This window comes from Hevea brasiliensis, chromosome 8 (genome assembly GCF_030052815.1).
Source record: "Hevea brasiliensis isolate MT/VB/25A 57/8 chromosome 8, ASM3005281v1, whole genome shotgun sequence".
NCBI classification, from domain to species: Eukaryota; Viridiplantae; Streptophyta; class Magnoliopsida; order Malpighiales; family Euphorbiaceae; genus Hevea; species Hevea brasiliensis.
The window spans coordinates 15,348,395-15,420,483 of record NC_079500.1 but is presented as its reverse complement, the minus strand read 5'-3'; the positions used below and the strand labels follow the sequence as shown (position 1 = coordinate 15,420,483).

The window sequence follows — 72,089 nt, the reverse complement described above, 5'->3', positions numbered from 1 at the left end:
TTTAATGCGCTATTAATCAGTTAAATTTTGGCCATAAGATTAGGATTTAACAATTGATAACCTCACGTACTTTACTATGAGATTTGCAGGGAATGACTTGAAAAAAAAAAAAAAAAAGGTAGAGGTGAAAACCCGAAAGGGCGCTTCTGGTCAAATGGACGAATGGAAAGTGAAAACCCGCAAGGGCGCTTTCCGTAAAATAAGAAGAAAGTCGGGAACAGAAATGGGGCAATGGGGTCATAGGTCAAGTCTTGCAACTCGTCCTCCATCAATCCTCGACTTTTGGGATCCTGTTAAGTACACTTCATCGGGAAAAACTCCTTGTGCCAAGATTAGACTTGCTTTGTAAGTTGATTTTAATTTCCCGCAATTTAAATTTCCCGTTATCAATTTAAATTTCCTGTTATCAACCTCTGGTTCCTTGATCTAAGTTGATTTTAATTTCCCGCATTTTAAATTTCCCGTTATCAATTTGAATTTCCTGTTATCAACCTCTGGTTCCTTGATCTAAGTTGATTTTAATTTCCCGCAATTTAAATTTCCCGTTATCAATTTGAATTTCCTGTTATCAACCTCTGGTTCCTTTATCTAAGTTGATTTTAATTTCCCGCAATTTAAATTTCCCGTTATCAATTTAAATTTCCTGTTATCAACCTCTGGTTCCTTGATCTAAGTTGATTTTAATTTCCCGCAATTTAAATTTCCCGTTATCAATTTAAATTTCCTGTTATCAACCTCTGGTTCCTTGATCTAAGTTGATTTTAAATTTCCCGTTATCAATTTAAATTTCTCGTTATCAACCTCTGGTTCCTTGATCTAAGTTGATTTTAATTTTCCACAATTTAAATTTCCCGTTATCAATTTAAATTTCCTGTTATTAACCTCTGGTTCCTTGATCTAAGTTGATTTTTAATTTCCCGCAATTTAGATTTCCTGTTATCAACCTCTGGTTCCTTGAGCCAAGTTGATTTTAATTCCTAACCTTCGAACACCTAATCGTCCAAAATATGGGTCTGAATCTTTACATAATTCCTACGCGGGAAAATTTTTTCCCTTTAATAGAAATTATGTAAAGAGGGGCAGCTGTCGACACCATATTTCGGCCGATCCCTAGAATCAATAAACTACAAAACCGATCCTCAGCATTAAGCCTCCCTTTGCTAGCCAATTACATTTTCGATCTCTCCTTGCCAGTTAACCACGTTTCCGATCTCTCTTCACAAAGAATTGAATCAATGCTAAGTCCTCATATCAGTTAAAGCCTTACCGGTCTCTCAAATCACTCACCGATCTCTCAAGCCAATTGTCAAATATCCTGACCAGTCAACTACATTCCCGATCTCTCTTGTCAGACAAAATCGAACCAACACTAGAACTTTATGTCACCAGTTTTATTGCCGACCTCCCTTTTAAAAGGTTAGGAATAATCAAGTTAAGGTTCCACCCCGGTTTAATGATGATCCCGATCTTAAATGTTCAAACCCAAATTTCCAATTTTAATCAAGTCCCGTTTAGCGTTAGTTCCCTGCCGATCTCATGCTCATTATGTTTTCCGACCTCTTACACTTAGATTAATAACCACTTTTAGTTATTTCAATAAACTTAGACAGTCAAGTGTTTAAATAATTTAGAAATTTTCCGATCACAACCATTCACCGAACAAAAGAAGCATTTCATTTCATTCCATTTCAGAATTTGTACAAGTCATTCAGCTGGAGGATCACCCCCAGCCTGATCTACATTTTGTCCATCTCCTCTCTCACCCTCAGCCTCCTCCTCGCTATCCTCACCTTCATCCTCGGGAGCCAGGTTGGCCATCCAGGAGAAGTCCTCCTCAGGATAACGCTTCTTGAGCTCGGCCAGGAGATCTCTGTGAGCATTCACATAAGCGCCGGCCACTCCGGTCACCATCTCTTCTTCTTTCGCCTTGAGCTCCTCAGCAAGGTGAGCGAGTTGAGCAGCTTCATCGGCTCGGAGCGCCTGAACTTCTCTAAGAGCATGATCTCGCTCAGCCAGAACATGAGCTTGCTCGGCCAGCTTGTCTTCATAGAACTTCATCCGCCCCTCAATTTGAGATATGTAATCCTGAGCGGATGAGAGTTGGGATCGGAGGGAAGCCACTTCCTGACTCTTCTTCTCGACCTCCTTACCCAGGCGGTGAGCCTTTTCCCGGACTATGTGCTGATTCACCAAGCACTCTACGTTCAGACTCATGGATCGGGTCAGGATGTCGTCAAGGTTGTCCGGAGACAGCCTGTCCCGATCCTCCCGAAGGCAGATGGAAGATCCCAAGACTTTGGCAAAACCTGGGTTCTCCCGAACAGTCCGGTTCTTCTCCAGGGAAGCGACCAGCACTTGAGCGCCACGAGAAAGGGGCCTGACAGAAGGTTGAGAAGGACCCCCTTCTGCACTCAGAGCAACTGGAGGAGGTGGAGGCGGCTCTTCTCGGCGAGGAGGAGATCGGACAGCTTCTACGATCGGCGGTCCCGAAGGTTGAGGCGGGCCTTCTTGTATTTCCCCGGGCTCATGCCTGGGTGTCTGCATTTCCTCAGCTCGCTTCATCTCCCGTACCTTCCGGGAGATCTCCCTCTTTCGCTTCCGGTTCTCCTTGGAGGCTTCGTCTCTTGCCATACCTGCACAAAGAAGAGGTCAGTGAGATCGCTAAGGTCCAAAGATCTGAGATATAGAAAATACCGATGCCGAGGTCAGAGAGCTGAAGCCCGCGATCTTGGCCGGTGACCAGCTGTATAGTCCAATGGTGCAGCTCGGCCGTCACTGCATCTAAACAAGAAAACTTCTCTCGGCCCGCCTGATCCTTCAGCTCCATCACTATTAATCCTTCTTCTCTATTCAGGGTGATACGCTTCGGGAGTAAGGGGCCCTGGTGCCGCCAGCTGCGAGGAAAACCCTCAAAGTCGTTCGGTATTTTGCTCCTCAAGATAAAGAAGCGGTTCTTCCAATTCTTCAGGGAGGAAGGCAGGTCGGTAAAAAGCCCACAATGGGGTTTCGCCTGGAAGAACCAATACTCGTCGTCTTTTCGGCGAGTCAGCCGATGTAGTTCGGCGAATACCTTAGCTGTAGGTCTGATCCCTTTGGCTCGGCAAAGGCCCCTGAAAGCTACCAGGATCCGCCAGGAATTCGGGTGAACCTGGGCTATGCACACTTGGTGATATTTTAGGACTTCCTTGAAGAAGTCATCGAGAGGGAACCGCAGCCCGGCTTTTAATTGTTCCTCGTACACCATGGTCATATCGTCCTCCTCAAAGAAGTGATAGGTAGTTTCTTGCAAGATTGATGGCAGCTCGTCCATAGGAAGATTCTCCCTCCTTGAAGAAGGCACAAGCCTTGATGGCGCGGTCCGCCCCCAAGCTGGAACGGAGACCCTAGGAGGTTCTGATCGCACGCTTGGTCCAACCACCTCGACTTCGTCTGATGACCACGAGACGTGAACGGAAAGGGGGCTCTCCGCTCTCTGACCTTCGGCGCCGCTCATTTTCAAAGGAAATAAAGAATTTAAACTAAAAGAAGGATCAAAACCCTTACCGGAGCTTGATCAGAGTCGGAAGAACTTGAGAAAACGAGAGAATTTTGGAGTTGTTCGCGAGAGACTGAAAATGGCATAAGAGAGCAACTGGCTAACCCCCACCCCTATTTATACTAGTCCGAGCATTTAATGCTCACGATGTTCCAGGCAATGCATCAGTTAGCGGGACTCACCAGCTGTTCTGACACGTCTCTCGAATATTCTAAAATTCCATAAAGAGATCGGCTAACTAGAGACCGGCATATTAAGATAAATATTTCGAATTGCGGATCAGTTAAGGGTTGTTCAGTTAGGAACCAGATCGAATAAACACATCAGAGATCAAAAAATAATCAATGCAATAATAATAAGATGATAATTGACAAAATAAAATTTTTATTTCCAAAAGATCGGATTACATCATTTGGGCGATCTCTAGGGATCGGATTACATTAAAGGTCTGACTACATCATTTGGGCGATCTCTAGAGATCGGATTACATTGAAAGATTACATCATTTCGGCGATCTCTAGAGACCAGTGGAACATCCTATCTAAAAGGCCTATGTCAAAGCCTAGTCTCGTGGCTGAGTCAAAAGATGTGTTTGACCAGGAGACCGGCTGTTGACATCGGATAAATGTACAGCTCAGATGGGGTGACTATGACTCCCATGAAGATGAGAGACGTCGTCATCGATGTTACTGCTTTCGCCAAAAGCGGTGTCGGAACACCCAGTGCGGAGAGGAGCCAGATGAACGCCAAGGGGCAGTCACCGGTGTTGAGGGGAATATTAGCAGTCTTCTTGCCCGAAATCAGTTCGCCGTTTGTATCGGTCGAACGATTCGAGGTCAATAAGATCGAGGTCCTCGATCCAGATCGGTAAGTTAGTCCGGTTCTCTCACGGTCATTAAGTGCAGTTATCATAATTTCCCGTTCACCGGGATCATAAATTTTCAGTCGGGGAATAAGGAAGTCCATCGGAAAGGGATCAAAAGCCACAATCATGGCCGGAACTATTGCCGAAACAGTTAGAACAGGAAAGTAAGAAGGAAGAGAGGAAAATTGAATGAGGAAAGTTTCTTCTGTCAGGGGTATATATAGGGGAGAATCAGGCATTTATTGCTAAGCAGAAAACGAAGCGGACGCTTCGGGAATCGAGGGGAATTAATGTTTTGACCGGATCGGGCCTGATTAAGGGAAGGATCGGAATGATAGAGATCGGAAGAGGGGAGATCGGTATGAAAGATCGAAAAGGGAGCGTGTTAAGAAGATCAGGAAAGAGGAGAGATCGGAAGGCAAAGAGAATAAGACAAATCCCAATAACCGTCGTCAGAATCAGAGCCAAGGTAGTTAAAGCGTTGCAGACGAAATCTCCACCGCACGCCTAAGAATCGCCCACAAATGCTGACAGGTGCCAGAGTATGTCATGACAGTCCTGTACATCCCAATCTCCACCGTTGATCTCACTTGCAAGGACGAGCCCAGAGCCTTTGGATCAAAGAAGAAGACGACAAGACCGGCGCCTTTTATTCCTAGCCATCGGATCGCCCCAAACAAGAGAATTTGTGACCGTTAGATTAGAAGAGGAAAAGGACAAATATTTTGAAGGAGATCTCGGCCGTCCGATCTGATTCTCTTTAATTCCTGAGCCTCAGATCATGTCCTTTGAAATCCTGACCCTCTATCTCCCTCAAAATAGATCTTGACCCTTCAGATTGAGCACCCAATTCCTATAAATACCTGTATGAAAACTGTTCAAAGGGACGAAAAAAAATACAAAAGGCAGTGACTATAGTGGAAGAGCTCTGAAACTTAATTCAGTTCGTTACTCTGCTATTTTTTTTTTTTTTAGCTTTCATAACAAAAACTTTTGAAACCAGTTTTCTGAAGTGTTTTCTTGCAAAGGGATTTTTGAATACTGAAACTCTTCATTTTCAGTTCGTTCATTATCCTGTGGCACTCTCACTTTCTGTCTGTGTCATCTTTTACTTCCACTCCTGTTGTCCAAGCTCAACTCCATTCAAACTCGGTTATTTTGACCTGACTGCATTTTAGCAAAGAATCCTTCATTTCAAGGCGAACATTAGTCCCCCAGCTATCAACCTACAGTCCCATTACATTCTGTGATTCTGTAGTTAGTTTAGTAGATTCGGCTCCCTTCAGGTGAGTGCTTATATTGCTACTTTATCAAATGCTCTTCTTTATTTACGTATTTTATTCATTCTTTTTATGTTTGTAATTTTCACCAAGTTTATACTGTATTTTAAGAAAAACACGAAGGCGGTCATTCTCGAGTTTACTTCTTTGTTAATCAGTCCATTCTTTGGTTAATCTTTATTACTTCTTAACACAGGAGTTCTGGTCCCGAATAGCGTATAAGTAACTAGACAAAATGTAGGTAACTATGTTTTAAGCGTTTCTTTGAAATAATAGAAGGTCTGGATAACAAGTCAGGAAAATAGTAAAGTATTAGGTCAACATAGAAAATGATTGGGAAAACGTCACAGAGCGAAATAAAACTAAATATTAGCTAAATGAATAGAACAGATCGGATATCAAAAGGTATTGGCTAGGCGATCACTCAGGAGGTCGGTAAAATTCGGTTCAGTATCCTCTGTCTAGTCACGAGGTATCAAGGAGTTAAAAGAAGTCTTATTCCGATCCCTGGCACTCGTGAATATTAGAACCCTTGGTCTTAAGCTCTCATAATGTGTAGCTGCAATCAAACTTCAATCGGTCGGAAAAGTCCTTATCCGACCCCCATCAAAATATGAGAGATCGGAGGAGAGTTCTTATCCGATTCTCACCTAAAATTTTAACAAATAATTTAAAAGAGGTCGGAGGAGAGTTCTTATCCGATCCTCAAGCTAAAAAATTTTAATAAATATTAAAGAGATCGGAGGAGAGTTCTTATCCGATTATCACCTAAAATTTTAACAAATAATTTAAAAGAGGTCGGAGGAGAGTTCTTATCCGATCCTCAAGCTAAAAAATTTAATAAATATCAAAGAGATCGGAGGAGAGTTCTTATCCGATTCTCACCTAAAATTTTAACAAATAATTTAAAAGAGATCGGAGGAGAGTTCTTATCTGATTCTCAATTCAAAATTCTAATAAATACTTAAAAAGAGATCGGAGGAGGGTTCTTATCCGATCTCCACTCAGAATTTTAATAATTATTTAATAGAGATCGGAGGAGGGTTCTTATCCGATTCTCAAACCAAATTTTAACCTGTACGCAAAATAATCCCAAAAACAAAAACGATACACGACGTCAATTCACTAAGGTTGTCTCATTTACTTGTGTATCTGGGCATTCCAAATTAGTGAAAAATCAAACATTCCTTTTATCTAAAGGACTAACATTCCATTCGATCCCCCCTAACTATCGATTTTAATTTATAAAGAGCGTAAAGTTGAATCTGCTTACCCACATTAAGGGACGAGGTGGGGTGCCTAACACCTTCCCCACCCGTTTACGGACCCCGAACCTAGAATCTCTGTTTTGAAGTGGTGTCATTTCAATTCATCTTCACAAATGGTTTTCTTTAGTTTCCCTCAAAATTAAAGTGGCGACTCCTCACTCTTTCCCACTTCAGTGAGTGATCGTCCAGGCGACCGCAAAACACCTTGCGACAATTATGTAAAGGGACTACTTTTTATACTCTTTTGAATTTGTGCTTGTCCCTATTTCATGTCACACCCAAAATTACCTTTGAGATATTTTGGTGATCCTTTTTTTTTATCAGCTTTTCACAATGACTCTAGCACTTTTCAAGATGTTTTAATCCTCCAAGTTTTTTTTTTCTTTTTATGTGCACTTAATGGCTAAAATATTATTCTCGTACATAGGTGGTAGTGTTTAAGTTTTATAGCTAGGTAAATGATTTGGGTTCCAAAGAAATTAGGGAATTAAGGTTCAAGGGGGGTTTGTAAGGGTTGAAATGAAATTAAGGTAGGTTAAGGCTAAATATGAGGTTTAAAATATGAAGGAATGCCTAAATCATATTCTTATCAAATGTAAGTTAAAAATTTCGCTTTGAAAGATCTAAGATGCTTGTTCTAGGAATGGTGAGACGACAATGACCATTTTCTTCCTTAAAGGCTTATTTAGACACTCAAAAACTCAAAATAACTAATCAGAATTTGCATACCTAGATGAATATATTAATTTTCAGCTATTAAGTAAGAGAAAGAATAATGCTTAAGACTTTGTACCCAACTGTAAACTTTCATTCCACTAACCATCTAAAGGCAAGTTAGATTGCTTGAATAAGCAACTTCTGGAATTCAAAGACTGGCTTAAAAAATCCAAAAATTTTAAATGAATAAATGAAATGCATGAATGTATAAATGTATAATGAACCTATATGCAACTAAGTGTGCATAACTAAGTATATGAAGCTATATGCATTGTATATATGTGAATATGTACAAGTATGAATTAATGAATGAGTATGTCACTATATGCAAATGAAAAGGAAAAATAATTTTTGCAAAAAATTTACCCTCTCCCCCATACTCAGAATGGACATTGTCCTCAATGTTAAAAGATTGCAAGGAATGGGATAATTTGGCTATAAATTCAATGGGTTCTCTCAAATACTATGCAGAAAATAGGTGGCTAATATGTGCATAAAGAATGGATATGTAAGCCTAAAGTGGATAAGGGGTATCCTATTTCATAAGTGGTAGCACAACTTGTGCTGAAAATGACACAAGCTGAGATAAGAATTGTTACCTCATTGAAGGTGCAGCCAATTTAATTAAATAATATTTGGACAGCTGCTACACTCATTGTAAAAGAAACAGTGGAATGGAATCCATTAAAGCAATTAAACTCAAAAAGTTGAAATAGAGAGGTTAAGCTTCAAAAATTATAACCATGAGATATCCACTCATCAAGTGAAATTCCGAAGTAGCATATCAAAAGCAAGTGAGCAAAGCACTAAAGATTCAAAATAAAAAAAATGTACTTATAAGTAACTAAAAAAAATACTAAATATGCAAATATTTTAAATAAAAGAAAAGCAACACAAGCAAAATATTAACTAAACAAGTCACTAAAAACACTAATTAATTAAGCAATTAAAATAAAGACATGAAATATGTAAACTGAAACTAAAAGCTGGTCAGTCACGAATGATAACTCCTTTGCCCTTGCCATCTGGTAGAGGTGGTGGTGCTTTTGGTGATTGCTGTGGAGAAATGATGCTCAAAATGAGTGTCTGGTTAGTTTCTATCTATTCTAGCTTAGCTTGCATGACTTTCAACTCGTCTTGCATTTCAACACTCCTATCCAAATATATATCAGCTAAATCCCTTAATGCCTGAAAAGAGACATCTGTGATCTGGCGAAAGGAGTAGATCTCATCACTGAGATTCTCCATGAATGTCAGGAGGGTTACCATGGAGGGTCCAGAAGATGTTGATGAAGCAGGTTGTGCAGCTGGTGGAGCCTGGCATGGAGGTTGTGTAGAAGGCTGCTCAGTAGGTTGCTCAGATGGTGAAGAGGAGCTAATTGCAGTAGGGGAGCCTGGTGGTATTGTTGCTGGTGCTGGAATCTCATAAAGCTGTGTAGCCTCATTTTTAACACAAAATTTTTGGTTGGCCAAATGAGGTCCATCCAAATACAGCAAGCCAGTTGTGATGGCAGCACACATATGAACTTGAGGGTCAAAACCAAAATAGTGTGCAATGGGTGTGACCAAACCTCCAAACACAATCTTACTAGTACCTCTAGTAGTTTGGCCAAGCACATGGCGGTAATAACCAGGTGAAAACTTTTTACCAGTTTTGGCACACCACAAAAAAAATAGGTCATGTTGAGACATTGTGCCAACACTTGCTCCTCTTCCTAAAATTGTGTTTGTAATTAACCTTTGAAGCAATCGCAAGGAGTGACTCTCAATTTTAGAGGCCTTACTGTGCCCAGGTTTGAAAGCACCTGCTAAGGGTGCTATTTGCTGCCAGAATTCATGCCCATTATAGTCCCTTCTACTGGTAGGCATTTTAATCAAACCATCAGTGGGGAACCCAAATATATGATGAAAGTCATCCATGGACAGTACCCTATCTTAACTTAGGCATCTAAAGTTGATTGACAAGTTATTATCCAATTCATATTTATGCTTACTAGTGGACAGGGAGGCCATAAATTCCTGCACTAGAGTGGGGTAAACCAATTCTTGTTTATGAACAAATCTTACCCAATCCAAAGCATCCAACAAATTTTACATTTCATCATATATATTCAAAGACTTAAGTGTAAACACATCCAAATACTGAGTCTGAACAACTTCTCTAGTTTCAATTCTTGTCTTATTTTTCTTCATTTTGGCAGTAGGCAACACCCATTGTCTGGCTGTAGGTACAGATGAAGGAATAATGGGGTTATCTGAAGATTTACCTGGGCACTTTACGGCTGATCTCGGGATTCCAATGCGAGCACCAGGTATGACAGAAGTAAGTGGCTGGACTGGTTGAGGCTGGGTGGGCTGTTCGGGTTTTTTTCTCTTTGTGCCGCTTGTGGTTTTGTGTGGCTTAATACTCTTGGCTTTCTTCTTCTTGTATATAGCAATAGGGGCATCACCAGAATGGATTGCCAGCGAGTCAGTATCCATGGGGTAGGTAGGTGGAGGTTGCGGCGTAGGGTGTGAGGAATGGGGAGGGGAGTTTTCGAAGGAAAGAGGGGAATCGGTCATGGCAAAAATGGAAGAGAGGGAGCGAAAAAAAAAATCGAGGAAGAAGAAGAATACGAAGGAGGTGAAGAAGAAGAAAAATGCGGTTGTGGATCATGAGTGGCGGAGGTTGTGGCATGAAGGAAGGAGCGGCGTGGGTTGTGTCGGGGGTTATGGCAAGAGAAAGAAGGGGGTAGTGGGGATTTTGGGTATAGGGTATGGGTTCGGGTTAGGGAGTAAAAGTGAGGGGTTTTGGATATGGGTTATGGGCTTTGGGTTTTGTCAGTTAAGTATAGGCTGTTGGTAAAAAAAAATGATAATGGGTTTTTATTTATTTATTTTTATTTTTTATTTTTTTTTCAATTTTTTTTAAAATCAAAATGGGTTAGTGGGCTTTTTGGGCATGGGGTTGGTCGCGGGCCCATTCTGGTGAATTGGATTGTCAACCTGTAAAACTAAATAAATGACACAAGTTAGAACATAGGGATGGAAGTTGTGAAATTCTCTGCCCAAATTGTGCCCAGTGAACACAAGCTACGACACAACTAAAATCGATTGTGCCGCAGGTTGTGCAATCTTCTGCCCAAATTGCGCCCAGTGAACACAAGCTATGACACAACCAAAATCAATTGTGCCGCAGGTTGTGAAATCTTCTGCCCAAATTTGACAAAATTACACAGTACCTGAAAAAATTGAAACAAATTAGATTTCAAGTAATCAGACTTTCATAACATGAATTCTAATTACTCAACATGCTATGATCATCAAACACTCATAAAAAAAAATTTTCAAAGCACCAATTCACACATCCCTATTCAAATAATTTTCTTTTTAAGCCAAGATGACAAAGTTTGGAAAAACTTCCTCTTAAAATTAACAAAAAGGGCAATGAGTCCTGCAAAATCCACCAGCAAATATTCAACAATAGAAATATGAAAAGTACAAGGGAACAAATTTAAAACTAAAATTTAAAGCTGAAATTTAAAACTAGAACTAAAACAGAATGACTAATGCTCATTTGCTTGCAATGAATTGTATCCCATCTGCACTAAAAAAAATTAGAATAATGTCAAACTTTGAATAAAGAGTATAGAAAAACTTAAAACAAATACATGAAAGAAATAAAGAATCAGTGAAAAATTGTGGGTTATGCCCAGAAATGTTAAGTTTAGGTCTTTAGCTTGACCTTACTCAATCAAAATTTTATGGAGAATGAGAGAGATAGCAGGTTGCTATCTTCTCAATTGGCTCACCAACTGAATAATGCCTTAACATTTGCCCATTTACCTTGAAATTACCAGATTTTTCACCAAAAATTTTCACAGCACCATGAGGGAAAACTTTCACAACTTTAAATGGACCTGACCACTTTGATTTTAATTTTCCTAGAAAAATTTCAACCTTGAATTGAATAAGAGTACCAAATCTCCTTCTTTAAAGTCCTTTTTCTTGATATGCTTATCATGCCATTTTTTAGTTCTTTCTTTATAGATCCTAGCATTTTCATAAGCATCAAGTCTCAATTCTTCTAACTCATCAAGTTGCAAAAATCTTTTGTGTCCAGCAGCTTGTAATTTCAGGATTTCCTTTTTCACAACATCCTTCATTGTAGGATTTAATCTTCTTTGGTGTTCTATAGAAGGTCTACTATTTGACTCTAGGAAAATCCTATGCATACAGATTATTGGACTAATTCCCTTTATATCATTAATTGTATAACCCAAAACTCTCCTATATTCTCTCAAAACTCTCAACAATTTTTCAATATCAATATCAGTCAAAGATGCATTAATTATAACAGGATATGTTTCATTGGGTCCAAGAAAAGTATACCTGAGGTTGGAAGGAAGAGGTTTAAGATCTACCTTTGGAGCATCCTCTACCTTTAATGATGGTGGTTTAATCTCTAAATTTTGCACTTCTTCAAGCTGAAAAATTATGGCTTCAGGATGTGGTGGAGAGCTTTCCAAGTGTTATGCAAAAGCAGCTATGTTGTGATTGTTATCATCAATGTTCCCACCATGGACTAAGCAATTTTCAAGTGGGTCTTGTGGATAGCTTTTTCTAAAATGCTCTTGAACAATCTCATCAATAATGTCTACCCGCAACAAGACTCAACTTTTTCATGTTTCCTTTTCATGGCTGGATTGATGTTGAATATCATTTGATCATCTCCCACTCTAAGTGTCAATTTCTCACCCTTTACATCAATTAATGCACCAGCTGTTGCCAAAAAGGGTTTTGCCAATAAGATCGGAATTTTTGTGTTTTCTTCCATATCTAAAATGACAAAGTCCACCGGAATGTAGAATTTCCCAACCTTGATAGGCACATTTTCTTGAATGCCTTCTGGATACTTAATTGAACGGTCAGCCAATGAAAGATACATGTTTGTGGGCTTCAACTCTTCCATATTCAACTTCTCATATATTGAAAGAGGCATTAGGCTGACGCTAGCTCCAAGGTCACATAAGGCATTTACCACACAATTATCACCTATATGACAAGGAATGGAAAACACACCTGAATCTTTGAGTTTGGGAGGTAACTTCTTCTGAATTATAGCACTGCATTGCTCTCCCAAGTTGATGGTGTCATAATCTTCTAGCCTTCTCTTGTTGGTTAGAATCTCCTTAAAAAACTTGTCATAACTTGGCATTTGGGATAGTGCCTCAGTGAATGGCACATTGATATACAACTTCTTTAGCACTTCAAGGAATTTGCCAAATTGTTTGTCTAGCTTATGCTTGATGAATCTTTGAGTGTAGGGAAGGGTGGGCTTGTAAGGCTCAGGTGGGATGTATGGTTTCTCTCCCTCATCTTGCTCACTTTTGCTTTCTTCTTCTTTTTCATTTTTCTTGCTCTCAACTGAATTTTCTTCTTTTGTGCTCTCTTTTTTCTTCTCTCTTGTTTTCACTCTCTTGACTAACTTTCTTACCACTTCTCAAGGTCACAACCTTACATTGTTCATGAGGGTTTTGTGGTTGGCTAGGTAGTTTGCCATAGGATTTACTTCCTGATGAGCTTGCTTATTGAGCCAATTGAGTCTCCAACATACAATTGTGGGCTTGTAATTGATCCATGGTTTGTCTCATGTGTTGCATTTCTTCCTCCAATTTGCTATTCATCTTGCTCTGTTCAGCAAAAAATTTCTCCATCATGCTTTCCAAGGTTGGCTTCGGTTTATGAGGTGGAAGGGATTGTTGTGCTCTTGCTTGATATTCAGGTTATGGCTGCCTTGTGGGCTGAAATTGAGGCTGAAACTGAGGCCTATTCTGCTGCATATACTGCTGGTTATGAGCATAATTTGAGCTTTGACCTTTTTGAGCAAAAGTTGCTTGTGGCCTCCATGTTGAGTTGTTCACATTAGAGTAAGAATTTCCCATAGGTTTTTGTTGATAACCTCCTGCATAAGCAGCTTGTTCTTGCAAATAATCATCACCATAAGAAGAGTAATCAACTCCACAACTTTGGGTTCCATTTGTGTAGGTAACTTGTTGCATAGTTGTAGGAGTTGAGGTTGTTGCCTTTGTGCAAAAATCACTAAGAAGCTGAGTCAATTGATCAAATCTTGCATTCATGTAGCTAACTGAGTTAAGTTCATAAATCTCAGCCTTCTTTGGCTCAAGTGCTCTAGGATTTCCCCACAAATGGGTATTATGAGCAATCTTCTCTAATAGATCATAGCATTCTTCACTTGTCATTCTCATGAAATCTCCTCCTGCTTGTGAATCAATTGTGTTTCTTATGGCTAGAGTAACTCTGGTGTAAAAATTCTGAACAATCATCCATTTGGGTATTTCATGATGAGGACATTGCCTTTCAATCTCCTTAAATCTCATCCAAGATTCATACAAAGTTTCATCATCCCTTGGCTTAAAAGCTACCATCAAATTCCTCAAATGAGTGGTCTTCCTAGGTGGGAAAAACTGAGATAGAAAAGCTTGAGATAACTGCTCCCAAGTAGCTATAGTAGCTTGTGAAAGCGAGTGATACCACTCTAATGCTAAATCCTGAAGAGAGAATGGAAATAAGGTGAGCCGAATCACTTCATCTGAAACTCCAGGCTGTCTTTGTGTGCCACATATCATGAAAAATTTCTTCAAATGAGAATGAGGATTTTCAAGTGGACTACCTCCAAATTGTGAATTTTGAACCATTTGAATGAGACCAGTCTTTAACTCAAATTGATTAGCTCCAATGATAGGTCTATTATCTCTCACATCTGCACATCTAGGAAAAGCATAATCTAACATGGATCTTCTCTGAGGATCATTTTGATTAACAACTTCATTCTGCCTATTATGCTCATTTTCTCCATTATCTCCACCAATAGCTTTATTTTGATTCTCCATATTTTCAATTTTCTACTCTTAGTCAAACCTTTTTTGTTCTTCTTTTTCTGCTTCCTTTCTCCTCTTAGATTCCTTTTGGTTGGCTTGACAGAATTTTTTAATTTCAGGGTTGAACAACAATTGAGCATCACTTGTGCTTTTCGATCGTCTCATAAACAAGAAAAGTACCTGAAAAACACAAGGAACAACAATGAAAATAAAAGAAAATAAAAATTCTAATCAGCTTAAAACAATTAAAATCCAACTTAAAAACAAACAATTCCCCGACAACGGCGCCAAAAACTTGATGTGTTAGCTGTGAAATAACTTTCACAAGTGCGCGAGTCACAATAGTATAGTTTTAAAAATATCATTCCCACAGGGAATTGTGCTTAAATTGGAGTTAAAGGAATAAGCTAATAAGAATGGTAAAATTTAAAGATATTAAAAATGAAATTTAAAATTAAAATTGGTATTTGAGAAATTTAAACTAAATCAAACAATTAACTAAATTAATTAGACTAGATTACCAACATTTAAATTAAAATTTCTAATTATGAAATTGAGAGGAATTTAATTCTAAATTCAATAAAAATTAAAGTGATTCTAGAAATAGGGTTTTCAATATTGTTTGCATGTAGTTTATCCCCAATTTAGCCAAACACATGAGAATTGCAATTTTGAGGAAAATCAATTCTTAGTTCTTTGAAACCTTTTTCAAGCATTTCAAAGTTGGTATTCATCAAATCAAACCCTGTTTTCACGGTATTTCAAACCTGATAAAAACTCAATTAAAGCTCTAATTGATTTTTGAAAGTCCCCTTAATCCTCTTAACTTATCTCTAACACCAAGAAAACTAAGTTTATTGCAAGATTATCTATCCCAAACATTCACTTTTCAGTCCATCTGTTAATGATTAAAACTTAACTTAATGAGGGCCCATTCATCAAGCAAGGCAACAAGCTCACAAGCAATAAATCAAAATACAGCAAATCTCATTTAAGTGACTAAATCAGTTCAAAAACCATAATACAAAGCAATATTTACAAACCCATCTCTAGAATCTCAAAGATCTACTCACAAATCATGGTTTCAAGACAAACCCAAGTATAGAAATGAAGAAATAATGAAAATCTAAGCTAAGGAACAGAAAAACCCAGTAAAATGATGAAGAATTTGCTGCTGGAATGTTGCAGAAAACGTCCTCTGCTATTGCTGCAAAACGATTTCACGAACTCCTCTTCCGCGCTCTCTCTCTCTCTCTCTTGCAAAATCTCCCTCTTTTTTTTCTCATGGTGAGAGAGAAAAAGAAGTTTTTATATGGTTCAGAGGTCTGCCCTAGAATGGGTAAAAAGGCACAAGATTCTGGAGAAAGTGCTGTATTAAATCAGAGGGAAGAAAGTGCCACGTCAGCCATTTTCATTAAAATGACAAAAGCTGAATCGATTGTGTCGCGCCTTGTGTTGCAGGTTGTGAAACTATCTACCCAAGAAAAACTTCATATCTGACAATCGACACAACCTATGACACAAGCTGTGTCACAGGTTGTGCAACTTTCGGTTTCTTTAACTCAACTTCAAAATTTTGCAATTCAACTCTAATTTCTTCCAAATGGCTGTTCTGATCAAAATACACCAAAATTCTCCAAATTTAACCTACAAAACAAATAAATTTCAAAAATTAAACTAAGAAGTGTAAAAAGGCAAAATTGACTAAATATATACTAATATCTATAGTAATAGCTATGAACAAGGGTAAATTATATGCAAAAATTATACCTAAATGATGATATAACATCATATGCTAGTAAGGTTTTTTTTAATATTATTACTTCCATTAATTCATAATTGAATTTATTTATTTTGTGTGATTTCATGTGCAGTGTGGCCATTCTAATGGAGCTGTTAGAGATGTGCCTATGCAAGACCACTTCCACATAAGTACAAATGATGTAATCAAGAATACTTCACTTCAACTATATTGCAAAATCTTGAATGAACTTTACAAAAGGCCACCTTTTATATTCAAAGAACCAAAATTAGCAAAGGGATTTGATAATTTTGTGGTTGATTTTGTAGAGGCTTCATATATAGACATCTTCACTCCAAGTGATGTATACTTGGGAAAGGTCATGCTTATCTACTTCCCAATTTAGGACCCTTCTACTTACCCTCGCTTCTTCACCAAAAATTTCATTTCTTATCCATTCCCTGACCTTCCAAAGATTTTCAAACATTATCCACAAGCCAAAATCTCAGTAGAACCTGAAAAATGTGAAATCCAGCCAGCTCAAGCAGGGACAAAAGTTTGTGCAAGAGACATGGAATCATTGCATAATTTTATCCACCAGTCATTTGGATTAGAAGGGGAACTTAAAATTGTGGAAACCAAATACCCCACAATCTCAGCTGCACTATTACAAGACTATATTGTGTTGGAAGATCCCCAAGAGATTGAAGGTCAGGGAATGGTAGTTTGTCATCCCGTGTCTGAGGCTTTATTTTGTCATTATAACGTTGAAGCTGTAAATCTTATTAAGGTTGCACTCAGAGGTGATAGTGGAGATAAAGTGTAAGCTATTGCCATTTGCCATACGGACTCGTCAAGGTGGGAGCATGATCATATTTTCTTTCGCTTGCTCCGGGTAAAGCCAGGCTCTTTGGTCTGCCATTTCTTACCTGCAGGTCATCTTGTTTGGGTTCAGTCACCTGCTTCCAAGGCCTCTTAATTAATTTTGCAGTTGATTTGTTTGGCTGTTTATGTGTTGCTATGATTGTAAGCGCTTGTGTGTTATGAATTTGCTGTCTATCCCAAGCCAGTATCATCTATCTAGAATTGGTGATCCTGATGTATAAGATGTGGCTTCCAAGCCAATTTGGTTAATAAAAATATGGGACTTGGGTTTTAATTTACAACGATGATCTCCCTCCCCCTCTCTAAAAATTATGCATGATAATGGAAATTAATCTCTAGTCTTATTCATGAGTTCTTTTAACGATGTAAATGAGGAGAGTTTATATTGAAAATTAATTATTCATATTTAAGAAAAATTACAATTTGTTTAATGCATTTTAAGGAAATTAACAATTTAATTTATGTATTTTGAAAAATATACTATTTAGTCCATTAAACTTAAACTTGAGTAGTTTTACGTCTAAAATAAAAAACCGAATCAAATTAGACTCGTTCGGTTTAATCGGTTTGGTTTTTCAATTCCTCAGTGCGATTTTTAGTTCAGTTTGTTTACTCTTACCTGTCGACAGACCCTCTCTTCACTTGCTCTCAATTTTTTCATGACTACCAGCCACGAAGAGTAAACCCCAGCCAAATAAAACAAAAGACAGAGTATATATAAAAGCAAATAAAGAAAGTTGAAAATCTGGAGAATTGTAAGAATTTTATTAAAGCACATATCAAAATTACAACAACTAGTTGAATTTATAGACTAAAAAAAAGAGTAACTGACATTCCTAGAAAACTCACATAAAAACCTAACAAATCATAGTAAAGTATTCTTTTATTGACACTTCACTATTTGACTAAATCTAACCCAAGAAAATAGTAACAGAAAATTGACTTGGTAAACACCAATAAGCTAACACAGTAAGATGCACTAAATCGTATCACTCCCCCTTAGTGCATGCTTACTATCCATAAGCCTAAGAGCTGCTCTAAAACATTCAAACTTAGGCTTCCCTATAGCCTTTGTAAATATGTCAGCAACTTTATCTACTGTGGAAATTCCCTTCAGCTCAATTTCTAGATCCAGCACCTTCTCTCGAATGTAATGATGACGAATTTCAATGTGTTTTGTTCGTGCATGAAAGATTGGATTTGCAGTAAGTCTAACAACACTCTCATTGTCACATTGAATTTGTACAACATAATCAACTACACCAGAAATATCTCCCATCAAACGCTTCAGCCAAACACATTCTTGCGCTGCCATTGTTGTTGCCATATATTCAGCTTCAGTGCTGGACAGAGCAATAGTGGGTTGCTTCTTACTACACCATGAAATAGCAGCAGAAACAACACTAAAATAGTATCCTGAAGTTGATTCCGATCATCGGCATTGCCTGCCCAGTCTGCATCAGTGTATCCTTTCAACAAAAAAATACTTGCTTTCTTATACAAAAGACCATAATGAGTAGTTCCCTTAACATATCGTAGAATCCTCTTAGCAGCATCTAAAAGTGAAGTTCTTGGATTTTGCATAAATTGGGAAATGACACCAACTGAATATGCAATCTCAGGTGTGACGCCCCTCACCCGTCTATTATATAGCCGAGCAAGAAGTGCCACATTCGGTGTCGGAGCACCCTATCTTGTCTTGTCATGTCTATTGTAAAATTTTATGTCATTTAAGTCAGGTAATTTATGTTTAGAATTTTTTTTTTTTTTATATCTTATTTCTGTGGAGACCCGGACCGATCCTCCTCTGTTTTATTAGCATCTGGCGGGTTCCACTATCACCTCTTAACATATTCATAGTCATCTCACATATTTCCATATCATATTCTCTTTTATCATATCATTCACAACTATTTATGAGATCTCAAAATGAATTGTCATCTATTGCATTCATATGGAAATTCATAGATAATACATTATAAGTTTTCATTTCAAGTCCAAAATGAAATGCATCATAAACTAGTAATTACATCATGACTAAACATAATGAACCAAAATACTAGTCTATACATGGGCCCTATCAAAATACAAAAGACTGATGAGGTGACTCTGGACAGTGGCAAATCTGGTCGAAACTCTGTCCAAACACTACTGTGGCGGCTGCTGCTGTGATGGCTGCTGATCTCTAGTACCTACGCGATGGAAAACCAACGCGCTAAGCGTAACGCTTAGTGGTGCATAATTTATAATAACAATAATTTAATAATTTGAAATAATATATGCAACTCATAATTTCTTGGTCTTTTACATTTTTATTGCTCTTTAGAAATAATTAACATTATCGGGATCTTTTATGATTACTTATTGTATATTAAATCTTAATTAATTATTTTTTTATCAGTGCCCAAAAAACCTATAACAAATTATAAAAGCTGGATGCACGGGTGTATACTGGTTAGACAGACATATGTCTATCCAGAATACGTCTGTCAGGCACGAGGCCAGCTGTCGGGCACGAGACCCGCTGTCAGGCTTGTAAAGCCAGAAATAAAGTAGGCACAATGGCCCGTAAGTAGGCATATAACCTGTAGAACAATCATACCAGACATATATTATCAGTTCATGATTTTCTCGGTAGGCAATACTGCTATCTGTAGTCCCTAATTGGTATACCAATTTATCCAAACTAAATAAATAAGTCTAGGTATACTATAGGCAATTAAACATTTTTAATTAATTTAGCACTGTTCACTATTACTATTTTTTAGTACTGTTCATTGGTACAATTAATTTCATATTAATAGGACATTAGTCCCAATTTACATATTCATATCATTTTTAATATTTAATTCTCCTTATGAATATTTTAATTATCATATATAGCATTTTTCCCATGAACCTTTCTTTAGGTTTATGTTGATGTGTTATCTTTATCTAGGAATTTGATTAGGTTGGGATGTCTATTTAGTCACAATTCCTTCATAACAATTGCTTCTCTATGTTTAAACTTGAATTTCAGTTTTTGAATCACTGAGTTTGGGGTTATAGAACTTAAGTTATGGTCAAAATACCAAAGGAATAGTATTTTGGGACAATTTCTGGGTTGGCAGTTTTAGTGACTAAAATTTTGCTAACAATTTGATTAGGTTAAAGGCAAAACTGGGTCAAGTGGTCTTCATGAAAAGTGTAGCCCTATGTCTAAACTTTCCATGGGTGAAATTTTAGGTCATTTGGACCTGTATAGAGAGAGTTATGACCAAATGAACACGTACTGTTCATTTGGTCATTTTCTGGGTTAGCAGTTTCAGTGACCCAATTTGTGCTACCAATTTGAATTGGTTAAAGGCAAAAATGGGTTAAGTGGTCTTCATGAAAAGTGTAGCCATATGTCTAAACTTTCCATGAGTGAAATTTTAGGTCATTTGGACCAGTATAGAGAGAGTTATGACCAAATGAACACATACTGTTCATTTGGTCATTTTCTGGGTTGGGTACAGGGTAAATCCGGATTTAGGCAGTATTTAGGTCAAGTTTTGGACAGAATTTGGGCATGGTTTCTTCATAGAATATGGGCTATTTTGGGTCTAGTTTCACCCCCAATTGGCCTCATACCAATTGGGGTCACACAATTTCATTTATGGCCTAAAATGTGTACTGCCCTCAACAAACACAACCTGCAGAAAATAGCACTTCCAAAATTTCATTTCTCCTCCAACTTCCTTGCTTCAATTTGACATTCAAGGCACTTCTAAATATCATCAACACATCTCAACAATCCCAATTGCATGGTATAATACAAAAATACCAAAGTTAGGCCAAACCCTAACTCATAATTTCAACCTCATAAAATCTCAATGTAAATCAACTTCTAATACTTATAATGCATCAACCAACATCATTAAATCACTTTATATACATCATAGTCATCAAAAACCATCACTCACCATGGGTACTAAAAATTCACTCCCCTCATAACTCACCTATTTCTTTTAGTTTCTTATAAATTTCACTTCATTTTAACCTTAACTCAAGGATTAATAAAGGAAGAAAGGAAGATTAGGCACTAACCTCTTGGGTAACTTGTTAAACTTCAACTTTTCTTCTTCTTTTCACTATCAATGGCTTCCTTATGAAGTGGGCTAACTTTTTAATGAAGGGGTCTATGGGTTTTGGTGAGTGAAAGCTTGGGAAATCAAGCTTTAAGCTTGATAATAATGGTGGGGAGGGAGAGACTAAGGGAGACGGCAAGGAGAGAGAGAGAAGAGGAAGAAGAAGATTGTTGGTGGGGTTTTGTCTCTTGTGGGTATTTATATATATACATTTATGTGTACTTTATTATTTTTAAATTTTATAAATCTATTTCCCTTCTTTTCTTTTCTTTCCTTTTCTTTTCTTTTCTTTTCTTCTTCTTTCTCTTCTCATTTTTCAAATTCAAATTCATAAAATTAATTTATGTTAATTATTCTATTTCCAAATTTTAATTTGACATTTAAGTCAAAATTCACCTCTAGGGGTGGAATGACCAAAATGCCTTTCATGGTGCTCATCGGATTATTTTTATTTTTTTATACCAATTAATAAATTCTCTAAATTTTATTTTATTTCTCAAAATTTTTCCTATATATTTTTTTTAATATTTATTTCATTAATTTATGAATCCTCACTATAGTCTAGGTGTAGTTCCAGACATTTTAACTGTCCGAACAAACATTAGTCGTCAGAACAGTAAAATGTACGAACTACCTTTGGTGAGGGCGTTACATTAGGTCTTGTGGTAGTTAAATAAATTAAACTACCAATAAGTTGTCTGAATTTTCCAACATCTTTTAACTCTTGTCCTTCATTCTTCATTAGCTTGAGATGTGGCTCCATTGGAGTGGGTTTTTCTTTTGACTCCCCCATGCCAAAACGCTGCAAAAGCTCCTCTGCATATCTTTTTTGAGAAACAAAGTACCCTTGATCTGATTTTTCTACTTCTAGATCAAGAAAACAGCCAACCTCTCACAAGTTTTTCATCTCAAAACGAACTGACAGCTCATTTTTCAGCATAGAAATCTCAACTTTATTATCTCTAGTAATTATCATATCATCCACGTACAACAAAACCAACAGATGCATATTTATTTCTAATTTAATAAACAAACTAGAATCTGCCTCAGAAACTTTGAATCCACAAAAGATAAAGTATTGAGCAATTTCACCATACCAAGCACGTGGTGCTTGTTTGAGACCGTATAATGCCTTCTTTAGCCAACAGACATGGTGAGGATATTGCTTTGAAACATAGCTTTTGGGTTGTTCCATAAACACTTCACGATCCAATTCTCTGTAAAGAAATGCATTCTTTACATCAAGTTGCCATAACTTCCAATTCTTAAAAGCTGTAAGGGCAAAAGTGGTTCTTATTGTTACCATTTTTGAAACCGGACTGAATGTCTCCTCATAATCCAACCCATAGTTTTTAGAAAAACCACAACCAACAAGCCTGGCTTTGCATTTATCAACAGTCCCATCTGACTTCCTCTTTAGGCGATAAACCCATTTACAAGTAATGGGATTACAATTTTCTGGTCTTGACACCAACTCCCATGTTTGATTTTTGTTTAAAGCCTCAATTTCTTCTTGCATAGCTGCTTCCCATTCTGGACAGTCTTTGGCTTCCTCATAGCTCTTTGGTTCTTCATCTACTGCTCTAGTGAAGAAGCATGATGTAATAGTGCATTGATTGATTTGCACCTCATAGTCTTGGAGATAACTTGGCTGTCTTCTCTCCCTTGTAGACCTCCTTTGTTCACCATCTTCTGAATTTGAGATGTTTGAAGTTGGAAATTCATCATCAATGGGAACTTCCATGTTATTTTCTGGACACAGCTGCAGATTCTCTTGATCACCATCAAGAGTTACTTTTTGAATGGTGGTTTTCTGCACTGAATAGTAAGATGACACTTCATCGAACACCACATCTCTATAAGTTACATACTTCTTTGTTTCTGGATCCATACACCTCCACCCTTTTCTGCATGAATCATAGCCAACAAAAATACACTTCTTTGCTTTTGGGTCAAGCTTAGTTCGATTTGATTTTGGAATATGAACATAACAAATAGAACCAAATACTCGAAAATAATTTACTTTTGGCTTTTCATCATATACAAACTCAAAAGGAGATTTCTCTTTACCTGGCCATGGAGGTAGGCGATTTATTACATAGCATGCACATTGAACAACTTTAGCCTGAAGTTCTCATGGGAGATTTTTATCATGCAGCCATGAGACTCATAGAAACAAGATGAGCCAACTTCCTTTCAGAAACGCCATTTTGCTGAGGCGTATTCGAACATGTCATTTGCCGTAAAATACCATTATCGCTGCAGTACTGAAAGAAATCCTCTAACATATATTCTCCTCCATTATCACTCCACAGGCTTTTGATCTTCTTCCCAAATTCTTTCTCTATAGCATATCTGAATTCAGCAAACTTTCATAAAGCTTCACTCTTCTCTTTTAGGAACTTCACCCAAGTGTACCTTGAGAAGTCATCTACCAACACCATAACATAGCGATATCCACTATAACTTAGTGTTTTTGTTGGTCCCATTAGGTCTGTATGGACCAATTCAAGCATGGAAGATCTGCGATTTGATGACTTTGTGAACGGAAGACGATGTGACTTGCCAAATTGACACCCTTGACAAATTACATCTTCATGAATATTTTGCAAGGCCAGTATACCATCCACTAATGTCTTTGAGGAGATTTGCTGCAATAGTTGGTAGCCTAAATGTCCCAACCAAGCGTGCCAAATTGCTGCATTTTTAGTTTGGCTTGTCTTCTTTACATAGGCTTCTCCTGCTGACATAACAAACAAAGAACCTTTCCTCTCACCAGAGGTAACAACATCAGCAGATATGGTTTTTACATTATCAAGAACTTTTACATCCTTCGGCCCAAATAAAACATACTTTCCAGAATCTGTAATTTGAGAAACTGACACTAAATTTCTCTTCAAACCTGGAACATGGAAGACGTCATTCAGCTTTACTATGCTTTTGTCATCCATGCCAATCTTAACGACTCCTTCTTTTGCTACTGGATAAGCTGAATTATCAGCTGTAACAATGACCCGCTCTCCTTTGTGTTAACGCACTTCTGAGAGTAGTAAATCATTTCCAGTTACATGATGGGAGCAACCAGAATCAATGATCCATTCATCTCTGTAGATTTCATGGTTAAAAAGAGCCTGAACTTGTTTGATTCAACAATGACGTTGTCCCTTCCTTTAGCTACTTCTACAGTGAAGCACTGCTCCCATTTTAATTGATCTCCATCTTCTTTGTCTCTTGCAACATTTGCTATAGAAAGCTTCACTCTACAATTTTTCTTGACATGCCCAATTTTACCACACCTGTAACACTTGACAATGTTTGGGTTTTACGAATTGTTAGTGGCAGCTTTTCCCAGGTTTGGCCCCTCTTTATTATTCTTGTTCCCTGCTGACGTGTTTTTCTTGTCATGCTTTCCCTTCGAGAAAAGAACAGCCTCTAACTCAAAATTCTTTGCCATTTGCTTTGCCAAGGCCTCCTGGTTAGAAAGCAAACTTTTTTAACTCTTCAACTGAAGGTTGTTTTGCCCATCCTTGAATGGAGGTAACAAAAGGAGTGTACTCCTTCAATCCTCGAATGAGAAATCGTCGCAATCTGGCTTCACTAATCTTCTCATTCGCATCTAATTTTGAATTTCAGGACAAATGCTTTTAACTCGCAATAAATATTCAGAAATAGACATTCCTCCTTGTGTTGACATAGTTAACTCATTTTCTAGCAAATATAACCTTGCTATATTCTTTTTGAAAAATAACCTCTCAAGTATCTCCCACACTTCTTTTGGTGAACTGATATCCCGAACATGATCGATGAACTCTTTGCCAATTAAAGTTCTTAAAGCAAAGAGAGCTTTACCGCACTTGATCTTCCATTTCCTCTGTGGTTCAGAATTTTCTGGAGTATCTGCAGGAATTTCAACATCGACTTCTTCAACTAAATCCCATAGATCTTGACCTTGAAGATATGCCTCCATACACATTCTCTAGTACTTGTAGTTTGTCCTTACAAGCTTCTCAACACCGTATTGTGTGCTTGAACTGCTTCCTCCATTTGCTAACTCCATCTCTCTCCGCAACTTTCAATCTCCTCCAACAAGACAAATAACACTTGATAGACAAGAAGAAAGAAAGAGTGGTGAAAATGCTTCAGCGAAGCTCTAATACCATAAAACAAAAGATAAAGTATATATAAAAACAAATAAAGAAAGTTGAAAATCTAGAGAATTGTAAGCAGCACATATTAAAATTATAGCAACTAGTTGAATTTATAGACTAAAAAAAAGAGTAACTTACATTCCTAGAAAACTCACATAAAAACCTAACAAATCATAGTAAAGTATTCTTTTATTGATACTTCACTATTTGACTAAATCTAGCCCAAGAAAATAGTAACAGAAATTTGACTTGGTAAACACTAGTAAGCTAACACAGTAAGATGCACTAAATCGTATCACCAAACCTCTCTCCCAACATCATCATCATCATCATCAGCATCATCATCTTCTTCTTCTTCTTATTCTTTAAACCCGTGGAACCTAACTGCCTATCCTTTATGAGTCTTTGATTTTCAGCCATCCTTGTTGGATCTTCGATTTTCAAGCGAATCTAAGTAGTATCGGTGCTATTCCCCTCTTTTGGAGTCGCAAATTCTCATGTTTGTGGCATTGATGGTGATATGGTAGTGTTGCATGCGTTGATGAGGCCCTCCTGTCTTCTCCTCTCCTCTGTTTTGTTTGGGTTTATATTGTGTTGATTTGTTTAGCTTGAAAGAAAATGCAAGAAAATGAGATAAAAAGAACAAAAATATAATGTTTGGCATGTGAAACTGCAAGAAAACGATAGAAATTCTAGAAAGAGAGAAAATTTGGAAACCAAAAAATCAAAATCTAACCAAACTAAAAATAATCGATTCGATTCAATAATTTTTTTTCATTTTTTTAAATTATTAAAAATCATAATTTTAATGATTAATCTTATTGATTTGTTTTAAATTTTTTTTCTGAATTTAGGAATAATAATTTTATTTATTTTAATATTTAAAATTTATTTTAAAACTAAAAAATCTAATTTTTTATATAAAAATTTTTATATATTTATTTTATTCTTATAGAGTCAAAAATTTTTAGCTATTATTTATTATAATAATTATAAATTATTATTTTAAAATATTAATTAATTTAAAAATATTTTACATATATTTAAATTTTTAAAATTTGAATTTATTTTTTTTTATGACACTTTAATTTTTTAACTCTTAAAATTCTTATGGCTTAATTATTGGCTTATAAAAGAGAAGAGAAAGAGATAGGCTCTTGTAGCACAAAACCAATTGGCTTGTACTAAACCTGCACTTTGCTACTCATATGGCCCTCCACATGCTTGTCTCGAACCAAAGATCAAGTAAGAGCTATGCATCCCAAAAATGCGTAATAACTACATCCTTAAATTGGGATTAGACACAGGTTGAACTGGTTAAGAACCATACAAGAAACACTGGCGTTCATCCTTAAATCCGAAACAAACACAGGCTGAACAGGCTCACCCTAGAAGAAATTAATTATTTTCCTTCCCCCTACAAGCTTGTCTCCAATCCATGTGTGACAAACCTGTCTCTTGTTTCTGCAATCATCCTTTTAATTTCTTCTTCAGTAATATACATATCCTAATCTTCATAATAACTAAATTTTGGCGTCTTTTTTTTTAGGAACAGAAAACGAATACTATTAATTAAATTTTTATCTTCCATAAAACATCCGTCCATTGCCAATGGCGAAGCGAGGATTTGAGATAAAGGAAGGCAATCTTTCACAGAAAAAAAAAATATTTATATAAATATATTTTGTTTGAACTGGGACATTAAAAATAGAATTAAATTAGAATTAACATAAAAATTAACAAAATGATAATGGAATGATTTTTTTTTCAAGCTGTTTGGCTTAATAAAGAATCAGAATTTGATCCTTTTGAAGTATGTGTTCTCTTTAATCAGAATTATTATTAAAATGTAAAATTCAATTGAACTATATATCATTCATACTTGATAAAAATTTATATTTAGAAATTCATTTATCATTACTTCCTAAAATATTCTCAACAGTAAAATAATTTGTCTTCTGTTAAATTATTCAACTATACTGTCAGACTAAGGTTTCGAGACTACAATATTTGTTGTCGAGTTGTTTGACTTGCAAACTCTTAATTTAACTAGCAAACAAAATGTTCATTTTGATTCCACTATAATATCAAAATTGATTAACAAGAGGATAGGGCGAAATTATAAATAATATAATTACTAATCACTAGTATAACAAAAGGAAAATCTAGCTAAAAAAACTTAAATATAAGAATTATAATATCATGATTTTTAATAATTCTAAGAACTAAATATAACAACAATAATTTACCCAATTGTGATAAAAATAAAATCTAAGAGAAACCTATTTATAAGAAACATAATAATATGATTTTAACAATATAGTCTTTAATAATTCTAAGAATCAATGAAAACTACAATAAGTTACCTGATCATAATTACAAGGCCTCCAAAAGATAGAGGTTGGAGAGAGTTCTCTCAGGCTTGCGATTCCTCTCTCTAGGGAAGAGCACACCCAACTGGGGAGGAGTAGTAAGAAAGTAAAACTCAGCCAAAGGGTTGTTGATGATAGGCCTCCTGTGATGGGAAAGGATGTGGTGTTGGACTCAAATAAGGAGAGGAGGAAATCTTCATTCAAGGAGGTGATGTTAGGAGGAAGAGGGGGAGTTTGTGAAATGGACGAAAGGATCTGGGGATTGGATGAGGCTTCTGAGGATGAATCTGGGGAGGAGAATGAGGAAGAGGATGATCCAGAGTGTCTAACGATTCATGTATCGCCGGAGGAGAAGAAGAGGTTGATGGAGCCTTAGAAGCATACTCTTAAAATATCTTAATATACATTTAAATTTTTATGACACTTCAACTTTGTGACTCTTAAATATAACTCTCATGGCTCAATTGTGGGCTTATAATTGTGGGCACAAACCAATGGGCTTGTATTAAACCTGCACTTTCCTACTTATATGGCCCTCCACATGCTTGTCCTTAACCAAAGATCAAGTAAGAGCTATGCATCCCAAAAATGCATAATAACTACATCCTTAAATTGGGATTAAACATAGGCTAAACTGGTTAAGAACCATAAAAAAGAAACACTGGTGCTCATCCTTAAATCTGAAACAAACACAGTCTGAAGAGGCTTACTCCAGAAGAAATTAATTATTTTCCTACCCTCCACAAGCTTGTCTCCAATCCATGGGTGACAAACCTGTCTCTTGTTTCTGCAGTCGTCCTTTTAATTTCTTCTTCAGTAATATATATATATCCTAATTATCATAACAATGAATTTCTGCAGTAGATCACTAGCTATCTATGCAAAAGATAGCAAGCATGCTTCTGAAATTCATAAAATAAGTGAAGTGCCTATGCAAGACCACTTCCACGTAAATACAAACGATGTAATCAAGAATACTTCACTTCAACTATATTACAAAATCTTGAATGAACTTAACAAAAGGCCACCTTTTATAATCGAAGTACCAAAATTAGGCAAGGGATTTGATAATTTTGTGGCTGATTTCGTAGAGGCTTCATACATAGGCATCTTCACTCCAGGTGATGTATATTTCGGAAAGGTCATGCCTATCTACTTCCCAATTCAGGACCCTTCTACTTACCCTTACTTCTTCACCAAAAATTTCATTTCTTATCCATTCCCTGACGTGCCAAAGATTTTCAAACGTTATCCACAAGCCAAAGTCTCAGTAGAACCTGAAAAATGTGAACTCCAGCCAGCTCAAGCAGAGACAAGAGTTTGTGCAAGAGATATGGAATCATTGCATAATTTTATCCACCGGTCATTTGGATCAGAAGGGAAACTTAAAATTGTGGAAACCAAATACCCCACAATCTCAGCTGCACTGTTACAAGACTATATTGTGTTGGAAGATCCCCAAGAGATTGAAGGTCAGGGACAGGTAGTTTGTCATCCCGTGTCTGGGGATTTATTTTGTCATTATAACATTGAAGCTGTAAAGCTTGTTAAGGTCTCACTCAGGGGTGACAGTGGAGTTAAAGTGGAAGCTATTGTCATTTGCCATATGGACTCGTCAAGGTGGGAGCATGATCATATTGTCTTTCGCTTGCTCCAGGTAAAGTCCGCAGGTCTGCCATTTCTTACCCGCAGGTCATCTTGTTTGGGTTCAGTCACCTACTTCCAAGGCCTCTTAATTAATTCTGCAGTTGATTTGTTTGGCTGTCTATGTGTTGCTGTGATTGTTAGTGCTTGTGTGTTATGAATTTGCTATCTATCCCAAGCAGTATCGTCTATCTAGAATTGGTGATCCTGATGTATAAAATGTGGGATCTAAACCAATTTGGTTAATAAAATATGGGACTTTGTGTTTTAGCTTACAACGATGATCTCCCTCTCCCTCTTTTAAAAATTATGTATGATAATGGAAATTAATCTCTAAGTCTTATTCATGAGTTCTTTTAACAATGTAAATGAGGAGAGTTTATATTAAAAGTTTTTTTTTAATTTTTTTTATAAGTAACAATTTTATTGAAATAAGTATTTAGGAAAAACTTAGTATTGGCAAGTTCGACTAAATTTCGGTCAATAGTTCCCCCACTTACACCCATCTTAAAGGATGGCATGAAAAACCTGGAGATGAACAAAAAGGATCCAAAACTTAAATAGTATAAATAAATGGCTCTAAAAAACGCATACCTGAATAAGCAGGTTCAAAATACATAGACCCAAAGAAAATTACAGTTTAGTTCATGCATTTTAAAAAAATTAACTATTTGATCTTTGCATTTTGAAAATATACTATTTAGTCCGTTAAACTATTAATCACTTGATCAATTTTTTTTGTTAGTTAATAGGTTTTAATGCTAATTAAACTACTATTTAGTTTTTCTATTTTAGTAAAGCTAAATTAGTTGGTTTCTATATTTCAAAATAATTGATTTTAGGGCCAGGATTACATTGAAGATGGCATAATAGGGGAGAGAAGGGATAGTTTAGTCATTTTTCACAACATTTAGAGCACACTCAACAACATGTGAGACCATTTCTAATTATTTTTTGAAAATATACTATTTAGTCCGTTAAACTATTAATCACTTGATCAATTTTTTTTGTTAATTAATAGGTTTTAATACTAATTAAACTACTATTTAGTTTTTCTATTTTAGTAAAGCTAAATTAGTTGGTTTCTATATTTCAAAATAATTGATTTTAGGGCCAGGATTACATTGAAGATGGCATAATAGGGGAGAGAAGGGATAGTTTAGTCATTTTCACAACATTTAGAGCACACTCAACAACATGTGAGACCATTTCTAATTATTTTTTGATAAGTCACTATTGACATGGGGAATTTGCACTTAATTGTTATGATTTTTTGAGTTTAAGCATTCAAAATGTCAAAAAAATAATTTAGGTGCCATGACTCGATTTCTGAGCCGGACTGACACTGAGATTTGGGTCAGCATAAGGCTTTTGAAGTCCTTAGTAAATCTAATTATTTCTAATCATTCATAAAGCTCATTAAGATAGCCCAATTTCAAGAAAACAAACAAACATAGGTCGACCATAAATTAGACTATTCAACAGGGAGCATTAACTCACGCGACCTATAAACAAATAATATCAATAATATGAAGAGCTCAGTTCATCCTCACAATCCTTTAATCACATATATCAACATTTGGGAGCTCAACTCCCTCAATTATCAATAATAAACATCTTATACATCCATGCAATCTCACATATTTACAATTCTAGAACTAAGATATTATAATCCAAATAAAAAATAAAACTATTAGTCCATGTGAAGTTCTAGATTTAAATAAAAGACAATAAAAGCAAATTAAAATATTTTCTATTTAAACTTATGAAAAAAGAATGTAAGTTAATCACAAATAAAGCCACCTGTCACTTGAAGAAAAATAGTTGAACAAGGATGAGTGTTCGACTCAGAGAGTAAGATATTGATTCTAAATATAATTTTTATAACTATCTAAATCTAATGCTTTCCTATATATGAAATACAACATGTTCACGTAATTCAAACAATTTAACTAATATTCGCACAAAAGATAATTTGGGCCACACACACACCCATGTGTCACATCAATACATATATGGAAACTAATCTCCTATACATCTCTCTTAATCTAATTCCCGCCAGTGAGGTCAACTCAAGCGAGAGTTTTGCTTTATAATCCAAGTGCTCCCGGCAAGATCAACTCCAAGCCTTGCTCACTCTGACTTATCCATATATAAGGATCGAATCCTAGCAAGTCAAGCTCCAGCTGCGACTACCCGTCCTACCCATATCCATATCCATATCCACACCATATTTACTCAAACATACACACACAAAACCCCAAGTTATCTTAAGGTGACATCCACAAACACATTCAATAACATATACAGCAAATCAGCGTGCCTAGCATTTAACTAATTATATACATACATATAAGTGAATGCATGAGTATGCCTTGAATATAAATTAATAATATTAAAATTATAAATAAAATCAATATCAAACTCATAATGCAACCCAATGTTTATTAGTTCTGCTGAGAAGAAAAAAAATATTGATTTGGATCACATAAATAAATATATCAAATAACTAGCAATAATAGACCAATTATAAGTAATTAATGAAATAAAAAACTTCTTAGGTTTATATTGAAAATTCGGTAAAGTTTCTTCTATACCGATGATCTAACCTTCCTGTAAGAAATTTTTCATTTACATCTCAATAATTCAAATGTCTTAGGCTCACAATAAAACACAACACAACACAACACAATACCAATTTGGGGCCTATAAGCATTTTAAGCTACGTCCAAAAATCTAATCTCCAGCTTAGTTCCTGAACCCCTCTACAGTCCAATTAATGCCACAATCTCAAAACTCTCAGTAAAATATCATGATATAATTATAATCAATAAAACTTTAATTCCATATTAAACTTCTAATGAATATTTGACCACATTTCTTCCTAAAATTGGACTAAATTCTCTATTACAAAACTCAAATCCATCATTTAATAATTATATCAATTTACCCAAATTTCCAAATTATATCTTCATAAAATTATTAATTTCAACACTTCATACTCAAATCTAAATTAAAATATACCACCATATATCTATATGACAAAAAATCTAACTAAATATTTATATTTATTTCCCAAAAATATTCCACAATGACTTAAAAATTCATTAAACACCATTTACTATCTCAAAATAATTTTAGTTCTATCAAAATAACATATTCAACTTAACCCAACCCTTAATACCAAAATTGGCAATTTGTCTATTCAAATTTATTAAAATATTCTAACTGTCAGATAAATTTCAAATTTAAATCATATGTTTAAGATATCCAAATACAACATCAGTAAAAATTTTAGCATCACATTATCTCAACATCATGAGATATCAAAATTTCTATCTAACCCTTCAAATTCTGAATTTTTCATAATAGCTCATACTCAGATAACTCATACAAAATAATTTATATCTCACAAACCACAAGTTTAAAATTTGCCAATTTCACCATAATAGCTCCAACATCCTAAAGATCATCTCTACCAAATTTTATAATTTTCTAAGCATCTTAACTGCTTATTTTCCTCAAATTTTAGTAGCCAAAATTCAGAAATCCAAATGTAGACAGTCTCTGTTCAACCATTTGTTTCTTTAAATTCAACCGTTGAAAAAAAACCAAATTCTAACCATCACTTCTATGCATATAGATCTCAAACATATCCAACATATACAAAAATCAATGATAAAAGATGCACCAAACTTACCTAAATGAAAGACAAAGTTGTTGCCCCTGCTCAATCCCTATTTTTGCCCCTATTCATCATCTTTCTCTCGTTCTCTCTGTAATTTCTTGGTTTTTAGACTACTCTCCCCCTTTTTGCCTTTCCGACATCCATCTTTGTAGGATAAATATCAAAAATCTGGTCATCATCTCCCTCCTTCCCTTCTTCTTCTTCTCCTTCTCTCTTTCTCTCTTTTTCCTTTTCTTTTTCTCTTTCCTAATTCTTCTATACTCCATATATATATAAAATTTTGGAGAAGGGGCTGCTAGCTATCCCTCTCTTTAAACAAATTTCATTTTCATCCTTAAATTCTCCAAAAATCTTATTTTTTATCCTAAAACTTCTAAAACTTTACTTTTAGGTCTAAAATTAAATTAAAATTTTCTCCCCAAAACTTTATAAATTATATTTCCATTCAAATAATAACCATATTTAATATTTGTTAAAAAATTGGAGTGTTACATTAGGTGTTTAATATATTAATCTCAAATATTTATTTTTAAAAAAATTAGATATAAAATTTCAATAATTTTTTAATTATTTAAATTATTTTAATTACTAATCTTATTAATTTGTTTTACAAATTTTTCTTCTAATAATAATTTTATCAAATTTAATATTTAAAATTTATTTTTTCAACATTTTTAAAAATAGATTAGATATTAAAGGTAAAAAAATCTTTTTTTTGTCGCATGAAAATTCACATATTTATTTTTTTTATAGAGTTAAAATTTTTAGTCATTATTTATTATAATAAAAATTTTAAGTTATTATTTTAAAATATTAATTAATTTTTAAAAATATCTCTATGCACATTTAAATTTTTAAAACTTAAATTTAATTTTTTTTTATGACATTTTAACTTTTTAATTCTTAAATATACTCCATCTGTCTATAAATAATAGTCACACTCAGAGTTTTCACGATAATTAAGGAAATGATTAAATAACCTCATTTTCGTAAATATTACTTAATTACCCTTTATCAAAATTGAGTAATTATTCTTTGTATTAATTCTAAGAAATTATATAAATATTTATTGCATTTTATAAAGATAAAGAGTAAAATTAAAAAAAAAGTTAATTCTCTCTGATCTTCTAAATATGATAGATAATTTTAGACAAAATAAAAAGTCAGATATGATTATTATTTGTGAACGGAGTGAGTAACTCTTAAGGCTCAATTGTGGGCTTATAAGAGAAAAGAGATGGGCTCTTGTAGTGCAAAACCAATGGGCTTGTATTAAACCTGCACTTTCCTACTTTGATGGCCCTCCACACGGTCGTCCCTAAACAAAGATCAAGAGCTATGCATCCCAATAATGCGTAATCACTACATCCTTAAATCCTTAACATAGGCTGAACTGGTTAAGAACCATAAAAAAGAAACACTGGTGCTTGTCCTTAAATCCGAAACGAACACAGCCTGAACAGGCTTACTCCAGAAGAAATTAATTATTTTCCTACCTTCCACAAGCTTGTCTACAATCATCCTTTAAATTTCTTCTCCAGTAATATATATATATATATATATATATATATAGACTAATTATCATAACAATGATTTTCTGCAGTAGAACACTAGCTATTTATGCAAAAGATAGCAAGCATGCTTCTGAAATTCATAAAATAAGAGCAGTTTGAGTTATCATTTCTAAAAATCAAAAGCCTCTAATAATATACAGAAACTCCCAAAGAATTGGGCCAAACCAATCTTTATGTAACTGGGATTTGAGGTCCTCAGCCTGCTTGGCAAGCCCATTGGTTAAATAATCTGCATCCTTTTTTAATGAAAAAATTTGTAATTTTCTCTTTCATTTAAATTCGATAAAATTTGAATGAAATCCGTTAAATTTCATCAGTATAAAAAAATAAAATAAAAAAAGGTTATTTAACCCAATATAGCATTTTTTTTTTATAATTATGATTATTGCTAAATATCAATTATTAACATATATCAATAATTTTGAATTATTCATGAGACATGTTTAAGTGAAATATAAAACTGACATAACTACTAATATTTAAGAAAAAATAACTAAAATTACTTGTTTTTACTATTATGTTCATATCTTAGATCCTTTATTTGTTTCATTAGTCACAATATAATCACATATTTACTATGGAAAATATTGTAGAAGCCACAATCTAGATATACCTTTAATTGCAGATAAGCTCCAGAAGCTTATCGAGTTGAGATTCTTCAAACACCAAAAGACCAAGCAATAAAGATGCATACTTAATGCACTTTCATTTTCTTTTGCGATTCTCTTTTTTCTACTTTAAAGAATTGTAACAATATGAAACAAAGCTTTTATTTTTTACAACATAACATTTGAGAGCCAAGCCTTATGCCAATTCTCTTCATACAAGTACACTAGGAAATTGCTCGTGCGTTATTATTAATAATTTTAATTTTTATATATTTTTTAAACTTTAATATATAAAAATAATATTATATTTTAAATTTTTATAAATTATTATATATTTTATTTGTATTATTCTTATCTCTCAATTTTTTTTTTAAAAATTTATAATAAAAATAAATAAAATCTATCTATATATATATATATATATGCATAATAAGTATAAATATATAAATATATACAAGTAATTTATGTTAATATGTTGTAACTTACTTTATAATAATAGCTACTTATTAAGAGAGTAACTATTACATAATTTAGAAGTTACATATATAATTAGAAATTTATAATTTAATTATAATTTAAAATAATTAAATATTAAAAAAAAACTCAAATTATTTAAAGAAAATTTGTTAATTTAAACAACTTTGTATCTAATAAAATACATAGAACCATAAATTTAAGATGTAAGATATATACGAAATCTACTTATTAATTTGTGTATTACTGAGATGCATAAATCTTATATATTTTTATCCTGAATTCATGATGAATTAGGTATAAATAAGAAAAATCTTACATAGTTGTACACCTTGGAGATTATCAATTAATCTATTAGCTATATCTTAAATTAATTATTAGATCCCTCATATCTATTTAGCCTATACCTATTCGCTATGAATTTAAAATACGAAATATATAATAAGATTTATTTAATATATAAATCACACTATATATCTTATATCTTAGATAATAATGAATTGAATTGAATTAATATAAGAATTTCTTAGCTCCACCACATGCAATAACTTCACAAAAGTAATCTCCACTGTACAGGTATATCAATGAAATTCACAAGGTCAAAATCTTGCTAAAATACAATGGATAAGTGTATTCAATCAAATTCATGCACAAATCATTTATTGGGTCGATTTATTACATTCTCTCTATTTATAAATAATAGTGTAACGCCCTCACTGTAGGTAGTCCGTACATTTTACTGTTCCGACAACTAATGTCTGTTCAGACAGTCAGACTGTTTGGGACTACACTTAAACTATAGTGAGGAGACATAAATTGAAGGAATAATTGTTAAGAAAATATAGAAAAATAATTTTGGGACTAATTAAAGGTTTATTTAGGTAAAAATGACTTTAAAGTTGTTAAAGAAAATTTAGAGAAAATAAAATAAAATTTAGAGAATTTATTAATTGGTACAAAAAAAATATATAATAATAACCTGATGAGCATCCCGAAGGGTATTTTGGTCATTTTACCCATATAGGTGAATCTTGACCTAAATATCAAATAAAAAATTGAGAGAATTAAAATAATTAAGATAAATTAAAATTATAAGTTTATGAATTTGAATTAGGAAAAGAAAAGAAGAAGAAAAGAAAAGAAAAGAAAAGAAAAGAAAAGAAAAGAAAAAAAAATGAAAAAGGCTTATGACATAAAACAAAAATAAGGTACAATAAAAATATGTACATAAATAGACACAAGAAGACAAATCCCACCAACCAAGTCTTCTTCCTCCTCTTCTCTTTCTCTTTTTGAGCTGGCTGCCATGGTGTTCTTTTCCACCATTTTTGCTCAAGCTTTGAGCTTGATTCCTCCCTCATTTACCCATCAAAACCCATAGCTCACTTCACAAAAAATTTAGCCCACACCATAAGGAAGCTTTAAATACCCATAAGAAGAAGAAAGGTTAAAGTTTGAAGTGGGTCACAAGAGGTTAGTGCATTAATCCCTCTTCTTCTTTTTATTGAACAGGAAATGTATGTTTAGCCAAGCATAAATATCATTAAAATAAAAAGAAAATCTTGAGAAAAGAACCCTTGAATTTTTGGCAGCCATGGAACTTGAAGTTTGTTGCTTTTAAGTGATGAAAAATGGTTCCATGAGAATGTGTGATGAGTTAAAATGTTTGGGTGTTTGATTGTGTAGTGTTTGTGAAAATTTAAAACTTTGAAAACTAGGGTTTGTGTAAATGCTTGAGGAATTGGTTTAAATGTTGAAATTGACCTATTGAGTTGAGATTGTTGCTTATAGAAGTGTATTGCATGCAAATTGAAGTAAGGAAGTTGAAGGAATTGAGATATTGGGAGTGTTCAATTTTCTGCAGGTTTGGACTCAATGAGTCCAGTGGGTTTATTGACCCATAACTAAAAATGTGTGACTCCAATTGGTATGAAGCCAATTGGAGGTGAAAATAGACTCAAAATAACTCATTTTTCATGAAGACACCATGCCCAAATTTTGCCAAAATCATGACAAATCTCTGCCCAAACCCGGATGACCAAATACTGCCAACCCAGAAAATGACTAAATAAACAGTACGTGTTCATTTGGTCATAACTCTCTCTATACTGGTTCAAATGACCTAAAATTACATCAATGGAAAGCTTAGATATAGGGCTACACTTTTCATGAAGATCACTTGACCCAGTTTTGCCTTTAACCAATTCAAATTGTTAGCACAAATTGGGTCACTAAAACTGCCAACCCAGAAAATGACTAAATGAACAGTACGTGTTCATTTGGTCATAACTCTCTCTATACTGGTCCAAATGATCTAAATTTCATCAATGGAAAGCTTAGATATAGGGCTACACTTTTCATGAAGATCACTTGACCCAGTTTTGCCTTTAACCAATTTAAATTGTTAGCACAATTTGGGTCACTAAAACTGCCAACCTAGAAAATGACCAATTGAACAGTACGTGTTCATTTGGTCATAACTCTCTCTATACTAGTCCAACTGACCTAAAATTTCATCAATGAAAAGCCTAGACATAGGGCTACACGTTTCATGAAGACCACTTGACCCATTTTTGCCTTTAACCAAATCAAATTATTAGCACAAGTTTAGTCACTAAAACTGCCAACCCAGAAATTATCTAAAATACTGTTCCTTTGGTATTTTGACCATAACTTGAGTTCTATAACCCCAAATTCAGTGATTCAAAAATTGAAATTTAAGTTTAAACATTGAGGAGCAATTGTTATGAAGGAAGTGTAACTAAATAGACATCCTAACCTAGTCAAATTCCTAGATAAAGATAACACATCAACATGAACCTAAAGAAAGATTCATGGGAAAAATGCTATATATGATAATTAAAATACTCATAAGGATAATTAAATATTAAAAATGATATGAATATATAAATTGGGACTAATGTCCTATTAATATGAGATTAATGGTACCAATGAATAGTACTAGAAAATAGTAACAGTGAATAGTGCTAAATTAATTAAAAATGTTTAATTGCCCATAGTATACCTAGACTTATTTATTTAGTTTGGATAAATTGGTATACCAATTAGGAACTATAAATAGCAGTACTGCCTACTGAGAAAATCATGAATTGACAATATATGTCTGGTATGATTGTTCTACAGGCTATATGCCTACTTACTGGTCATTATGCCTACTTACTGGTCATTGTGCCTACTTTATTTCTGGCTTTACAAGCCTGACAGCGGGTCTCGTGCTCGACAGCTGACCTCGTGCCTGACAGATGTATACTAGATAGACATATGGCTGTCTAACCAGTACACACCCGTGCATCCAGCTTTTATAATTTGTTATAGGTTTCTTGGGCACTGATAAAAATTAATTAAGACTTAAAATACAATAAGTAATCATAAAAGATCCCGATAATGTTAATTGTTTCCAAAGAGCAATAAAAATATAAAAGACCCAGAAATTATGAGTTGCAGATATTATTTCAAATGTTAAATTATTGTTATTATAAATTATGCACCACTAAGCGTTATGCTTAGCGCGTTGGTTTTCCATCGCGTAGGTACTGGAGATCACCAAATGACTGACACAGATAGTGCAGCTCTGACCAGATCTGCCATTGTCCAGAGTCACCTCATCGGTCTTTTGTATTTTGGTAGGGCCTATGTATAGACTAGTATTTTGGTTCATTATGTTTAGTCATGATGTAATTACTAGTTTATAATGTATTTCATTTTGGACTTAAAATGAAAACTTGTAAATTATTATCTATGAATTTCCATATGAATGCAATAGATGATAATTCACTTTGAGATCTCATAAATAGTTGTGAATGATATGATAAAAGAGAATATGATATGGAAATATGTGAGATGACTATAAATATGTTAACAGGTGATAGTGAAACCCGCCAGATGCTAATAAAACAGAGGAGGATCTGTCCGGGTCTCCACAGAAATAAGATATAAAAAAAAAAATTCTACACATAAATTACCTGACTTAAATGACATTAAAATTTATAATAGACATGACAAGACAAGATAGGGTGCTCCGACACCGAATGTGGCACTTCTTGCTCGGCTACACAGTAGACGGGTGACGGGCATCACATTTAGTGGTATCAGAGCAAAGGTTTAGGCGATCCTAGACCTTGATAGATAGAAAGAAATAGTTGCATCACATGCATGGGCCTTTAAATAGAGTCGAGGTGACACTAATGCAGATCTGTTCTTTGTCTGTTTTATAGGATCGATGGCATCTGATCCTTCAGAGCACGGACCTCCAGGACCGATAGAGGAGGAAGTAGAGAGTCACGCACCTGCTCCTAGTCGGGGGAGAAGTGGTAGTAGAGCAGAGTCATCTCGAGGTACTGTGAGTAGGGCACAGCAGGCCTTCTATGAACAGATGACACAGCTGTTCCGTCAGATCACCGGAGCCATTCCCCAGCCATAGCCACCTCCACCTCCACAGCCACATCCACAGCCACCACCTCCACCCCCACAGCCACAACCTGTACACAGATCTCCACTAGAGAGACTGCGAAAGTATGGGGCAGTTGACTTCAGAGGTAAGAGGGATGATGATCCAGCCGCAACAGAGTATTGGCTGGAGAGGATAGAGAGGGTATTGCAGCAGTTGCACTGCACCCCAGAGCAGCAGTTGCACTGCACCCCAGAGCAGCAGTTGGAGTGTGCTCTGTCACTGCTACAGGAGGATGCATATAGATGGTGGGTGACAGTATCTAGAGTGGTACAGCCTGCATAGATCACCTGGGAGTTCTTTTTGGTTGAATTTAGAAAGAAATACATCAGTCATGTGTACTTGGAGGCCAGAAGGAGAGAATTCCTAGCACTGAGACAAAGGCAGCTAACAGTCTCCGAATATGAGTGGGAATTCGTGAGACTTAGTGGATATGCATTAGAGTTGATGCCGATAGAGGTTGATAAATGCAGAAGATTTGAGGACGGACTGAATGACAACATCAGGTTGATAGTGACATCTCACCACTTCACAGATTTCTCTCTATTGATAGCATCAGCCCTTGATGTGGAGAGAGTCAGAAATGAAGAGTAGTCCAGAAAGGATAGGCAACGCAAGAGGGGTTCTGGGTCTGGTCAGTCCGGTTCAGTAGATACGGGTAGTAAGAGGCCCAAGGAGTCTCAGGGTCAGACTCAGGGCCGGGGCAAGAAACTGACGTCTCGGTTTACTCAGAGGAGAGGAGGAGGACAATCTGGTGCATCAGTGGGTAGTTCACCTGGTGCAGCTACATGGGGATCAGCCCCACCACCTGCTTGCGTACATTTGTGGTAGACCCCACTGAGGAAAGTGCAGATTGTTGATGTGTGGATGTTTCAGATGTGGGTCTACGGATCACTTCCTAAAGGATTATCCACAGAGGAACACTAGTGCTCCCACTGCTCCACCTTAGATGGAGAGGTTTGCCCCAGCAGCACAGAGGGGTAGGAAACCTGCGAGGCACGTCTGGTGGCACATCACGAGGCCTCTGCGAGAGCGATCCAGGCGGAGATTAGGGTAGCACCTCGTGCTTATGCCATGAGAGCTCGAGATGAGCCAGAGCTAGCTGATGTCATTAGAGGTACATTTTCTTTTTATGACCTGCTAGTATGTGCATTGATTGATCCGGGTTCCACACATTCATATGTGTGTATCACACCACCAGTTGATAGAGGGGTACAAGTAGAGGAGCTAGAGGAGGACATACAAGTCACAAACCCTTTAGGCCATAGTGTCATGGTGAAAAGGGTCTACAAGGGTTGTCCTATGAAAATATAAGGGTATGAGTTTTTAGCTGACTTGATTGAGCTACCATTCCATGAGTTTGATGTGATATTGGGTATGGACTGGTTATCACGTCATCAGGCGATGGTAGATTGTCAGCTAAAGAGGATGTCACTACAGACAGTAGATGGGGATGTGATTACAGTTGTGGGTGAAGGAACGGGTTGTCTTTCCACCATCATATCAGTCACAACAGCCAGGAGATTGATAAGAAAGGGCTGTGAGGCTTTCTTAGCACATGTGGTTGATACTAGGAAGACTAGCCCAAGCATGCAGGAGATCCCCACTGTATGTGATTTTCCGTATGTGTTTCCGAAAGAGTTGCCGGGTTTGCCACCCGATAGAGAAGTGGAGTTTGCTATAGAGGTTATGCCGGGTACTGCACCAATGTCCATTGCTCCATATAGGATGGCACCTACTGAACTAAGAGAGTTGAAAGTTCAGTTACAGGAGCCACTAGACAAGGGCTTCATACACCCTAGTGTGTCACCCTGGAGAGCACCAGTGCTATTTGTGAAGAAGAAGGACGGTACCCTTCGGCTATGTATAGACTACCGGCAGCTAAATAAAGTGATTGTGAAAAACAAATACCCTTTACCTAGGGTAGATGACCTGTTTGATCAGTTGAGGGGAGCAGGAGTATTCTCCAAGATAGATCTCAGATTAGGCTATCACCAGTTGAGAGTAAAGGAGACAGATGTTCCTAAAACTGCTTTTAGGACTTGGTATGGACACTATGAGTTCCTAGTGATGCCATTTGGGCTAACAAATGCACCAGCAGCTTTCATGGACCTAATGAACCGCATCTTTCATCCCTACTTGGATCGGTTTGTTGTGGTCTTTATAGATGATATATTGGTGTATTCTAAGAATCGGGAGGAGCATGATGAACACTTGAGAGTAATACTACAGACACTGCAAGAAAAGCAGTTGTATGCCAAGTTATCCAAGTGTGACTTCTGGTTGGATGAGATATCCTTTCTTGGACACATTGTGTCAACAAATGGAATCAGGGTAGATCCAAGGAAGATTGAAGCAATAGTTGAATGGAAGCCTTCCAGAAATGTAACAGAAGTCAGAAGCTTTTTGGGGTTAGCTGGATACTACAGGAGATTTGTGAAGGGATTTTCCCTTATAGCAGCCCCACTGACTAAGTTACTGCATAAGAATGCAAAGTTTGACTGGAATGATAAATGTTAAACCAGCTTTGAGAAGCTGAAGGCTATGCTTACAGAAGCTCCAGTGTTGACACAGCCAGAGTCAGCGAAAGACTATGTGATCTGCAGTGATGCCTCTCACAATGGGCTTGGGTGTGTTCTGATGCAGGAAGGGAAAGTAGTTGCCTATGCTTCTAGACAGCGAAGGCCACATGAAAAGAACTACCCAACTCATGATCTGGAATTGGCAGCAATAATATTTGCATTGAAGATATGAAGGCATTACCTATATGGTGAGAAGTGTTACATCTACACTTATCACAAGAGTCCAAAGTACTTGCCAACTCAGAAGGAACTTAATTTGAGACAGAGGAGATGGATTGAATTCCTTAAAGACTATGACTGTATGATCAACTACCATCCTGGGAAAGCAAATATAGTGGCTGACGCCCTAAGCAGGAAGTCCATGATGGCTTTGAGAGCATTGAATGCTCGGTTGTCTTTAGCACAGGATGGGGTACTTTTGGCTGAATTGTGTGTAAAGCCAAGTTTGTCACAGCAAATACAAGAAGCATAGTTAAGGGATGAAAAGTTGCTAACTGTTATGGGCCAAACTCAAGAGGGGAAGGAGACTGATTATGAGTTGAAAGGAGATGGGTGCCTGTACTATAAAGGCAGAATATGTATACCAAGAGATGAGGAACTGAAGAAGAATATCTTGAAAGAGGCATACAGTAGCTTCAATGCTATGCACCCAGGAAGTACCAAGATGTACCAAGACCTGAAAACACATTATTGGTGGCCTGGAATGAAGAAAGAGATTGATGATTTTGTGACTAGATGTTTGACATGCCAGCAGGTTAAGGCTGAGCATCAGGTTCCATCAGGGTTGTTGCAACCTATATCCATACTAGAGTGGAAATGGGACCGCACCACCATGGATTTTGTGACTGGGCTACCATTGACACAGAGGAAGCATGATACTATATGGGTAATCGTTGATAGATTGACAAAGTCAGCTCATTTCCTACCAGTTAGAACCGACTACTCATTAGAGAGATTAGCAAAAATTTACATAGATGAGATAGTCCAGCTACATGGAGTACCAACATCGATCATATCTGACCGAGACTCGAGATTCACTTCGAGGTTTTGGAAGAGGCTACAGGAGTCTTTAGGCACTCGACTACACTTCAGTATGGCTTTTCATCCACAGACGGATGGACAGTCAGAACGGGTGATTCCGGTATTAGAGGATATGTTGAGAAGCTACATAAGTTGGGAGAAATATCTTCCTTTGGTAGAGTTTGCTTAGAACAACAGCTACCAAGCCAGCATAAAAATGGCTCCATATGAAGCATTGTATGGGAGGAGATGTAGGACTCCCTTATGCTGGACAGAAACGGGTGAAGAGAAAGTAGTGGGCCCAGATTTAGTGAGACAGACTGAGGAAAAAGTGAAACTCATCAGAAACAATTTGAAAGTCGCCTCAGACAGACAGAAGTCATATGCCGACCTGAGGAGAAAGGATATAGAGTATGAGGTTGGCGAGAAGGTGTTTCTTAAGGTATCACCTTGGAAGAAAGTGTTGAGATTTGGTAAAAAGGGTAAGTTGAGCCCTGGGTTTATTGGTCCATACGATGTCATTGAGCGTGTGGATCCAGTAGCTTACAGGCTAGCTTTACCACCTAAGTTGGACAAGATCCACAGTGTATTCCATGTGTCGATGCTCAGGAGATACAGATCAGATCCTTCACATGTCATTTTAGCAGAGGAGATAATTATGCAACCTGATTTGACATATGAAGAAGAACCAGTCAGAATCTTGGCACGGGAAGTGAAAGAACTCAGAAACAAGAGGATCCCACTAGTGAAAGTCTTGTGGAGACACCACAACAGAAAGAAGTGACATGGGAGAGCGAGGAGTGATGCGTCCCAACCGCAAGTGCACGGGTCGTACAAGTAGTATAGAAAAATATCGATCCCACGAGGAGTTGTGTTAATGATTGAATTTTCGATATAAAAGTTGACTAAATTGAAGTATTTATGAGATTAAAATGATGAATTAATGGGTAATGGAGTGTGAAATCTAATTGTGCAAAATTAATATTCTATTCAACAATGTATTAATTAAACTAAAATTGCATCAAATAGAAATAAGCAAGTTCAAATATGGCAATATTTAAATTGGCGAATGATTAAATTCGATTAGAAATTAACAATGGTAAAAAGGCGATTCCGGAGTTCGGGATTTCATATTCGAGCTATTTTGGGATTTTAAATTGGTTATCCAATCTTGTGAAACTAATGGGTTTTAAGGAGATTAATTCTTAAATCCTTTGAATTCCCTTTCGAGTGAGACAAAGAGTGCCTTAATCAAACTAATCCTACTTTCGTGGAGTTAGAATTAATTAAGACCCATTAAGTTCTTTAATTAATCTATGAATCCTCTTAATCCTTAGCCTATTTCTAGGTCTAAGTTAATTAAGTCCAATTTCTGATTATCTATCACAAGGCCTTCTCCTTTCTGCTTCAACCATGGATTAAGAACATTACTCAATGGGATCCTACATTAAGCATGTCATTAAGCATACAAGAAATGAATAAAACTCATTAAGACCACAAAATATAGATTACCCAATCAAAATCCACAAAATATCCCAAATATTACAACCCTTACTCCGAATCAAAAGTAAACTACTCACTATCCATAATGCTTACAAGATATGATGAGTTTAAATGGAAATAAAGCTTTAATCTAGGCTAAGAAGTAAGTAATTAAACACTAGAAGTGTAGAAAAGTGTAAAGAAAGAAAGAAATCTGCAAATCTTAGTTGAAAATGGTGTGGAAGGTGAAATGACTCCTCAAATTCTGCTTAGCCTCCTCCTTTCTTCCTTTGCTCCTTGCCTCCTTTCTTCTAAAATGAGAAAATGGGACTATTTATATCATTTTTCTGACATGGAGCCCTAAAATAGTATGTTCTAGGAGGAATACATTAAGGGAATCTTCTGCCAGCTCATTAATGAGCTCTTTTTGGGACTGCATAAGTGGACTGCATAAGTGATGCAAATCCCTTATGCACATTTCACTGATTCTGGGTTACTTATGCGAAGCTGCATGACTTGGTGCATAGGTTATGCACAATTTCGTGAATCTGCATAAGGGAGGTGAGAATGTGCATAAGCTGTGCAGTCTCCTTATGCACATTTCGGCTGGTTCTGGAACAGTGTTCTTCCTCCTTATGCGAATCGCATAGCTTATGCGCAAGTTATGCAGTTTAAATCAATGCATATTTCAGCTTGAAAACTTGTTTTGGCATCTTTTTGTAGAAGACACTCCTCAATGGCAAAATTCTCTTTAGTCCTTCAAAACACCATTTTTTCCTACAATACAAAGCAAAAATTACAAATTAATCCAAAGTTGACAATTATGGAAAACTAACTAAATAACTAATGAAATTAGCTAAAAATGACTAATAACCAAATAAAATGATTGTGAAATTAGACCTAAATGACTATGCAAAATATGTGCATCAAATACCCCAAACTCAAGCTTTTGCTTGTCCTCAAGCAAACTTTAAAATGTGATGCAAAGTTTTTAGGGTGCCTTATCCAAAGAGTTATGAAAATCACTCATTAAGGTAACTTAACACACCTTTAGCCATACCAACAATCCATATACCCATCCTTCAAAATGCAAAGAATTTAATGCTTATCCAAGCTTTCACCGCTTAGCCATCAAGTCAATTATCATTCAAATCCCCAAACCAACTAGTCAAAAGAGAGAGTCATGCTCAAAAGGAATTCTAGGACAATTGATAACCAAAGTATCTCAACATGGAATGATAGAATTGAATGAATAGATGAATAGTTTTCCAATCCCATAGGCAAATTCCCTACTCCTATCTCCACTAATGTAGCAAGTACTATCAAGAGATCAAAGGTCTTTTTAGGGATGTAGTGGGGCCATGGGGTTCAAAATGAGACTAAGAAGAAAGATAGGTAAAAAGGATTCAAAGCATGAGAATATTTTCAATTTTGAAACATAAGGTACACTTTATTATATATATATATATATTTTATATGGGAGAGAAGAATACACAATGAGGACTGTCAAGTGCTAGCATAGTTTACAAAACACATAAAATGGAGGGACATTTTGATACTTTAACTTGTATTTTGTATTTTCTTTTGATGATTGTCCCTAAAATTGCCACCCCCAAACTCATTTCTTTTGATAGTTTGGGTGGATTTCTTTCATTTTGAATGGCAATAGTGAAAAGCACATATACTAGCACTTTTACAAGGTGACAAGTATTTCTTCTCCCTTTTATTGTATTTTTTTTCTTTTCTTTTCTTTTTTTTTTTTTTTTTTTTTTTTTTTTTTTGTACCTAATATTGTAAATAATTATTCTCATGAAAAGGGTTGGTGTGTTTGGTTCATTGGGTAGGTAACAATTAGTATTTAAAGAAAAATTAAAGGTAAAAAGGCTCAAAGGGGTTTGCAAGGGTCAATTTTAATTAGGAAAAGGGCCAAAGGTTTAAAATGAGAAGGTTTAAATCAATGAATGCCTAATCATCTCTCTTTTCAAGTACAAGCTGGTATTTCGCCTTGAAAGGTTTAGAAAATTTGTTCTAGGATTGGTGAGACATCATTTGACTACCTTATATCCAATAATTCCCTCTAAACACTTCCATCTCCAAATGACTAATTGGGTGGCTTTTTGGCTAAGAAGATATAGGCAAGAGATAGACACTTCAAAACTTTGCACCTCTTAGGAAACTTTCAATCCACAAACCCAACTAAAGGTAAGTCAAATCACTCTCATAGGCAACTTTTCAATACTCAAGGGATTTGGCAAAAGATTTTAATGCATGATGCATGATTCCTAAAATGAGTAATGCATGAACTAAATGGAGGAAGTCTATTTGTATGCAATTTGTATAATTTCTAAGTGATGTATAATGTGTGTGTAGATGTGTTATGTATATATATGTATGGATGTATATGTAAAATATTTACAATATATGTAAATGAAATGGGATGAGATGTTCCTATACTCAAAATGTAAAAATGAAGCAAAAATCAAAATGAATGTGCACCCCAAACTCAAAATTGGACATTGTCCTCAATGTCTCAAGTAGTGCATTATCAAAATTCAAAGTAAAGAGAAATTACCAGAATTGTGAAATTTAAGAGCAAAAGGAAAGAGTTACAGTATAGAGCATTCAAGGTAAAGGGATGCATAAGAAGTCGCACGAGTTATGCGGAGTTAAGTCTTGTCAGAACATGTGCATAGGTAAGGTGCATAAGCCATGCGATCTTTGCATAAGAGGCAATAGATGTGGCATAGGCTATGCGCAGACTTGCATAAGGGAAATACAACACATGCGATTCTGTATAGTAAAAGGGTTGCACAGGCTATGCAAAGGTTATGCATGAGGAAATTCATAGTCTGCAGGGTATACAAAAAGCTATGCATGGGAATTGGCAAGGGAAATGTACAACCAGCAAGAAAAGTATGGGAATATAGGCAGTATGGGCAAATATATACAAAAAGGCAATAAGTGAAATAAAAAGAAAAGTAGACGAATGTAATAGCTATTCAATAAAACTTCAAAGGAAACAGAATTTAAAAGAAACTAATTGAGCAAATCAACAAAATACAAAAAAAAGTATAAAAGTTTGTACATATTTACAACCAAAAGGTCCTACAAGATTGAACAAAAGTAAACTAAACACTAATCTATGTCTATTGTTTTTCCTTTGTCCAAGGATGTTGCTATAAGGTCATTCATTTGTCGAAATGATGGTGCAGGAGGAGGTGATGGAGGTGGGGGTGGCATGCCCAGGAAAATCATGAGTTGCTTCACCATTTCCTTCAGTTCTTTCTGTTTGTCCCTGGTTTCCATGACAAGGTCAAACAGTTGCTCATGACGATCCTTTAGTGTATCAAGACCACTGTCAAGCTTCCTATCCACAAAGTAGATATCATCACTAAGCCTGTCGAGGTAGGTGAATAAGGCTTTAGTGTTGAATGGAGGAGGTGCTGTGGATGAGGTAGGTTCAGCTGTAGGAGGAATGGGCTGAGCAGAGGTAGCTGGAGTGTCCTGAGTAGGCTGAGGGGGTGGGGTAGGGGTAGTAGGGTGCTGTGGGGCTGGTGTGAAAGGTTGGGTTTCTGGTTGTGCAATAGGCTCGATTTGGTGCAGGTGGCGATGTCATCAAAATATGATAAATGGAACCCTGTTTTGGTTAAGTGTGCAGTATCAAAATAGGAAGTGTCCTCAAGTGCTGGGATTGAGTGCTCTGCAGGATTAAAGCCAAAATGTTTGGCTATGACAGTGATGAGTCCACCCAAAACAATATCACCAATGGATTTGGTGGCAATATGCAGCACATGTTCGCAAAAGAAGTAACCTGGAGACACCTTAACTTTGTGAAATGCACACCATAACATAAAAAGGAAGATTGTGGTTTGTGGTGGAGGATTGGAAGGGGGATGTATCGAAGACAATGGAGTGACTTCAAGAGGAGAGGCGGGGCGGGAATGGGGAGGGGAATCCATGGTCGATTGGAGAAGAGATGGAAATGTAGGGGGATTTAGGGTTTTTGTGATTAGAGCGCTGGAGAAGATGGGAGAGAGACGGCGAGAATGCCGGAAAGAAATGGAGGATGAAGGGCGGTCGTGGGGTTCAAGAGTCGGGAAGTGGAGGTGGTGGGAATGGCTTTTGCTGAAAATGAATTTGAATCGGGTTGTAGGAGATTGCATAAGGAGAAAATGATTTATGCATAACTTGTGCGTGTTTCAAAAAGGATTTATATTTCAGAAAAGTGCTTATGCACAAGTGCATAGGTTATGCAATCGCCCTTATGCATGTTTCGTGACCACAAATGGTGAGGAGCGAAGTCATGCGGGAGTGCATAAGTTATGCACTCCCCTTATGCATCTCTCGGCAATAATTGTTTTTCAGAAACTTGGGTCATGCAGATGTGCATAAGCTATGCACTCTGCTTATGCACTCTGCGGCAATTTTTGGGATTCAGAAATTTTGGTTATGCAGAAGTGCATAGGCTATGCACATTCCTTATGCAGGTCTCGGCAACTTTTGGGATTTTCTGTTTTCTGGTTATGCAGGAGTGCATAGGCTATGCACTCTGCTTATGCACTCTTCGGCTGAATTGATTTTTTTGGAGATCTTGGTTATGCAGAGGTGCATAGGCTATGCACCTTCCTTATGCACCCCTCGGCAAGGATGATTTTTCTGGGTTTTTGGTCATGCAGAAGTGCATAGGTTATGCACTCTGCTTATGCAACCTTCGGCTGAATTGGAGCTGTGGGATTTTGGTTATGCAGAAGTGCATAGCTTATGCACCTTCCTTATGCAAACTTCGGCAGAGAGAGAAAATGAAGGATTTGAAGTTATGCAATTGTGCATAGGTCATGCACTCACCTTATGCAAGTTTTGACAGATATGAATTTTGACAAAATGAGGTTATGCAGGGTTGCATAAGCTATGCACTCTCCTTATGCACTTGCAATAAAGGTGAAAAATGGCAAGAATTTTGGTCATGCAGGATTGCATAAGCTATGCAGTTGCTTATGCACAAGTTTAACAAGATCAAGAATGCAATAGAACATGGATTGCAAGTGTGAAAGATACCTGAATGATGAAATATAATTCTATGAAGCACAAACCATGAGAAATTTTCACCAAAAACACATCAATATATTCAAAATTCATCAAAAGTGCATCACATAAGCATGTAAAAATGGATCCTACATAAAAGACCTTTGAGAGCTATGCCATTTTGACTCAAATTCTGCAAATCAACATTTAGCACATAAAACTCCATAAAAATCAGATAAAGTTGCATCAAACCACAAATGAGAAATGAAATCTCCAAGATTTGCCAAGAAAATTCAACATTTCTACTTTGAATCCTACAACCCAAAGAAGCTCAAAACTGCAAAAATGACTCACTTACCACCATAATATCATTATAAGCACAAATATTAGAAAATTACCCACCCAACCTCACCAAAAACACATGTAATCTGCTGCAGATTTTATTGTTCTGCTCTGCATAAACCAGATAGCAATTTCAGCTTCACCAACCTTTCTCCATTGATATACATCCAACCTCATCAAAAATACAAGTCATTGGTCGCAGACACCCTTTTTGCTGCAGATTTTATTTCTCCTCTGCATGAACTAGATTGCAGCCTCCGCACAGATTATGCAAAGAAAAGCTTATCGATTCTTTTGAAGGACTAAATTTGTCAAGTTAAGAATTACTTCCCAATAGTTCACCCTTCTTCATTGAATTACATCTACAAGAGACAAAATTTAACAATGTCAAAAATTGAATTTGGGGAGATTTAAGATAAAAACAAAATTAATGAAAATGAAAGTAAATCAACAAAAGCAAAATAAAAGGACTTGGGATGCCTCCCAAGAGGGCTAATTTATAGTCCTTAGCTGGACTTTTCATGAATTTCACTGAAAAGAGGTGAGGGATTGGAGAGCTTGTAACAGCTTGCTCCTAGTATTGGGTCTCCAGTTATGTAATGCTTCAATCTATGCCCATTGACCTTAAAATTCCCAGATTTTTCACTCCAAATTTCTATTGCTCCATAAGGGAAAACCTTAGAAACTCTATATGGACCAGTCCACCTTGACTTGAGTTTTCCAGGGAACAATTTCAATCTTGAGTTGAACAACAAAACTGAATCACCTTCTTTGAATTCCTTTTTCCTCAGATGCTTATCATGCCAAACTTTAGTTCTTTCTTTGTAAATACGGGCACTTTCATAAGCATCCATCCTCAATTCCTCAAGCTCATTAAGTTGTAACAACCTTTTCTCACCAGATTGCTTAAGATCAAAATTCAAGGTCCGAATGGCCCAATATGCTCTATGTTCTAGCTCCACGTGTAAATGACAAGACTTACCATACACCAACCTAAAGGGAGTAGTTCCTATAGGGTTTTGTAGGCGATCCTATATGCCCATAAAGCATCATCTAGTTTGATAGACCAATCTTTCCTAGAATTGTTCACGCTTTTCTCAAAATATGCTTGAGCTCTCTGTTAGAAATTTCAACTTGTCCTGAAGTTTGAGGATGGTATGGGGTAGCTATCTTGTGCACTACACCATACTTCCTCATTAAGCTCTCAAATTGCTTATTACAAAAATGGGAACCCCCATCACTAATTATAGCCCTAGGAGCTCCAAATCGCTCAAGACAAATTTTTTCAAAAATTTTACTACCACTCTAGCATCATTAGTTGGAGTTGCAATAGCTTCCACCCACTTGACACATAGTCAACCCCAACTAAGATGTATCTATTACCATATGAAGGAGGGAATGGCCCCATAAAATCTATTCCCCAAACATCAAATAATTCCACTTCAAGAATATTATTTAGGGCATTTGATCTCTTTTGACAAATTTCCACTCCTTTGACATTTATCACAATCCAACACTAATTTCCTCACATCCTTAAAAAGATTTGGCCAAAAGAAACCAGCTTGCAAAATTTTACTAGTTGTCTTAGAGATGCCAAAATGTCCTCCATAATCGAAGCATGGCAATGATGCAAAATACTCTGGATTTCCTCTTCAGAATACATCTTCTAATTAGACCATCACAACATCTCCTAAAGAGTAAAGGATCATCCCATCTATAAAACTTCACTTCATGCAAGAACTTTTCTTTTGTTGCCATGTCATACCTAGAGGTAAAACTCCACAAGATAGATAATTCACAAAGTCTGCATACCAAGGTAGTTTAGCAACAAGAGAGAAAAGTTGTTCATCCAAGAAAAACTCATCAATAGGATTTCATCCAATTCTTCACCATCCAATTTCAACCTACTAAGATTATCAGCAACTACATTTTCAGCTCCCTTCTTATCTCTAATCTCCAAATCAAACTCTTGTAGCATCAGACTCCACCTAATGAGCCTCGGTTTGGCCTCCTTTTACTGAGCAATACCGATGGTCGCATGATCCAAAATATAACCACCTTTGAGTCAATAATGTAAGGTCTGAACTTTTCCAATGCAAAGACAATTGCCAAAAATTCCTTTTTAGTTGTTGCATAATTTGTTTGAGCCTCATCCAGTGTTCTACTAGCATAATAAATAGCATAAGCCTTTTTGTCCTTTCTTTGACCAAGAACAGCCCCAATTGCATAGTTGCTAGCATCACACATAATTTCAAAAGGTAGGCTCCAATCGGTGGTTGCATGATTGGTGCAAAGATGAGAGCTTGCTTCAACTCGCAAAAGGCATCCAAACACTCTTGGTCAAATTCAAATGGTGTGTCATTACTTAACAAATTAGACAAAGGTTTAGCTATTTTAGAAAAATCCTTAATAAAGCGTCAGAGAACCCGGCATGTCCTAGGAAACTTCAATTCCCTTGACATTGGTAGGAGGAGCCATCTTCTCTATCACTTCAACTTTGGCTTTATCAACCTCTATTCCTCTGTTAGACACCAAATGTCCAAGCACTATCCCTTCCTGAACCATGAAATGACACTTTTCCCAGTTTAACACAAGGTCAAGATTCGCACATCGCCGCAAAATTTTAGAAAGGTTAGCCAAGCATATATCAAAAGAAGATCCATAAATGTAAAAATCGTCCATAAAAACCTCCATTATGTCTTCAATGAAATCGAGAAGATTGCCATCATGCACCTCTCAAAAGTGGTCAGACATTACACAACCCAAATGGCATCCTTCTATAAGCAAAGGTTCCATATGGGCAAGTAAAAGTGGTTTTCTCTTGATCATTTGGATGGATAGGGATTTGAAAAAAACCTGAATATCCATCTAAATAGCAAAAGTAAGAATGCCTAGCTAGTCTTTCCAACATTTGATCAATGAAGGGAAGTGGAAAATGATCTTTTCTAGTGGCAACATTTAATTTTCTGTAATCTATGCACATTCGCCAACTAGTCACCGTTCTAGTGGGAATTAATTCATTATTTTCATTTTTGACCACTGTCATTCCACCCTTCTTTGGGACAACATGTACTGGGCTTACCCAAGTACTGTCTGAGATGGGATATATGATCCCTGCATCAAGCAACTTCAAAATTTCCTTTTTAACAACTTCTTTCATATTTGGGTTCAACCTCCTTTGATGTTCAATAGATGGTTTACAATTTTCTTCCAAACTGATTCTATGCATGCAAAAATGTGGGCTTATTCCTTTAATGTCATCTATGGTGTATCCCAAAACTTTCCTAAATTTTCTCAACACTCTTAACAACTTATCAGCCTCTAAAGTACTCAAGTTTGCATTTACAATTACTGGATAAGTGTTATTAGTGCCAAGAAATTCATACCTGAGCTGAGAAGGAAGTTGCTTAAGTTCTACCTTAGGTGCATCTTCTTCCTTGAATGATGATTGCTTAAATTCAGCTTTTTCCTTTTGTGTGAGTGGAAAACAGGCTGCAGAAATGATTGGCGGACTTCCCTCTACGTGTTGAGTATATGGAGCTTCATGAGGGTTGTCATAGTCTATGCCTCCTCCATGAACCAAACAATTTTCAAGTGGATCTTCTGATATTTTTTTCTGAAGTGTTCTTCAACCAGCTCATCAATAATATCAACTCTCAAGCAAGTATCAGCTTCAGAATGATGCTTTTTCATAGTGTTATTGATATTGAAAATTAACTGCTCTTCACCAACTCTAAGAGTAAGCTTTTCTCCTTTCACATCAATCAATGCTCCTGCTGTAGCTAGAAAGGGTCTCCCAAGATAATTGGAATATTAGAATCTTCCTCCATGTCCAAGATGACAAAGTCAACGGGTATATAGAACTTTCCAACCTTCAGGGCACATTCTCCAAAATCCCTTCAGATACTTGATTGTTCTCACACCAATCAAGAGAAATGTGGGTTGGCTTTAGATCTCCCATGTTGAGCTTTTCATAGATAGAAAGGGGCATAAGGCTAACGCTGCCCCTAAATCACATAGAGCTTTTGTAGAACAAGACTCTCCAATGTGGCATGGAATTGAAAAACTCCCTGATCCTTAAGCTTTGGAGGAAGTTTCCTCCGAGGATAGCACTACATTCTTCTCACAAAGCTACAGCTTTCATCATCTTCAAGTTTTCTCTTATTTGAGAGAATTTCTTTCAAGAATTTTGCATAAGAGGGCATTTGTGAAAGAGCATCAACAAAAGGCACATTTATGTAAAGTTTCTTCAAAACCTCTAAGAACTTCCCAAATTGCCTATCAATCTAGGCTGTGTGAAATCTTAGAGGACAGGGAAGTTGTGGCTTGTAGGGCTCAGGAGGTATATACTTCTCTTCTTTTCTTCAAATTTCTCCTTACATTTTTCTGCACTCTCTTGTTTTCCACTCTCTCGGTTCCTTTCTCATTTTCTCTCTTCTCACTGTTTTCACTCTTCTCATCATTTATAACTTTACCACTTCTTAAAGTAATAGCTTGACAATGCTCTCTTGGATTTTCTGGTTGACTTGGAAGCTTTCCAAAAGATTTGGCACTTGAGGAAGATGCTTGTTGTGCAATCTGGTTTTCCAAAGATTCTGTGTGTTTGCATTTGTTCCACCTTGCTTTCACCTCTCTCATCTCCTCATCATGCTTATTTTGGTTGGCAAGAATCATTGCAATAAAGCTTGATGGTGGAATTTCGTTCTTGCCGTTTTGGTGGAGGGTTCATATTTTTCTCACAAAATTAGGCAATGGTTGCCTATTTTGTCGATATGGAACTTGACTTTGTTGTTGTGGTTGAAAATTCGATTTTGAACTTGATTTTGCTGATTGCCCCATGAAAAGTTGGGATGATTCCTCCAATTTGGATTGTAAGTTTGAGAATAAGGATTCCCATTTGCTTGTTTCCATAATTACCAACATATGCCGCTTGTTCTCCATAATCTACTCCACACTGGTAGTTTCTCTGCATAAGCCACTTGTTGTGAACTTCCAGCTGATGATGTTGAACTAACCAACATACTCAAATCTTCCATCTTCTTAGCAAGGACATTTGTAAGTGCATCAAACTTTGCATTAATCAAGTTGAATGGATCAAGATCATACATCCCAAAGAAATTGCATTTTCTCGAGTTGAGCTGGTCCTCTTGGACTACTCCAAAGATGAGTATTCTTTGCAATTTTCTCTAATAACTCATAAGCTTCATCTTCATGCTTTATAATAAATTCTCCTCCTGTTTGAGCATCAATAATTCCTCTGATTGCAGGAGTGACATTTGTGTAGAAATTCTGATTTATCATCCATTTTGGAATGGCATGATGTGGGCACAATCTTTCCAATTCCTTCCATCTCATCCATGATTCATAGAGTTTCATCTTCTCTTGGTCCAAAGATGTCATTTGATTCCTCAGCTCTTGAGTTTTTCCAGGTGGAAAATATTGTGCAAGAAATGCATCAGTTAATTGCTCCCAATTTGTAATGGAGTTGTGAGGTAAAGAATCAAGCCAATCCAATGCTCTATCTTTCAAAGAGAATGGAAATAGCTTCAATCTTGCGCATCATCGACACCTGTGTTGTTTTTGCATGTCGCAAATCATAGCAAATTTCTTCAAGTGTGTGTGTGGATTTTCAGAAGGATGTCCTCCAAATTGAGAGTTTTGGATCATTTGAAGAACTCCAAAATCCATCTTGTAGCTGTTTGCATCAATCCTTGGTCTTGCTATGCTCTCTCTCAAGTCATCAAAACGAGGAAAAGCATGATCCATCATACTTCCCCTAGGCACGATTGCATTAACAACTTCTTCTCCTTGGGCTTCATTTTCATTGTTTTGACCATTTCCAGATTACCAACACCAATTCTAATTCTTTCATCACCATATTTGCTTCAATTTCGGTTTCTCTCAAGCTTCCTTCCTTCTTCTGGTTTCTTTCTTGTTGGCCTTGCAAAATTTCTCAATTTCAGGATTGAAAAGTAAGGTTGTGTCACTTGAGCTTCTAGCTCTTCTCATAAAAGATTAAAGTACCTGAAAAAGAACAAACAAACACAAAATGAAAAGATAACAAAGATAAAACTAAAAACAACTAAAATAATCAAGAATTCAATCTTAAACAAACAACTCCCCGGCAACGGCGCCAAAAACTTGATGCGTCCCAACCGCAAGTGCACGGGTCGCATAAGTAGTATAGAAAATATCGATCCCACGAGGAGTTGTGTTAATGATTGAATTTTCGATATAAAAGTTGACTAAATTGAAGTATTTATGAGATTAAAATGATGAATTAATGGGTAATGGAGTGTGAAATCTAATTGTGCAAAATTAATATTCTATTCAACAATGTATTAATTAAACTAAAATTGCATCAAATAGAAATAAGCAAGTTCAAATATGGCAATATTTAAATTGGCGAATGATTAAATTCGATTAGAAATTAACAATGGTAAAAAGGCGATTCCGGAGTTCGGGATTTCATATTCGAGCTATTTTGGGATTTTAAATTGGTTATCCAATCTTGTGAAACTAATGGGTTTTAAGGAGATTAATTCTTAAATCCTTTGAATTCCCTTTCGAGTGAGACAAAGAGTGCCTTAATCAAACTAATCCTACTTTCGTGGAGTTAGAATTAATTAAGACCCATTAAGTTCTTTAATTAATCTATGAATCCTCTTAATCCTTAGCCTATTTCTAGGTCTAAGTTAATTAAGTCCAATTTCCTGATTATCTATCACAAGGCCTTCTCCTTTCGGTGCTTCAACCATGGATTAAGAACATTACTCAATGGGATCCTACATTAAGCATGTCATTAAGCATACAAGAAATGAATAAAACTCATTAAGACCACAAAATATAGATTACCCAATCAAAATCCACAAAATATCCCAAATATTACAACCCTTACTCCAGAATCAAAAGTAAACTACTCACTATCCATAATGCTTACAAGATATGATGAGTTTAAATGGAAATAAAGCTTTAATCTAGGCTAAGAAGTAAGTAATTAAACACTAGAAGTGTAGAAAAGTGTAAAGAAAGAAAGAAATCTGCAAATCTTAGTTGAAAATGGTGTGGAAGGTGAAATGACTCCTCAAATTCTGCTTAGCCTCCTCCTTTCTTCCTTTGCTCCTTGCCTCCTTTCTTCTAAAATGAGAAAATGGGACTATTTATATCATTTTTCTGACATGGAGCCCTAAAATAGTATGTTCTAGGAGGAATACATTAAGGGAATCTTCTGCCAGCTCATTAATGAGCTCTTTTTGGGACTGCATAAGTGGACTGCATAAGTTATGCAGTCCCTTATGCACATTTCACTGATTCTGGTTACTTATGCGAAGTCGCATGACTTGCTGCATAGGTAAAGCACAATTTAGAGAATCTGCATAAGGGAGGTGAGAATGTGCATAAGTCGTCGCCTCCTTATGCACATTTCTACCGGTTCTCGAACAGTGTTCTTCCTCCTTATGCAGAATCGCATAGCTTATGCGCAAGTTATGCAGTTTAAATCAATGCATATTTCAGCTTGAAAACTTGTTTTTGGCATCTTTTTGCTGTAGAAGACACTCCTCAATGGCAAAATTCTCTTTAGTCCTTCAAAAACACCATTTTTTCCTACAATACAAAGCAAAAATTACAAATTAATCCAAAGTTGACAATTATGGAAAACTAACTAAATAACTAATGAAATTAGCTAAAAAATGACTAATAACCAAATAAAATGATTGTGAAATTAGACCTAAATGACTATGCAAAATATGTGCATCAAGGAGACGATGAGGCAGCAGTTCCCTCAGCTCTTCACATTAGGTAAATTTCGAGGACGAAATTTCTATTAGAGGGGAAGAATTGTAACGCCCTCACCGTAGGTAGTCCGCACATTTTACTGTTCCGACAACTAATGTCTGTTTGGACAGTCAGACTGTTTGGGACTACACTTAAACTAAAGTGAGGAGACATAAATTGAAGGAATAATTGTTAAGAAAATATAGAAAAATAATTTTGGGACTAATTAAAGGTTTATTTAAGTAAAAATGACATTAAAGATGTTAAAGAAAATTTAGAGAAAATAAAATAAAATTTAGAGAATTTATTAATTGGTACAAAAAAAATATAATAATAACCTGATGAGCATCCCAAAGGGTATTTTGGTCATTTCACCCATAGAGATGAATTTTGACCTAAATATCAAATTAAAAATTGAGAGAATTAAAATAATTAAAATAAATTAAAATTATAAGTTTATGAATTTGAATTAGGAAAAGAAAAGAAGAAGAAAAGAAAAGAAAAGAAAAGAAAAAAAAATGAAAAAGGCTTATGACATAAAATACAAATAAGGTACAATAAAATAATGTACGTAAATAGACACAAGAAGACAAATCTCACCAACCAAGTCTTCTTCTTCCTCTTCTCTTTCTCTTTTTGAGCTGGCTGCCATGGTGTTCTTTTCCACCATTTTTGCTCAAGCTTTGAGCTTGATTCCTCCCTCATTTACCCATCAAAACCCATAGCTCACTTCACAAAAAATTTAGCCCACACCATAAGGAAGCTTTAGATACCCATAAGAAGAAGAAAGGTTAAAGTTTGAAGTGGGTCACAAGAGGTTAGTGCACTAATCCCTCTTCTTCTCTTTATTAAACATGAAATGTATGTTTAGCCAAGCATAAATATCATTAAAATAAAAAGAAAATCTTGAGGAAAGAACCCTTGAATTTTTGGCAGCCATGGAACTTGAAGTTTGTTGCTTTTAAGTGATGAAAAATGATTCCATGAGAATGTGTGATGAGTTAAAATATTTGGAAACTAGGGTTTGTGTAAATGCTTGAGGAATTGGTTTAAATGTTGAAATTGACCTATTGAGTTGAGATTGTTGCTTATAGAAGTGTATTGCATGCAAATTGAAGTAAGGAAGTTGAAGGAATTGAGATATTGGGAGTGTTCAATTTTCTGCAGGTTTGGACTCAATGAGTCCAGTGGGTTTATTGACCCATAACTGAAAATGTGTGACTCCAATTGGTATGATGCCAATTGGAGGTGAAAATAAACTCAAAATAGCTCATTTTTCATGAAGATACCATGCGCAAATTTTGCCAAAATCATGACTAATTCTCTGCCCGAACCCGGATGACCAAACACTGCCGACCCAGAAAATGACCAAATGAACAGTACGTGTTCATTTGGTCATAACTCTCTTTATACTGGTCCAAATGACCTAAAATTACATCAATGGAAAGCTTAGATATAGGGCTACACTTTTCATGAAGATCACTTGACCCAGTTTTGCCTTTAACCAATTCAAATTGTTAGCACAAGTTGGGTCACTAAAACTGCCATCCCAGAAAATGACCAAATGAACAGTATGTGTTCATTTGGTCATAACTCTCTCTATACTGGTCCAAATGACCTAAAATTACATCAATGGAAAGCTTAGATATAGGGCTACACTTTTCATGAAGATCACTTGACCCAGTTTTGCCTTTAACCAATTAAAATTATTAGCACAATTTGGGTCACTAAAACTGCTAACCTAGAAAATGACCAATTGAACAGTACGTGTTCATTTGGTCATAACTCTCTCTATACTGGTCCAATTGACCTAAAATTTCATCAATGGAAAGCCTAGCCATAGGGCTACACTTTTCATGAAGACCACTTGACCCAGTTTTGCCTTTAACCAAATCAAATTGTTAGCACAAGTTTAGTCACTAAAACTACCAACCCAAAAATTATCCAAAATACTGTTCCTTTGGTATTTTGACTATAACTTGAGTTCTATAATCCCAAATTCAGTGATTTAAAAACTGAAATTCAAGTTTAAACATAGAGGAGCAATTGTTATGAAGGAAGTGTAACTAAATAGACATTCTAACCTAGTCAAATTCCTAGATAAATATAACACATCAACATGAACCTAAAGAAAGGTTCATGAGAAAAATGCTATATATGATAATTAAAATACTCATAAGGATAATTAAATATTAAAAATGATATGAATATGTAAATTGGGACTAATGTCCTATTAATATGAGATTAATAGTACCAATGAACAATACTAGAAAATAGTAACAGTGAATAGTGCTAAATTAATTAAAAATGTTTAATTGCCCATAGTATACCTAGACTTATTTATTTAGTTTGGATAAATTGGTATACCAATTAGGGACTGCAAATAGCAGTACTGCCTATCGAGAAAATCATGAACTAACAATATATGTCTGGTATGATTGTTCTACAGGCTATATGCCTACTTACTGGTCATTGTGCCTACTTTATTTCTGGCTTTACAAGCCTGACAGCGGGTCTCGTGCCCGATAGCTGGCCTCGTGCCTGACAGATGTATACTGGATAGACATATGGCTGTCTAACCAGTAAACACCCATGCATCCAGCTTTTATAATTTGTTATAGATTTCTTGGGCACTGATAAAAATTAATTAAGACTTAAAATACAATAAGTAATCATAAAAGATCCCGATAATGTTAATTGTTTCCAAAGAGCAATAAAAATATAAAAGACCTAGAAATTATGAGTTGCAGATATTATTTCAAATGTTAAATTATTGTTATTATAAATTATGAACCACTAAGCGTTATGCTTAGCGTGTTGGTTTTCCATCGCGTAGGTACTGGAGATCAGCCGCAGCAGCAGCACCAATAGTGCACTGACAGAGCTCTGACCAGATCTGCCATTGTCCAGAGTCACCTCACCAGTCTTTTGTGTTTTGGTAGGGCCTATGTATAGACTAGTATTTTGGTTCATTATGTTTAGTCATGATGTAATTACTAGTTTATGATGTATTTCATTTTGGACTTGAAATGAAAACTTGTAAATTATTATCTACGAATTTCCATATGAATGCAATAGATGATACTTCATTTTGAGATCTCATAAATAGTTGTGAATGATATGATAAAAGAGAATATGATATGGAAATATGTGAGATGACTATAAATATGTTAATAGGTGATAGTGGAACCCACCAGATGCTAATAAAACAGAGGAAGATCTGTCCGGGTCTCCACAGAAATAAGATATATATAAAAAAAATTCTACACATAAATTACCTGACTTAAATGACATTAAAATTTACAATAGACATGACAAGATAAGATAGGGTGCTCCGGCACCGAATGTGGCACTTCTTGCTCGGCTATACAGTAGACGGGTGAGAGGCGTCACAAATAGCAACATTAAAGTTCTCATAATGATAAGGAAATTAATAGAACTCCTCGTTTTCATTAAAAAAAAACTAATAATTTACTTAATTACCCTTTATTAGTTCTAAAAAATTATATAAATATTTATTATATTTTATAGAGATAAAAGCTAAAATTGAAAAAAATAGCCAATTCTCTTTGATTTTCTAAACATGATAGATAATTTTGAACAAAATAAAAAACTAAATGTGACTATTATTTATGAACAATTTATTGTAATTTATTAATTTTTTTATGTTAATCTAACGGTAAAAATAAAAAATACTCTTCCCCTAATAATTAGAATTTAACTTCAATAAAAAAAAATCATGAATATACTATGTTAATGTGAATAATTGCAACTTCAATATTATTTAAGACAAAAAATAATATTAACTGACTTAAAGATATTTGGCAATATATTTTTTTTTTATAACTAATCCTAGAAAACCTTTTCACTTTATTTAAAAATTAGCGCCATGATTAATATTTAAATGTTTATTAAATAAGTTATATGCAAAGTTTTTTTTTTCCCCAAAAGAATGTTTTAAAAGAGACTAAGCACAAATAGAAACGGAGTAAGCCGTAGCAACTGGTTTGGCAATAAAAAAAATAGTTTTCTCTCAACTTTTCCGAGTCTCAATCCTCTTGGGTTAGCCAAGTTTTCTCATAGTTTGGCTCCCTTATCCAATTGACAGGGGAGGGGGCTCTGGTTTGTTCCTCCTAAAAGATAGGCACCCTCCCCTTCTTGATCTAGTGTGGTTTGTTTGCTGTTTTGTGCTTGTTTACTTTGTTGATCTTGCAGCTTCAATGTGAGGGTTTTAAGCAGAAGATCAACGCATAGGAGCTAGGTAGTTGAAGCTCTATTGGATTTGTAAATTTTTTGGGTTTAGAAGCTACTGCTATAAGTTGGGGAGAGGTTCATGCATGTCAAGGACGATGGTATCTCCAGGGCTAAAGCCTTCCATTCTTGCTGAAGGTGTTCCCCTAAGGCTAAGAGAGGCCAATGAGCTCTACCTTGTCACTCTCCCAACTGTTGATGAAGACAGGGGGCTTCGTGTTGTTTGGGTTTAGAGCTCCTATGATCCTTTTGTGCTCTTTGAGCTGTGGGTCAAAGGTATCTCTTTAATCTCAATCGGTAGTCTTGTTTGGTACGAAGAGAGGTGCAGCATCGCTTAAGGTTGAGTGGTTGAGTCTCCTTCATGTTGGTGGCGCTGTAGTGAAGAGGTGATTGTGTCTTCAACCTTTTGTTTAGGATTTTTGAGTGCAGAGGCTAGACAGAAGAGATTATTATTTAGGCTGTAATGTACCAAACTAAACTTTGGGCCTTCTTTTGATATTGTTTTATGTTTCTGACTCATTCAACGTAAGTGTATCCTATGGCCCTTATTTATGCAAATACATTTGCAGTTAAAAAAAAAACAAAAAAAGGAATAAGCCACCTCAATTACACGGTGACATAACTAATATGTCAGGTCCTCATCAGCACACTAATATGTCAGGTCCTCATCAGGAGCAATCAAGCAATCAATTCGTTCAATGGGATAATTAGTCGCTTCATTTACTAACCAATCGGCACACGCATAAGTCTAGAGGCAGACGTCAGTGATTCGAATTCTCCGATCGGCAGGCATCATCTTGTCGATTGCCAAACGGTGGTTTCCAGCTGTTCGTAATTCAAAATAAAAATATTAGCTTTACGCGGTTTCCTCAGTTATCGTCAATCAAAGGGTACATGTTGACAGGGTTGGCCTACATGTGGAAAATTCTTCTCCTGGTCCAAAAATTTTTCTATGACCCTTATCTGTACAACATATGAAAGTGGGAAAGGGGATGGATAAAATTATTCATGATAATTTTTTTTTATTATGATAATATATAATTAAATTTAATTAACTATTAAAAATTAATTTTATTTTAAGTTTTTATTACTAAATTAATTTTCAAATTTATTTAAATTAAAATAGAAGCATAGCATGTTACCTTGTACGGTTAAATTTCATCAATTGTGTTGTGTTTCTACTTCAATAAATTGTTGTAGGATTGGCTAATAAAAATTATATTAATCAATATCTTTAGCAAATTTTAATTATTGAAAAGAATAATCTTAGGATTGTTTAATACTAAGATGTTATAGTAGTCACACAAATTTAAAATACACACGTAATCGTACAATCACATAATATATAAAATAAAAAGAAAAATAACATAATATTTACGTGGTATGTCTATGAATAAGATGAGAGGGAAAAAAAAAAGTTTCGCTATGGTGGAATAGAGAGATATAATCACTTAGAACTCTTAAACTCTAACTTAGTGTTTTTCTCGAATATTTTATAAATTTACTTCAAAGGATACAAAAATATAATATTTATATTGGTTCAACTATCTATGTCCTCCATTACCACCGCAAATCTCACTTTTTATTCTAATCGAATTGCAGTACGAAACTTTCAGCACAAGTTATAATTTAGATCTATGAAAACATATCCAAAATTCAACATAAAAACAATAATTCTTCCTCTTAGCAATTCCCTCTACTATAAACAAAATCACTTTAACACTTTGTCTTGCCATATACCCTCGCAAAGGCACTATTGAGCACTATAAATACTAACCAATTTTAGGCAATGTCTTAACTTGTTGAATGGAACTTCCTTGGTCATCAGAAACTCTCAAATGGATGGTTGTTTTAACTCTCCTCCAATCATAAATAACTCATATTTATAGTTTTGGGAAAAAAAAAAAAAGAAAAAAGACTATTGAGAGTGCATTAAATGTAAAAATAGCGGTTCAACAACTTAAAATTCCGTTATTTATTGAATTTCAGAAATCTAGGCTCGGCTACCGAAGTCCATACTGCTAAAACTTCAAATTTAAAAACTTGACTTCGGTTGCCAAAATCTCCTATTTCGGCTGCTGAAATCCGTTCTACCCATAACTATAATTTTAAAATTTTGACTTTAGCTGTCAAAATCCCCTACTTCGATTATCAAAATCCATATTGCATTGTTTTTAAATGACTTAAAAGTAATATAACTTTTGACCCCGAAGTCAAATTTTCAATCCGTTTAAAGCGTTGTAAAACTAATTCAATAAAATTTTCAATTAAAAACATTTTTAAAAACTAACATAAGTTAAATCATAAATATGTGTAATGAGTATAAATAATATGCAATACACATTAAAAGAAAAATTAGTATATAGAAAAGTTGGGTTGTAACGCCCTCACCATAGGTAGTCCGTACATTTTACTGTTTCGATAACTAATGTCTGTTCAGACAGTCAAAATGTCTGAAATTACACTTAGACTATAGTGAGGAGGCATAAATTGATGAAATAAATGTTAAGAAAATATAGGAAAAATTTTGAAAAAAATAAAATAATAAAAATAAACCGATATACACCATGAAGGGCATTTTGGTCATTTCACCCCCAGAGGTGAATTTTGACTTAAATGTCAAATTAAAAATTTGACAAATAAAATAATTAACAATAAATATTTTTATGAATTTGAATTAGGGAAATGAGGAGAGAAAGAAGGAGAAAAGAAAAGAAAAGAAAGGAAAAGAAAAGAAAAAGGGCTTATGAAAAATTAAAAATTTAAAGTACACAAATAGAATATATATATACCATAAGATGACAAAAACCCACCAATCTTTTCTCTCCATCTTCTTCTTTTTCTCCATTGTGCCGCCCACCCTTGTCCCTCATTTTCACCATTGTCATTCAAGCTCCAAGCTTGATTTCTCCCTCATTTCCTCACCAAAATGTTAGTAGTATGTCCTAGAGCATATCATTTAGTATGTATTTTGTACATGTTTTTATTAATAAAAGGCAGTTTTACTTTTCCGTTTACATAAGATATTTATGTGTAATAGAAAAGGTCCATTGATATTTTGTTAGAAATTCTATTCTTAAGTTGTTAAGAATATGAGTAACAGTATTTCTAGTACAAAGTATCATAAATAAGTTCACAATCGAGGATACTTCATAATAAGTACATGACTTATCCAGAAAAATTGTATTCATGTTTGTTCCCAAGTTATTTATATGAGATATAAATAAGAAGGAATGGTGAGTCTCATGCCATATGACAAACATGATAGGCACTTATAAATGATAAGTAGACCGAACCAGTGACACTTATGACAAGCACATTGAGTTTACTCTTGTCAATGTTTTGTCATAAATCATATCAGTGCATATAATCTTTAGACCTGAGATAGCACAGTTATCTTGTATATAGGTAGTTTGAGTTTGATACTGCTTTCATACTTGTACTGTGTATGGGTATATGGGCATGTGTTAGCTCCTGCTAGTTATATATGAAGGTAGGTGTTGATCAAGATGGAATCTATTCCTCTAAGTAAATAGAGATAAAATCCTATGTTCATTTAATTGTTCTTAATGTTTCAAGTTCCTAGCCAGGACAGAAAGATTTAATCAGAAAAGAGTTTCTGATGAGAAAATCTTTTTAATCAAGAACTGGAATTAAAAGAGAACATAATATTCATAGCAAATGGAGTTTGACATAAACCATGACTCCAGCTTGAGTTGGGATTTTGTAACAGAGAGATTCTAGTGCATGGTAACATATGATTATAGGTTCATTTAAGGTAAACCTTATTACTAAGGCCATGGCATGCTATGCTAGGTGTTAACCATGGTCTATGAGGTGCATAAAATGATTTAGAGAAATCATTTATGGTAAGAAAGAGTTCTGATGATATTAAGAGTTGATATTATATCTCATTGCCAATTAGTGATGAGCCTAGTAAGTCACACACATACACAAGTTATCACCTAATTAAATATGATTTAATTAATTAATTAAAGAGTTTAATTGATTAATTAAATATGTTTAGTTTGCAATTAGATTGCAAAGTCCCTAGCATGACTTGAAACCAAATCTAGGTTATTGGATGTATAGTATAAGTTAAATTTATATTTAAAGTGTTTAAATTAATAGAGATTAATTAATTAATTTATATTTGATATAAATTGATTAGAAGAAGAGAAATAATTATTTTGGGTTGAGAACTCAAAATTAAGACACAGGGGCATTTTGGTCATTTCACAGAGTGACATGTGGCACCATGAGATGGTGACACATGGCATTACACATAAACTTGCCAAATATTTTTTAATAATGTAAGATGATTAAAATTAAGATTAAATATAGGTTTGACACTTGGCACAATGTGATTGGGTCAATTAAACCTAGAACCAATCAGAGGGTGACATATGGTAAGGGTTTAATGTGTTGACCTAGCTATATAAGTGTTGTTATGAAAAGAAAATAAGACAACCAGCTGCTGATCTCATTTGTGCCACCACTATGAAGCTCTCCCTCTCTTCTTCTTCATCTCTCTTCTTCTTCATCTCTCATCTATTCTAAGAGATTAGCAAACAATCTCTTGAATTAAAAATACTAGAAATTGTTTCTAGTGTCCTATTTACATCTTTAATCTCTTAAAAGGCAGAACTTGATTTTCTAAATAATAGAAAAAACTTTAGAAGCTGTTCAGCGGCTGCCATAGGTGTTCTTGGTGTGGACAAGCTAGAGGGACAACATCTGGTGTCCTGAATACGTATCTCAAAGGTGCAAATACACTGCAGTGCATCAAGAGGTTAGTGTGTTTGTTCTTGATTTAATCTAGGGTTCTAAAATTAATCTGATTAATTTTAAAATCTTAAATGACAAATACAAATCCAAAAACATATTAAAAGAGTTTTAATATGTTGTTTATCATTGAAATCAAATAGATAAAAATAAATCTTGCATGATGCATGTGACCCTAGGTGAAAATTTTTGAATTCAATGGTATAAACTTGTGTTTTTCACACTTTAGCTCCTTCACAAAACCCATAACACTCTTCATTAAAAATACTTCCCACACCCTAAGGAAGCTATAGATACCAAAAAAAAAAAATAAGGAAAGTGAAGTTTAACAAGTTAAAAAAAAAAGGTTAGTGCTCAAAACTCTTAATCTCTTCTTTAAGCATGAAAATCATGCTAAACCAAGTGAAGATTTACATGAAATTAAAAAGAAAAATTTGGGAAAGAAACCCTTGAATTCGGTAGCCCGAGAGGGACCATGAAAAAGATGGATTTTATTGGTTTTAGTTTAGTTAGGGAAGTTAATTAACAAGGTATTATATGTGGGAATTGATTTCATGGTTATATATGTGAATTTGATGTTTGAAATTAGGGTTGTGCACTTCAAATTGGAGATTTTGTGACATTTTTGAATTTGACATAATTGTGTTGATATTGATGCTAATAGAAGTGCCATGTATGCTTATTTGGAGTTTGGAGAAGGAGGAGATTGACTTTTGGGAGTGTCAAATTTTTTGCAGGTTGGGACTCAATGAGTCCAGTGTGTTTGTTGAACCCTAACTGACAATGTGTGACTCCAATTGGTATGAGGCCAATTGAAAGTGCTTTGGGACATCCAAACCTTCATTTTTCAAGAAGAAACTCTACCTAAATTTTGTCAAAATCATGACCAATTCTCTGCCCAAATCTGGATGACCAAACACTAAAACTCAGAAAATGACCAAATGAACAGTACCTGTTCCTGTTCATTTGGTCATAACTCTCTCTATACTGGTCCAAATGACCTAAAATTTACATCAATGGAAAGCTTAGACATAGGGCTACACTTTTCATGAGGACCACTTGACCCAGTTTTTCCTTTAACCAAGTCAAATTGTTAGCACAAGTTGGTTCACTAAAACTACCAATCCAGAAATTGACCAAAACACTGTTCCTTTGGTATGTCTGACTAGTTTTGCAAAAAATGCCATAACTTGGTCTCCAAAGTTGCAAATTGAGTGAAACTAGTGCCAAAAGTTTTATAAGACATAGCACAACAAGTTTTATGTTTTGACCAATCTCCAAAACCCATTGCATCCTGAGGAAAATATTATCCAAATTTAGGAATTGAAATATGGAAAATGTTAAGTTGAACCTAGAATGCCATTTGATACCCGTTTGTTCATTTGGCCATAACTCCCACTAGGAAATTCCATTTGAGATGTGCCAATATGATCTGGAAACATGATACTTAGCGATACAACATTGATTCAGACATCTTTACCAAATTCTAAGTGTAAAGACCCTAAATGGAGGGACAAACATACTGCCCTGAAGATTGACTATTGCCTTTATAGGATTAAGAGTCCAGGTTAATACATTGACTATAACTCACTATACCAAGCTTGAAAAATTATGAAATTGTACCTGAGAGTCCCTAAGACATAGAGGAACATATCTTGTGAAGGAACCTAAGTCTAAAAATGACTATAAAATGATCAAATGATTGGTCAAAGTTTATTGACCAAGAATTGTCAATTCTGGACAGCTTAGAGGCAAATGGACTAGTTATGGTATTTTGACCATAACTTGAGTTCTATAACTCCAAATTGAGTGATTCAAAAACTGACATTCAAGTTTAAACATAGAGGAGAAATTGTTATGAAGGAAGTGTGACCAAATAGACATCCTAACCTAGCCAAATTCCTAGATAAAGTTAATACATCAAAATGAACCTAAAGAAAGGTTCATGGGAAAAATGTTATATATGATAATTAAAATACTCATAAGGCTAATTAAATATTAAAAATGATATGAATATGTAAATTGGGACTAATGTCCTATTAATATGAAATTAATGGTATCACTGAACAGTATCAGAAAATAGTAACAGATAATAATGCTAAAATAATTAAAAATGTTTAATTGCCCATAGTATATCTAGACTTATTTATTTAGTTTGGATAAATTGGTATACCAATTAGAGACTATAGATAGCAGTACTGCCTACCGAAAAAATCATGAACTGATAATATATGTCTGGTATGATTATTCTACAGGCTATATGCCTACAGCATTGTGCTTACTTTATTTCTGGCTTTACAAGCCTAATAATGGTCTCGTGCGTGCATACCGCCTCGTGCTGACAGACGATATCTTTGGATAGACATATGGCTGTCTAACCAGTATACACCTGTGCATACAGCTTTTATAATATGTTATAGGTTTCTTGGGCACTAATAAAAATTAATTAAGACTTAAAATATAATAAGTAATCATAAAAGATCCTGATAATGTTAATTGTTTCCAAAGAGCAATAAAAATGTAAAAGACACAGAAATTATAATTTGTAGATATTAATTCAATTGTTTAATTATTGTTATTATAAATTATGTACCACTAAGCGTTATACTTAGCGCGTTGGTTTTCCATCGCGTAGGTATTGGAGATCAATAGTTGCCACAGTAGTGTTTGAACAGAGTTCCGACCAGATTTGCTACCGATCAGAGTCACCTCACCAGTCTTTTGTATTTTGGTAGGGCCCATGTGTAGATTAGTATTTTGGTTCATTATGTCTAGTCATGATGTATTTTATTTTGGACTTATCATTAAACTTGAGATTTGTAACGCCCTCACCATAGGTAGTCCGTACATTTTACTGTCCCGACGACTAATGTCTGTTCGAACAGTCAAAATGTCTAGAACTACACCTAGACTATAGTGAGGAGGCATAAATTGAAGAAATAAATGTTAAGAAAATATAGGAAAAATGTAGAGAAAAAAAATAAATTAAAGTTTAGAGAATTTATAAATTGATACAAAAATAATAAAAATAACCCAATATGCACTACTAAGGGCATTTTGGTCATTTCACCCCCAAAGGTGAATTTTGACCTAAATGTCAAAATAAAAATAAAATTTAGAGAATAAAATAATTAACATTAATTAAAATTTATGAAATAGATTAGGAAAATGAGAAGAGAAAAGAAAAGAAAAGAAAAGAAAAGAAAGGAAAAGAAAAGAAAAGAAAAGAAAAGAAAAAGCTTAGGAAAATTAAAAAAAAAAATTTATAAATAGGCACTAGAGGACAAACTCCCACCCACTTCCATCTTCTTCCTCCATTTCTTCTCTCTCTCTTTCCCTCATTTCCTTCATTGTTGTTAAGCTTCCAAGCTTGATTTTCAAGCTTCTACCCATCAAAACCTTTAGCACCCTTCACAAAAAAATACTCCCCACTCCATAAGGAAGCCATAGATACCCATAAGAAGCAAGAAAGTTGGGAAACTCAAGTAAGGTTTGGGAAACTCAAGTAAGGTTAGTGCACTAATCCCTCTTCTTCTCTTTATTAAACATGAAAAGCATGTTTAGCTAAGCATAAATACCATTAAAACAAAAAAAAAATCTAGAGGAAAGAACCCTTGAATTTTTGGCAGCCATGGAACTTGAAGTTTATTACTTTTAAGTGATGAAAAATTGTTCCATGAGAATGTGTAATGAGTTGAAATGTTTGGGTGTTTGATTATGTAGTGTATGTGTAAATTTGAAACTTTGAAAACTAGGGTTTGTGTAAATGTTGAGGACTTTGTGTAAAATATTGAAATTGATCTATTTGGATGAGATTGTTGCTTATAGAAGTGTATTGCATGCAAATTGAAGTAAGGAAGTTGGAGGAGATTGAGTTTTGGAAGTGTCAATTTTCTGCAGGTTGTGTTTGTTGAGGGCAGTGTACATTTTAGGCCATAAATAAAATTGTGTGACCCCAATTGGTATGAGGCTAATTGGAGGTGAAACTAGACCCAAAATAGCCCATTTTCCATGAAGAAACCATGCCCAAATTCTGTCCAAAACTTGAGCTAAATACTGCCCAAATTCGGATTTCCCTGCACCCAACCCAGAAAATGACCAAATGAACAGTACATGTTCATTTGGTCATAACTCTCTCTATACTGGTCCAAATGACCTAAAATTTTACCCATGGAAAGTTTAGACATAGGGCTACACTTTTCATGAAGACCACTTAACCCAGTTTTTCCTTTAACAAATTCAAATTGTTAGCACAATTTGGGTCAGTGAAACTGCCAACCCAGAAAATGACCAAATGAACAGTACGTGTTCATTTGGTCATAACTCTCTCTATACTGGTCCAAATGACCTAAACTTTTACCCATGGAAAGTTTAGACATAGGGCTACACTTTTCATGAAGACCACTTAACCCAGTTTTGTCTTTAACAAATTCAAATTGTTAGCACAAGTTGGGTCACTGAAACTGCCAACCCAGAAAATGACCAAATGAACAGTACGTGTTCATTTGGTCATAACTCTCTCTATACTGGTCCAAATGACCTAAAATTTTACCCATGGAAAGTTTAGACATA

At 35.4% G+C, this 72,089-nt stretch overlaps 1 protein-coding gene and 1 non-coding gene across 2 annotated transcripts; both read left to right on the top strand.

The window, feature by feature from the left end:
• Window positions 1–14,001: 14,001 nt before the first annotated feature.
• LOC131182679 (small nucleolar RNA R71) lies at window positions 14,002–14,108 on the top strand. Its single transcript, XR_009150940.1, has one exon. It is a non-coding gene; the product is annotated as a small nucleolar RNA R71 (small nucleolar RNA).
• Window positions 14,109–29,134: 15,026 nt separating this feature from the next.
• On the top strand, window positions 29,135–62,735 carry LOC131182073 (BURP domain-containing protein BNM2A-like). Its single transcript, XM_058150709.1, has 3 exons — window positions 29,135–29,471; window positions 29,590–29,657; window positions 62,697–62,735. Exons 1-3 carry the CDS (start codon window positions 29,135–29,137, stop codon window positions 62,733–62,735), a joined length of 444 nt encoding a protein of 147 aa, XP_058006692.1.
• The last annotated feature ends 9,354 nt before the right edge of the window (window positions 62,736–72,089 follow it).

What these genes read in the sequence shown, in the direction of transcription:
- LOC131182073 (XM_058150709.1), top strand. Translation starts at nt 29,135, where the DNA reads ATGGAATCATTGCATAATTTTATCCACCGGTCATTTGGATCAGAAGGG. An exon ending in GCTCCAGGTAAAGTCCGCAG is followed by an intron (nt 29,472 to 29,589) that starts GTCTGCCATTTC and finishes TGTGATTGTTAG; the next exon opens with TGCTTGTGTGTTATGAATTT. An exon ending in CTAGAATTGGTGATCCTGAT is followed by an intron (nt 29,658 to 62,696) that starts GTATAAAATGTG and finishes TTGATCTTGCAG; the next exon opens with CTTCAATGTGAGGGTTTTAA.